Source organism: Nicotiana sylvestris, chromosome 2 (genome assembly GCF_000393655.2).
Source record: "Nicotiana sylvestris chromosome 2, ASM39365v2, whole genome shotgun sequence".
NCBI classification, from domain to species: Eukaryota; Viridiplantae; Streptophyta; class Magnoliopsida; order Solanales; family Solanaceae; genus Nicotiana; species Nicotiana sylvestris.
In genome coordinates this window covers 162,723,789-162,793,093 of record NC_091058.1, presented here as the reverse complement: position 1 = coordinate 162,793,093, position 69,305 = coordinate 162,723,789, and the positions used below count along the sequence as shown (strand labels likewise).

At 39.9% G+C, this 69,305-nt stretch overlaps 2 protein-coding genes and 1 long non-coding RNA gene across 3 annotated transcripts; all 3 read left to right on the top strand.

The window, feature by feature from the left end:
• The first annotated feature begins 24,978 nt into the window (after positions 1-24,978).
• LOC104224613 (uncharacterized) lies at positions 24,979-29,839 on the top strand. The gene is made up of 3 exons (XR_710390.2): positions 24,979-25,176; positions 28,880-28,939; positions 29,407-29,839. It is a non-coding gene; the product is annotated as an uncharacterized lncRNA (long non-coding RNA).
• A 29,854-nt stretch (positions 29,840-59,693) lies between these two features.
• On the top strand, positions 59,694-60,098 carry LOC138885896 (uncharacterized). Its single transcript, XM_070166892.1, has one exon. It carries the CDS (start codon positions 59,694-59,696, stop codon positions 60,096-60,098), a length of 405 nt encoding a protein of 134 aa, XP_070022993.1.
• Positions 60,099-60,797: 699 nt separating this feature from the next.
• On the top strand, positions 60,798-61,489 carry LOC138885895 (uncharacterized). Its single transcript, XM_070166891.1, has 3 exons — positions 60,798-60,839; positions 60,948-61,291; positions 61,357-61,489. Exons 1-3 carry the CDS (start codon positions 60,798-60,800, stop codon positions 61,487-61,489), a joined length of 519 nt encoding a protein of 172 aa, XP_070022992.1.
• Positions 61,490-69,305: the final 7,816 nt, after the last annotated feature.

The window sequence follows — 69,305 nt, the reverse complement described above, 5'->3', positions numbered from 1 at the left end:
CTGAATTCTGTGCAGCATGCTAGGCTAGACTTACTTGTTTGCCTTAATAGGAAATTTGACATTTCTGAGTATTTTTCCTGTTGCTGCTGTGTATTTACATTGGGACTATGGATGTGGGATTCCGGTAGCTCCCCCCTTGTCTGTTTACATTTGGGACTACGGATGTGGGATTCTGGTAGATCCCCCTGCACATCTATATAGAACTACAGGAATGCACCCGGTAGATTCCCCCAGTACTGGGTATTTACATTTCGAACTATGGAACGGGATTTCGGTAGATCCCCGTGCACTATGAGTTGGACTACGGGACGGTATCCTGAGAGACCTATTAGATATGCATATTTGGGACTACAGGAAGGTATCTTGGGAGATCCCCGATTGTTTTAATTTGGTGTTGAGCTGTATTTTTGTCTGTGCTTAATTTGCCTCTGTATAGTTGTTGTTGTCATTTATATCCTGTGTTACTTTTATTGTTGTACTCATTTATACTGCTCTGTTCAACACTGTCAAACTTTATATTTTATTTAACCTCATTAGGTCCTTGCACATGTTGTGGTGTACTCATGCCCTTTCTGCACATGTTTTTCATGTGCAGATCCAGGTACTTCGAGTCAGACTTACCATCCTTGAGGCGAGGAGACCCTTCGGATACTTCGAGGTATATCTGTCGCGTCCGCAGACCGAGGAGTCTCTCTCCATTCTCTCTTGTAGTTACAGTCCTTTTGTATTTACCTTGTTTTAGACTAATCTGGAGTTAGAGCACTATGTAGTATCCTTAGCTTGTGATTCTTGGGTTTTCGGGTTTTGGGAATATGTATTGGGTTTTGAGAGATAAATATTATTTATGTCGTGCGTCACTTTTAAACGTTGTTTTATTACCTTATTTCTGTTTTAAATCGTTTTCTTTCACAAATTGGTTTGTTTTTCCGTATTATTAGGCTAACCTAGTTGTAGGGACTAGGTTCCGTCACGATGGTTCACGGACGGCGAACCTGGGTCGTGACAAGTTGGTACTCTAGGTTCATAGGAGTCATGAATTATAAACTGGTTTATTAGAGTCTTGATGATCGGTACGGAGACGTCTGTACTTATCTACGAGAGGCTATCTAACTATTAGGAAAATTCCACTTCATTTGAATTCCTTGTCATGCGATATTTTGATATCACAATTCTAAACTTCTGTCTTCTATTCTCTCACAGATGGTGAGGACACGCGCTATCCAAGATGATCAGGCACCCGCGCCCCCTACTATAGCCGTCAGAGGCCGAGGACGGGGTAGAGGTCGAGGACGCGCATGTGGTAGAGCTAGAGCACCTACGCGAGCTACCACCGAGGTACCACCAACAATTCCAGCCAGATTCCAGGCACCTAATATGACTACTGCTACTATGACTCCAACTCTTTAAGAGAGTCTGGCATAGTTCATGAGCATGTACACCACGTTAGCTTAGGCAGGGTTGCTTCCTCTTGCTGCAGCTACGTCTCAGGCCAGGGGAGGAGCACAGAATCCCACCGCCCGCACTCCTGAGTAGCGAGTGCATGTTGAGCAGGTCCCTAAGATTATTCCTGTACAGCCTACAGTTCGAGATCAGCCTGAGGACAGGGCAGCGGCTTCCGAGGATGAGCATCTAAGGCTTGAGAGGTTCAAGAAGTACAAGCCTCTTGTATTCAGTGGTCTAGCATCAGATGATGCTCTTGGATTTCTAGATGAGTGTTACCGCATTCTCCGTACCATGGGTATATCAGGATCGAGCGGGGTTTCCTTAACTATTTTCCATCTTCAAGGATTTTCCTATGAATGGTGGTGTACCTTGAGTTAGACAGTCCGGATAAGGCTGTTTCACTAACTTGGACTCAGTTTTCAGATCTGTTCCTGAGAGAGTATGTTCCTCAGAGCCTCAGGGGCGCATGGCACGCAGAGTTTGAGCATTTGTGCCAGGATGCTATGGCTCTCTTAGAGTATGCAGTCTGTTACACTAGTTTGGCTAGGCATGCACCAGCCTTGGTTTCTACAGTGCGCGAGAGAGTTCGCCAGTTTATTGAGGGCCTTATTCACAGCATCAGGTCTAGCATGGCTCGTGAGTTGGAGATGGAAATTTCTTATCAGTAGGTGGTGAGCATTGCTAGGAGGATTGAGGGTATGCATGCTGGGGAGAGAGAGGAGAGGAAGGCCAAGAGGTCTCGAGAGTCGGGCTATTATTTTAGAGCCCGTGCCCCAGCTACAGGTCTTCATCATAGGGGTTATATGAGTTGCCCTATTCATTCAGCTCTTCCAGTAGCCAGTGGTATTCCAGCTTCTCCAAGGCCTTAGGAGCCTTATTATGCACCTCTAGTATCTAGCACGCCTCCTGCGTAGGGTGCTTTCAGAGGTCATTCCTGTATATCTGGCCCGAGCCAGTCATAGCCACCACGTCCTCCCAAAGCTTTTTTTAAGTGTGGGGACACACTCCATATGGTGAGGGATTGCCCAAGACTTGGTAGGGGTGCACCTCCACAGACTTTCTCAGCCACAACGTGCCCCGTAGAGTTTTCAGGCTATGGCTACAGCTCCAGTTGCTACCCCACCTGCTCAGCCAGCTAGAGGTAGAGGTCGGGGAGGTAGAGGTTGCCCTAGAGGGGGAGGCCAGGACCGGTACTATGCCCTTCCTACCTGTACCGAGGTTGTTGCCTCTGATTCTGTCATCACAGGTATTATACTGGTTTGTCACAGAGATGCATCGGTTCTATTCGATCCAGGCTCCACTACTCTTATGTGTCTTCTTATTTTGCTCTGCATTTGGGTGTACCTCGGGATTCTTTGAGTTCCCTTATTTATGTTTCTACTCCTGTAGGAGATCCTCTTGTTGTAGACCGCATTTATCGGTCGTGTTTGGTTGCTCTTAGTGGTTTTGAGACCAGAGCAGATTTATTATTGCTCATCATGGTAGATTTTGATATTATCTTGGGCATGGACTGGTTGTCGCCCCATTATGCTATTCTTGATTGTCACGCCAAAACCGTGACGCTGGCTATACCAGGTGTACTGCGTATGGAGTGGAGGGGTACTTTAGATCACACTCCCAGTAGAGTTATTTCTTTTCTTAAAGCTCAGCGTATGGTTGAGAAAGGGTATGACACGTATTTAGCTTATGAGAGAGATGTCAGTATTGATACCCCTTGAGTTGATTCAGTTCCAGTAGTACGGGATTTTCCCGATATGTTTCCAGCTGATCTTCTGGGCATGCCGCCTGATAGAGATATTGATTTTTGCATTGATCTATTGCCGGGCACTCAACCCATTTCTATTCCTCTGTATCATATGGCTCCTTCTGAGTTGAAGGAATTGAAGGATTAGTTATAGGAATTGCCTAATAAGGGTTTTATTCGGCCCATTGTATCACCTTGGGGTGCTCCTATCTTGTTTGTAAAGAAAAAGGATTGTTCTATGCCTATGTGTATTGATTATCACCAGTTGAACAAGGTTACAGTGAAGAAACGTTATCCTTTGTGTCATATTGATGATCTGTTTGACCAGCTTCAGGGTGCACAGGTGTTTTCTAAGATTGACTTACGCTTAGTTTACCATCAGTCGAAGATTCGGGAACCAGATATCCCGAAGACTGCTTTCAGGACTTGGTATGGTCATTACAAGTTCCTTGTTATGTCATTTTGGCTAACCAATGCCCTAGAAGTCTTTATGCATTTAATGTACAGTATTTTCCGGTTGTATCTTAACTCGTTCATCATTGTCTTTATTGATGATATTCTGGTGTATTCCCAGAGTTGGGAAGATCATGAGCAACACCTGAGGACTGTGCTTCATACACTGAGAGAGAAGAATTTATATGTTAAGTTCTCGAAATGTGAGTTTTTGTTGGATTATGTGGCATTCCTAGGCCACATGGTATAGAGTGAGGGTATTCAGGTGGATTCGAAGAAAATAGAGGTCGTGCAGAGTTGGCCCAGACCATCCTCAGCTACAGTGATCTGCAGTTTCCTTGGATTGGCATGTTACTACTGTCGCTTTGTGGAGGGTTTTCATCGATTGTAGCCCCTATGACCAGGTTGACCCATAAGGGTGCTCCGTTCCAGTGGACGGAGGAGTGTGAGGCGAGCTTTTAGAAGCTCAAGACAGCTTTGACCACAACCCTAATTTTGATACTGCCTATATGTTGGTGTCTTATACGGTCTATTGTGATGCCTAGAGGATTGGCCTCGGAGCGGTGTTAATGCAGGACGGTAGGGAGATTGCATACGCGTCCAAGCAGTTGAAGGTACATGAGAAACATTATCCGGTCCACGACATTGAGTTAGCTGCCATTGTTAACGCCCTAAAGATCTGGCGACATTATTTGTATGGTGTTCCCTGTGAGATTTATACTGACCATCGGAGCATACAGCACATATTCAAGCAAAAGGATCAAAATTTGCACCAGAGGAGGTGGTTAGAGTTGCTGAACGACTATGATATCACTATTTTGTATCAACCTGGCAAGGCCAATATGGCGGCCGATGCTTTGAGTTGCTGGGTGGAGAGTTTGGGGAGTTTGGCTTATTTACTAGGATCGGAGAGGCCTATGGCGATGGATATTCAAGCCTTTTCCATCCAATTTGTGAGATTGGATCTTTTGGAGCCCAGTCGGGTTCTAGATTGCATGGTTTCTTGGTCTTCCTTATTTGATCGTATCAGGGAGTGTCAGTATGATGACCCTCATCTGCTTGTCCTCAAGGACAAGGTTCAACACGGTGATGCCAGAGATGTGACTATTGGTGATGGCGGTGTATTGAGGATGCAGGGTCAGATTTGTGTACCCAATGTTGATGGTCTTCGGGAGTTGATTCTGTTTGAGGCCCATAGCTCGGGGTATTCCATTCATCCGGGTGCTGCGAAGATTTATCAGGATTTAAGGCAGCACTATTGGTGGAGGTGGATGAAGAAAGATATTGTTGAATTTGTAGCTCGGTGCCTCAACTGTCAGTAGGTGAAGTATAAGCAGCAGAGACCGGGTATGTTGCTTCAGCACATAGAGATTCCAGAGTGGAAGTGGGAGCGGCTCACCATGGACTTTGTAGTTGGGCTCCCGCGGACTTTAAGAAAGTTTGATGCTATTTGGGTTATTGTGGATCGGCTGACCAAGTTCGCTCAATTAATTCCTGTGTGTACTACCTATTCTTCGGAGCGTCTAGAAGAGATTTATATCCGGGAGATTTTTTGTCTGCATGGTATTCCAATTTCCATCATTTCAGATAGAGGTACTCAGTTCACATCACGGTTCTGGAGGGCCGTTCAGCATGAGTTGGGTACTGGGGTGCAGTTGAGCACGGCATTTCACCATCAGACAGACTGACAGTCCAAGCGCACTATTCAGATTCTTGAGGATATGCTTCATGCTTATGTGATTGAGTTTGGAGGGCCTTGGGATCAGTTCTTGCCATTGGCGGAGTTTGCTTACAACAACAACTATCATTCCAGCATTCATATGGCACTGTATGAGGCTTTATATGGTAGGCGGTGTAGATCCTCGGTGCGTTGGTTCGAGCCGGGCGAGGTTAGATTGTTGGGCATAGACTTGGTTCATGATGCTTTGGAGAAGGTCAAGGTTATTCAGGATAGACTCCGCACAGCCCAGTCCCAATAGAAGAGTTACACGGGCTGGAAGGTTCGTGATGTTTCCTATGTGGTTGGAGAGTGGGTTCTGCTTTGGGTTTCGCCTATGAAGGGCGTTATGAGATTCGTGAAGAAAGGAAAGTTGAGTCCAAGGTTTATTGGCCCTTTTGAGATATTGAGGAGTGTTGGGGAGGTTGCTTATGAGCTTGCCTTACCTCCCAGATTGGAAGGAATTCATCCGGTATTTCATGTTTCGATGCTCCGGAGGTATCACAGTGATCTGCCGCACGTGTTGGATTTCAGTTCAGTCCTATTGGACAAGGATCTATCTTATGTTGAGGAGATAGAGGCAATATTGGACAGGCAAGTTTGAATGCTGAGGTCAAAGAATATTGCATTAGTGAAGGTTCAGTGGCAGGGTCAGTTGGTCGAGGAGGCGACCTGGGAGACCGAGCAGGATATGCGCAGCCACTACCCTCATCTTTTCACAACTTCAGGTATATCTCTATGCTCGTTCAAGGACGAACGAATATTTAAGTGTAGGAGGATGTGATGACCCAGCCGGTCGTCTTAATAATTAATGCCCCAATCCCCTATTAAATGATTTCCCCATGTTAGTTTCTGCTATTGTGAGTTACCGGGAGGGTTTATTTGGAGTTTCGGAGAGTTTTGGGACACTTAGTCACTAAATAAAATCTTAAGTTTTGGAAATTTGACCGTAGTTGGAACAGTGTGAAGACGGCCTAGGAATGGAATTAGGATGATTCTGTTAGCTCCGTTGGGTGATTTCGGGTTTAGGAGCGTGTTCGGATTGTGTTTTGGAGGTCCGTAGCCAATTTAGGCTTGAAATGCCGAAAGTTGAATTTTTGAAATTTCCGGTTAGATTAGTGAGATATTGATCCGAGGGTCGGAATGGAATTTCAGAAGTTGGAGTAGCTTCGTAGTGTTGAATGTGACGTGTGTGCAAAATTTTAATTCATTCGGACAAGGTTTGATAGACTTTTTGATCGAAAGCGTATTTTGAGAGTTTTGAAGTTCTTAGGTTTGAATCCGATGCTAAATGGTGTTTTGATGTTGTTTTGTGCATTCCGAAGGTTGGGACAAGTTTGAATGATGTTATGGGATATGTTGGTAGTTTTTTTTGAGGTCCCGAGGGCCTTAGGTGTATTTCGGATGCTCAACGGGTCATTTTGGAACTTAGGAAATTGTAGAAAATGTTGTAGCAGTCAGTTCTGATATCCTTCTTCGCGTTCGCGAGTGGGGTCTCGCATTCGCGAAGAGGAGCTGGGGCTGGTGAGGAATTTGTGCTTCACGTTCGCGAAATGTCTCTCACGTTCGCGAAGCTGGGAGTTCTATACCTACGCGTTTGTGTTGGCTTTCCCGCGTTCGCGTAGGAGGAGGAAGTTGTGAATTGCGTTCGCGTCCCAGGCATCATGCTCGCGATGAACAAATCTGGACCCAAGTGAAATTGTGCTTCACGAATGCGAGGGGCCTTCTTCATTCGCGAAGAAGGAATACCTGGGCAGTCTTTAAATAGCCATTCGCGACCCTTCTTCATTTTTCCACCATTTTTGAACGGGATTGAAGCTATTGAGGGTGATTTTTGAGGGAACCAAAGTGGAATCACTTGGAGGTAACATTTTTGACTTCATAACTCGTTTATATGTGATTAAAGACCTAAATAGTGGTGAAATATTTGGGAAAAATGGGTAATTAGGGCTTGAGATTAAGAGACCTTAAAATGGGTATTCGATGGGTCAATTGAGCTCCGATTTAAGTGTTCTTGTTATGTATAGACTCGTGAGAGTATGAGGATTCTGAAAATGTAAATTTCACCGATTCCGAGATGTGGGACCGAGGGCATTTTGGTCATTTTACCTAATTTCGCGTATTAGCTAAGAATTTCTTTGTAGAATCAGTTACTTGAAGTGTTATTTACATTATGAAATTGAATTGACTAGATTCGGGCCATTTGTAATCGAGTACTCATGACAAGGGCATGGTTTCGGATTGATTTGAGCTGGTTCAAGTTCAGTGGCTTGCCTAACCTTGCGTAGGGGACTTTCCCCTTAGGATTTGGTATATTTGGTAATTGAGATGCCTTGTACGTGAGGAGACGAGCGCGTACTTGTGCTAATTGTTGGAAATCCGGTTTTTCATTAAGTAATTACTAGTATGTTTTCTTTCCTGTTTTTTTATTTCCTTGCCCTATTAAGCCTGTTGTTAGCTTGGGAAAGCATGTCTAAGTGATTTAATTGCTTTATTTGCTCAAACTGCCTTACCTGAATTCTGTGCAGCATGCTAGGCTAGACATACTTGTTTGCCTTAATATGAAATTTGACATTTCTGAGTATTTTTCCTGTTGTTGCTGTATATTAACATTGGGACTACGGATGTGGGATTCCGGTAGCTCCCCCCTTGTCTGTTTATATTTGAGACTACGGATGTGGTATTTCGGTAGATCCCCCTGCATAGTTATATGGAACTACGAGAATGCACCCGGTAGATTCCTCCAGTATTGGGTATATACATTTGGAACTATGGAACGAGATTCCGGTAGATCCCCGCGCACTATAAGTTGGACTACGGGACGGTATCCCGGGACACCTATTGGATATGTATATTTGGGACTACAAGACGGTATCTTGGGAGATCCCCGATTTTTATGATTTGGTGTTGAGCTGTATTTCTGTCTGTGCTTACTTTGCCTATGTATAGTTGTTGTTGTCCTTTATATCATGTGTTACTTTTACTGTTGTACTCATTTATACTGCTCTATTCTACATTATCAAAATTTATATTTTATTTAACCTCAGTAGTGCCTGACCTTCCTTGTCACTACTCGACCGAGGTTAGGCTTGGCACTTACTGAGTACTGCTGTAGTGTACTCATGCCCTTTCTGCGCATATTTTTCATGTGCAGATCAAGTTACTTCGACTCAGACTTACCATCCTTGAGGCGAGGCGACCCTTCGGAGACTTCGAGGTATATCTGCCGCATCCGCAGACCGAAGAGTCTCTCTCCATTCTCTCTTGTAGTTACAGCCCTTCTGTATTTACCTTGTTTTAGACTATTCTGGAGTTAGAGCACTATGTAGTATCCTTAGATTGTGATTCATGGGTTTCCAGGTTTTGGGAATATGTATTGGTGTTTGAGAGATACATATTGTGTATGCCGAGCGGCACTTTTAAACGCTGTTTTATTACTCTATTTCTGCTTTAAATTGTTTTCTTCCGCAAATTGGTTTGTTTTTCTGCATTATTAGGCTTACCTTGTTGTAGGAACTAGGTGTTGTCACGATGGTTCACGGAGGGCGAACCGGGGTCGTGACCGTATTCTTGGTGGTGGAATTTCCTTATGATTAGATTGTTGGATTGTTGTTGATTCCCTTGCCGGGATGTTATTGTTCATATTGTTGATTCCCTTGCCAGGATGTTATTGTTCATATTGTTGATTCCCTTATCGGGATGTACATTCTCTATTGTTTGGATGGGGATACCAAGAGATCCCCAGCACATATATTGAGGATACCAAGAGATCCTCGGGATACCAAGAGATCCCCAGCACATATATTGAGGATACCAAGAGATCATTGGGATGCCAAGAGATCCCTAGCTCATATACTGAGGATACTGATTGATCCCTGAGTATTTATGTTTGGGACTACGGGACGGGATCCCGGGAGATCCCATGTCGACATTCTGTGAGTGTAAACGCACGAAGGGTGATGTCGTATACTTTTTGTTTGTTGCGTTTATTTATTGCTATCAATTCAAGTGTTCTAACGATTTAGATCCCCTTACTACTGTGATTCTTTGTGTTGGAACCCATAGTGTTGTCAATACCTCGCCGTATTTATATATATATATATTTCAATACCTCAAATTTCAATAATTTCTACATTTTTGATTCAATTAATTTTTCAATTAAAATTCCTTAAATCGTCTGAGGTTGTATTCTACTTATAAAGGAATTTCTACTAAGTTGTAATTTATTAAATCCCATGTTAAAGGTAATAATTCATTCGATGTTGTATTTTAGTTGAAAATGATACTTTCTTTATTCAAATAATTTCTAAAAATAACTTCATCTTTTCTTGGTGAGTTCCTAATTGGCTTAGAAGTTGTACTCTACTTTATGTTATGTAAATGAGACTCCTTGAACATCTTAATTGCATTGATTATGTATCCTATGTACTGAGTAATATGAGAACGTTGTTGTGCAAAGAGAAATAGAAATATATCCGTACAAGGTGCCGGGTGTGCTAAAGGTTTGGTAATTGAGGTTATGATATGAGACATCGAGTTTGAGATGGCTGGAATTGTGCATCAAAAATGATATGTTGGTATTAATTTATTTGGTTATCTTTTGTTTCCATCTGTGATTCCCTTTATCATTTCTACTGTTTGTATTTTGATTTCTCTCCACTGTTGATATTATCTCGTTATCTTTATTTCGATATTTCAGTATCATATCTTGTTTATTTCATTTGACCAGTAGGTGTCTGGACTGTTTCTCGTCACTACTCCACCAAGGTTAGTCTTGATACTTACTAGGCACCGCCGTGTTGTGCTCATACTACACTTCTGTATATTTTTGTGTACAAATCCAGGTATTGATCGATAGTAGCTGTGCGGATGGTCGCGGTGGAGACTCACGGTAACCTGTTGCTGCGTTCGCAGGCCTCGGAGTCACCTTCGTTTGTATTTATATTCCATTGATTCCTTCTTGTTCTGGAACATTATTGTATTTATTTTATGTAACTACTCGTAGAAAGGCTTATGACTTTTACCACCGGTTTTAGGGAAATTGTGATTTATTGAGAGATATTTAATTTGAAATCTGTAAATGCTAATGTTATTTCAGTATATGTTAGGCTTACCTAGTTTAGAGATTAGGTTCCATCACGACTCTTTTGGGGGGATTTTAGGTCATGACAGTAACTGAAAAAATAACTATAGAAATTGAAACTGAATGATAACTGCTAACTGATAACTGAAATGATAAATAATAATTGAACTGAACAAAGGAAGTAAGGATATGAATACTCCCTTTTCTGAATGATGAACAACATGTTTATCTAAATAAGCTATGGCCTTGGGCCCAATATATATGTGCACAAGCTACGGCCTCAGGCCCAAGTATACGTATACATAACTACGGCCTCATGCCCCAAAATGCATAAAGCATCAACTACGGCCTCATGCCCAAACATGCATAAAGCATAAACAACGGCCTCAAGCCCAAATACAGGTATTCAACATTCAGAGATTTAAAATAAGAAACTGTGAATCATACTACAATACATGATACTGAAATACTGAATAACAATGAGTTACATGATACTGGAATACTGAATCACATTGTTACATAATACTCGAATACTGAATAGGACTATACTAAGACATGTATTCTTGAACTGATTATGAACACTAAAACTTCAATTGTTTACGACATACTGAGTAATCTATGTTGAGACTCAGAGGCATCAAATTCAAGTCTATATTGAATACGCACTAAGCTTATAATGTTCAAAATGAAAGTTATGAACTTTTTATGAAGCTAGAGAATAAAAGTTCTGCAACTATTCAAGGAACTAAGCTTAGCTATATTGCAGAGGCAATTAATAACGTTGTAAAAGAAATGTAGTGTAGAGATAATCATTAACATCCCCAAACACAGAGAGTTAGTCTCACATACCATAACTTCCTGCTCTTATGCATAATACAATGTTTGTAAACCATTTAGCTTTAATCTATAGCAATACAAGTCAAAGGGATTCCATATTAGCTATGATACTCTTGTTTTGGTCACTTAAACATTTTATCAAACACTTGGTGAGTATAAAGCTTCATAGCCCTCATTAATGGTGTTTCTTCACCAAAAAACCCATTCTCTTGCTCCTAGATTGTTACGACCCTAAACCAAACCCGGTCATGATGGCGCCTCTCCTGAAATAAGGTCAGCCGACACAAACCCCCAAACTAATTAAGATAGTTATAATAATTCATTTTAAGTCATAAATAAACTATAAATCCCAAAATAAAGAGTAGAATAGAACAATACGGAAACAACACAATCTGACATCGGGGTGTCACTAGTCATGAGCATCTAAAAATCCGTCTAAGAGTAAGAAAAGACTACACGGTCTAGTATAAAGCTAGTACAAGGAAAGTAAAGGCAGGAAGGAGAAACAGTGGGCTGCGAACGCCGAGCAGCTACTTAGTCAACTCCGAACAGCCTGCTGGAAAGAAATCAGCCCTTGCTAGAGTGACTTGAGACTCCTGAATCTGTACACAGGGTGCAGGGAGTAATGTGAGTATGCCAACTCAGTAAGTAATACAAGTAATGGCAGTTGAGCGATAAAAAAACACGTAAAACACAGCAAAATGATACAACAAGGTAGTATAAAACCAAAACAATGCAATAAAATAGTAAGAGCTCGTATAAACACCTTAGTTCAGTAAAAACCTCTTTAAAACAACTTTTATCAGTTCAAACGAGTGAATGAAAAAGGGAGAAAATATAGAAACATAAATCAGCTCCTCGAGCAACATAACAATAGAACCAGCCCCTCGGCTATCTCATAATCACTCGTATCAGCCGCTTGGGTAATAACATGGAACAACATCAGCCCCTCGAGCTATATCACATCTCACACTAGGTACCTATGCTCACTGGGGATGTACAGACTCCGGGAGGGGCTCCTTACAGCCCAAGCACAATATCAAGACAACTCGTGGCTTAATCAAACAAGCACTCGGCCTTATAACAAGCCACCTCGTTGAGTAACAAATTAGGCCCTCGACCTCATAATCATGAATAAGCACAATACCGCTGTAGCGCGGAGCCCAATCCCATAATAACCTCACAACACAGGTCATCGGCCTCACTCAGTCAGAAATCTCTAAAATCCACTCAGGCATAGTAAAACATGATACTCAGCCCACAATATCATTTAAAAATGTCGAAACAGAGTAAACATGGCTGAGTTATGAAAACAGTAGAATACAGTAAGACTCAGTACAAATATGAAGTCAAAATAGTGAGGAATAGTAGTGAAAATCCCCTAAGGGTCCATAACGGTTGGCACAAGTCCCAAATGTTACATTCAACTCAAAACATGATGATAGCAAACAATTTTCAATCAAATACGCAGTTCAACAGTCATATGGGGCGGACTAAGTCACAATCCCCAACGGTGCACGATCCCACACTCGTCATCTAGCATGTGTGTCACCTCAAAGTAGCACAACGATGTGAAATCCGGGGTTTCATACTCTCAGGACAGCATTTACAATCATTACTTACCTCTATTCGGTCCAAACTCTAGCCCGTGATTCCTTTGCCTCTCAAATCGGCCTCCAAATGCTCCAAATCTATCCAAAACAGATTTATACCATCAAAATATGCTACGGGAACAAAGCCCACTCAAAAATAACCAATTTACATCAAAAATCCAAAAATTGGCCAAACCCGACTCCCGGGTCCACGTCTCGGATTCCGATAAAAATAACAAAAATAAAATCCTTACACTCTCACGAGTTTATATATATCAAATACATCAAAATCCGACCACAAATGACCCCTCAAATCCCTAGATTTAGGTCTCCAATTTCCAAGTCCTAACTTCCAATTTTAGGCTTTAGATTCCACAAATTCCATGTTTAATTAGGTAGAAATCACATTAGGATCATCTATTAAGTCCATAAATCTTATCTCCAAGTGTTTCCCCTTAATTCCCTCTTCAATCCTCCTCAAAAAGCTCTACAATTGCTCAACAATGGTGAAACTTAGACACAAAATCGCGGATATGGTCTTTTAAACATTCTGCCCCGCTATTCATGATCCTTCTTCGCGAACGCGGTCAACGCCTCGCGTTCACGAAGTACAAACTTATGTTGACCACTTTTTCCGGCATCGCGACTGCAACCCCATGCACGTGAACATGAAGCCTTAGCTTCTCAACTCATCGTGAACGTGACTACCAGCTCGCGAACGCGAAGAACAATCCTCTAGGACCCCATCTGCTCACCTTCCTCTACGCTAGCGCGGCAAGACCCTCGCGAACGCGTTGACCACCGACCTCAACCCTTTGCGAATGCGGTACCACCTTTGCGAACGTCAAAAACCTGCAATACCAACAATAGTTTTTCTGCAATTTCCTCCAACATAAAATGATCTTTTCAACCACCCGAAACAGACCCGAGGCCTTCGGGACCTAAACCAAACATGCCAACATATCCCATAACCCCATTAAAACTTGTTCCAACCTTCAGAACGCTCAAAACAACATCAAATTTACATCGGATTCAAGCCTAAGAATCCCAAAAACTTCCAAATTCCGCTTTCAATCAAAAAGTCTATCAAACCTCGTCCGAATGACCTAAAATTTTGTAAACGCATCACAAATGACACAACGGAACTACTCCAACTTCCCAAATTTCATTCCGAACCCTATATCAAAATCTCACCTATCAACCGGAAAACGCCAAAATTCCAATTTCGCACATTCAAGCCTAAATCTACTCTGGACCTCCAAAACACATTCTGATTACCTTCCTAAGTCCCAAATCACCTCCCGAAGCTATCTAAATCATCGGAATTCACATCCGAGCCCTTTTTCACATAAGTTAACATTCAGTTGACTTTTCCAACTTAAGCTTACTCAAAAAAGACTAAGTGTCTCAAACCTTACCAAAACCTTTCCGAACCTGAGCTAACCAACCCGATAACACATAATACAGCTGAACAAGAAAACAAGAAGCCGAAAAGGGGGAAACAGAGTGGTAACTCATGAAATGACCGGTCGGGTCGTTACATCCTCCCCCTTTTAAACAAAAGTTCATCCTCAAACGAGTCAAGAAAATTACATGAAGCCTCAAATAGGTGAGGATATCTGCTCTGCATCTCCCGCTCGGTCTCCCAGGTAGCCTCCTCTAGGGGCCGACCTCTCTACTGCACTTTCATTGAAGTTATATCCTTTGACCTTAACTTTCGAACCTGACGCTCTAAAATAGCTACTGGCTCCACATCATAAGTAAAATCATCATCTAACTAAACCGTGCTGAAGTCCAAAACATGAGACGGATCGCTAATATATTTTTTGAGCATAGAAACATGAAATACCGGATGCACACTCGATAAGCTGGGTGGCAAAGCAAGTTCATAAGTCACCTCCCCAATCCTCCGAAGCTCCTTAAAAGGCCCAATGAACCGATGACTCAATTTACCCTTCTTCCCAAATCTCATAACACCTTTCATAAGTGAAACCTTCAATAGAACCTTCTCACCAACCATGTAAGACACATCCCGAACCTTCCTGTCAGCATAACTCTTTTGTCTTGATTGCGTGGTACGAAGCCTCTACTGAATCACCTTCACCTTGTCTAAAGAATCCTACACCAAGTCTGTACCCAATAGCCTAGCCTCACCCGGCTCAAACCAAATAACTGGAGATCTATACCACCTCACGTATGAAGCCTCGTATGGAGCCATCCGAATACTCGACTGATAACTATTGTTATAAGTAAACTCTGCGAGCGGTAGAAACTGATTCCATGACCCTCCAAAGTCAATGACACAAGCGCACAACATGTGCCCCTATCTGTGAAAAGTTTTGCTCAACTCAACCTGAGTACCCAACTCTCGTTGCATAGACCTCCAAAACTGTAAAGTACTGAGTGCCCCTATTTGAAATGATGGAAACGGGAACACCATACAAACAAACAATCTCTCAGATATAGATCTCTGCCAACCGTTCTGAAGAATAGGTAGTACACATAGGAATGAAGTGCACGGACTTGGTCAGCCGATCCACAATCACCCAAATAGCATTGAACTTCTTCAAAGTCCATGGGAGCCCAACTACAAAGTCCATGGTGATCCGCTCCCACTTTCACTCTGGAATATCTATCTGCTGAAGTAAGCCACTCATTCTCTGATGCTCATATTTCACCTACTGACAATTGAGACACCGAGCTACAAATCCCACAATGTCCTTCTTCATTCTCCTCTACTAATAATGTTGTCTGAAATCCCGATACATCTTTGCAGCACCCGGATGAATGGAATACCGCGAGCTATTGGCCTCCTCTAGAATCAACTCCCGAAGCCCATCCACATTGGGAACGCATACCCTACCCTGGATCCTCAATACCCCATCGTCATCAATAGTCACGTCTCTGGCATCATCGTGCTGAACTCTGTCCTTGAGGACAAGCAAATGAGGATCATCATACTGGCGCTCTCTGATGCGATCAAATAAGGAAGACCAAGAAATCACACAAGCCAATACCCGACTGGGCTCCAAAATATCCAACCTCACAAACCAATTGGCCAAGGCCTAAACATCAACTGCAAGAGGTCTCTCCCCAACTGGAATATATACCAGACTCCCCATACTCCTCGCCTTCCTACTCAAGGCATCGGCCACCATATTGGCCTTCCCCGGATGGTACAAAATAGTGATATCGTAGTCCTTTAGCAGCTCCAACCATCTTCTCAAATTGAGATCCTTCTGCTTGAACAAGTGTTAGAGGCTACGATGATCAGTAAACACCTCACAAGACACACCATACAAATAATTCCTCCAAATCATTAACGCGTGAACAATGGTAACCAACCCCAAATCATGAACAGGGTAGTTCTTCTCATGGGGCTTCAACTAACGAGAAGCTGCGGCAATAACTCTAGTCTTCTGCATCAACATACACCCAATATCAACTCTCAAAGCATTACAATACACGGTATATGAACCTAAAGCTAATGGCAAAACTAACACTAGGGTTGTGGTCAAGGTTGTCTTGAGCTTCTAAAAGCTCTCTTCACACTCATTTGACCACCTGAATGGAGAACCCTTTTGAGTCAACTTGGTCAAGGGCGATGCGATAGATGAAAATTCCTGAACACACCGACGGTAATAACCTGCCAAACTAAGAAAGCTATGAATCTCTGTGGCTGAGGATGGTCTGGGCCAACTCTGAATCGCCTCTATCTCCTTCGGATCAACCTGAATACCCTCACTGGACACCACATGCCCTAAGAATGCCACTAAACTAAGCCAAAACTCACATTTGGAGAACTTTGCATAAAGATTCTCCTCCCTCAATCTCTGCAACACAACTCTCAAATGCTTTGCGTGCTCCTCTTGGCTACGTGAATACACCAGAATATTATCAATGAAAACTATGACAAACGAGTCGATATAAGGCCGAAACACGCTGTTTATCAAATGAATCAACGTTTTTAAGGCATTGGTCAGCCCAAAAGACATCATCAGGAACTCATAATGACCATATCGGGTCCTCAAAACTGTTTTAATAATATTCGAGTCCCTGATATTTAGCTGGTGATACCTTGAAAGAAGTACAATCTTGGGGAACACTCTCGCTCCCTGAAGCTGGTCAAACAAATCATCGATACGAGGCAAGGGATACTTGTTCTTGATTGTTACTTGGTTAAAATGCTTGTAATCAATGCACATCCTCATCATGACATCCTTCTTCTTCACAAATAGAATAGGCGTACCCCAAGATGATACACTAGGCCGAATGAACCCCTTATCAAGGAGTTCCTAAAGTTTCTCCTTCAACTCCGCTGGTGTCATACGATATGGTGGAATAGAAATGGGCTGAGTGCTCGGCACCAGATCAATACCAAAATTAATATCCCTGTCCGGTGGAATGATCGGCAGGTCTGCAGGAAACACATCGGGGAAATTCCTCACCACAGGAATAGAATCCATACTAGGAGTCTCTGTACTGACATCCCTCATAATGGCTAAGTATGAAAGACAACATTTCTCAACCATCCGCTGGGCCTTCAAGAACGAAATCACCCTGCTGGGGACAAAATCAGTTAAACCTCGCCACTTAATCTGTGGCACACCCGAAATAGCCAATGTCACTGTCTTAGCATGACAGTCCAAAATAGCATGACACGACGATAGCCAATCCATGGCCAATATCACATCAAAGTCCACCATACAAAGTAATAACAGATCCACTCGGGTTTTCAGACCCCCAATAGTCACCACATACAACCGGTTCACACGGTCCACAACAATAGTATTGCCCACCGGAGTAGATACACAAACAGATAAAATAAGAGACTCACTGGGCATACCAAATAACAAGCAAAATATGAAGACACATATGAAAAAATGGAACCGAGATCAAATAACACAGAGGCATCTCTGTGGCAGACTGAGACAATACCTGTAATCACAGCATCTGAAGAAATATCATCGGGTCTAGTTGGGAGTGCATAGATATAGGCCTAACCACCACTTGATCGACCTCCCACTCTAGGGAGACCCCTAGTTGACTGACCTCCACCCCTATCTAGATAGGTAGGTAGGTAGGTAGTGAAGTAACTGGAGCTGAAGCCGATAGCTGACCCCTCTGTTGAGATGAACCTCCAAGATGACGGGACACTACCTCCATATATGACCAAACTCTCCACACTCATAAACAATCCCTGGTGCTGGAGGTGGGGACTGAAGGGAACCCCTAGCACTGGAATGACTAGCATATGCACCTGGTATAGAAGAGCCCTGAACTGATGGAGCACGGGATGAAATCTGGGCTAGAAGGGCACTGAGTGATGAATGGCCCTGATAAGAGTTATGAGAACCATGACCCGATGACGCCCCATGAAAACCTAAGCGAGTTGACTGAGCATGTATGAATGGACGGCCTCTGCCGTGCTAAAACAGACCTCTCGAAGGAGCACCACCCTAACTACCAGATCCCCAATGCCTCTTGGCCTCCCTCTCATCTCACTCCTGGCAACGAACTGACTCAATCTCGTGAGAAATGTCAACAACCTCCTCAAAAGTAGCACTAGATACCTTTTCCCTAGTCATGAGAATACGAAGATGATAGTGAGGCCATCAACGAAACTCCTAATCCTATCCCTCTCCGTAGGAACCAACCAAACGGCATGATGAGCTAACTCCGAGAACCTCATCTCATATTGTGTCACAGTCATATCTCCATGTTGCAACTGCTCGAACTGCGCAGCTCCTCTCTGGGAGACTGTGGCACATACTTCTCCAAAATGAGAACAGAGAACTACTACCAGGTAAGGGGTGCTGCACCAAATGGCATACACCTCTCATAAGCCTCTCACCAAGTGAAGTAAGCTCCAGAAAACTAAAAAGTAGTGAAAGTGACCCCGCTGGTCTCTAGAATACCCGTTGTGCAAATAATCCTCTAACACTTGTCCAAGAAACCTTGAGCATCCTCGCCCTCTGTACCACTGAAAGTTGGAGGCTGAAGTCTACCAACCTCTCCAACTTGCGTTGCTCATCCTCTGGCATAATAGGAGCTACATAGTCCTGAATAGCTGCAACCGGCTAAGCTGGAGGTGCCCCTGGTGTTTGAAGTCCCTGCACGACCTGCTTAGGTGTGCAAGCTGCAGGAGTCTGAGTGCCTCCTCCGTCCTGAGAAGTAGTTGTGGTTATGATGACTGAGACCGCCTGAGCTAGGCCAGTGCATACTAATAGAATCTGGGCCAGGGCCTCCTGAAGAACTGGAATCACAATGGGCACAGCTGGTGCCTAAGCTGGTGTTGTTGGAGCGTCCACAACTAGGACATGATCATGAAATGGTGCAGCTGGTGGATCTGCAGGTGCTGCCCTAACTGCTCTGTGGGGCTACTCCCCTGCCCCTACCATGGCCTCGACCTCGTCCTCGACCTCTATTGGCCCCAACTGGTGGTATTGGTGGTCACCCATCCTGACCGGTAGCACTTGTCCTCACCATCTCTGAGAGAATAGAATAACATAAGTTTATTACTCGGATCAACAGATTCGAACGATAAGAATTTCAGGAATATGAAGTTTTCCTAATGTTCTGCAATCTCCCGAGAATAAATACAGACGTCTCCATACTGATCTGCGAGACTCTACTAAACCTGCTCATGACTCGTGAGACTTATGTAACCTAGGCTCTGATACCAACTTGTCACGACCCCAAACCGGACCCAGTCGTAATGGCGCCTCTCGTGACACAAGGCCAGCAAACACAAACCCACAAACCAATTAAGACAGTTATAATAATTCTTTTGAAGTCATACATAAACAATAAATCCCAAAATAAAGAGTAGAATAGAACAATGCAAAAATAACACAGCCCGACATCGAGGTGTCACCAGTCATGTGCATCTAAAAATCCATCTAAGAGTAAGAAAAGATACACAGTCTAGTATAAAGCTAGTACAAGGAAAGTAAACGTAGAAAGGAGAAACATTGGGATGCGAATGTCGAGCAGCTACCTAGTTAACTCCGAACAGCCTGTAGGAAAGCAATCAGCCCTCGCTAGCGTAATCCGAGACTCCTAAATCTGCACACAGGGTGCAGGGAGTAATGTGAGTACGAACTCAGTAAGTAATAAAAGTAAAGGGAGCTGAACGATAAGAAAACACGTAAAACACAGCAAAATGCTACAACGAGGCAGTATAAAACCAGAACAATGCAATAAAACAGTAAGAGCTCGTAGAAACACCTTAGTTCAGTAAAAACCACTTTAAAACATCTTTTAGTAGTGCAACCGAGTTAATGAAAACAGGGAGAAAAGATAGAACCATAAATCAGCCCCTTGGTCAACATACCAATAGAACCAGCCCCTCGGGCTATCTCACAATCACTTGTATCTGCCCCTCGAACAATAACATGGAACAACATTAGCCCCTCGAGCTATATCACATCTCACACTGGGTACTCGCGCTCACTGGGGTGTACAAACTCCAGGAGGGGCTCCTTACAGCCCAAGAGCAATATCAAGACATCTCGTGGCATAATCAAACATGCACTCGGCCTTATAATAAGACACCTCGTAGCGTAACAAATCAGGCCCACGGCCCCATAATCATGAATCAGCACAATACTGCTACGGCATACAGCCCAATCCCATAATAACCTCACAACAAAGGCCCTCGGCCTCACTCAGTTAGAGATCTCTAAATGCCACTCGGGCACAGTAAAACATGATACTCAGCCCACAATATCATTTAAAAATGTCAAAACAGAGTAAACATGGCTGAGTTATGAAAACAGTACAATACTGCAAGACTGAGTACAAATATGAAGTCAAAATAGTGAGGAATAGTAGTTAAAATCCCCTAAGGGTCCAAAACGATTGGCACGAGGCCCAAATATGGCATTCAGCCCGAAACATGACGATAGCAAATAGTTTTCAATCAAATACACGATTAAACAGTCATACGGGGCAGACTAAGTCAAAATCCCCAACTGTGCACGACCCCACACTCGTCATCTAGCATATGTGTCACCTCAAAGTAGCACAACGATGTGAAATCTAGGATTTCATACCCTCAGGACAGAATTTACAATCATTACTTACCTTTATCCGGTCCAAACTCTAGCCCACGATGCCTTTGCCTCTCGAATCGGCCTACGGATTCTCCAAATCTATCAAAAACAGATTTATACCATCAAAATATGCTAAGGGAACAAAGCACACTCGAAAATAACCAATTTACATCAAAAATACCAAAATTAGCCAAACCCTACCACCGGGCCCACTTCTCGGATTTCGATAAAAATCACAAAACTAAAACCCTAACACTCTCACGATTTCATACATATTAAATACATCAAAATCTGACCAAAAATGGCCCCTCAAATCCCTAGATTTAGGTCTCCAATTTCCAAGCCCTAACTTCCAATTTTAGACTTTAGATTCCATAAATTCCATGTTTAATTAGGTAGAAATCACATTAGGATCGAGTATTAAGTCCATAAATCTTACCTCCAAGTGTTTCCCTTTGATTCCCTCTTCAATCCTCCTCATAAAGCTCTAAAGTCGCTCAACAATGATGAAACTTTAGACCTAAAATCGCGGATATGGCCTTTTAAACATTCTGCCTAGCTATTCACGATCCTTCTTCATGAATGCGGTCAATGCCTCGCGTTCGCAAAGCAAAAACTTATGTTGATCACTTTTTCCTTCATCACGAACGCAACCCCATGAATGCGAATGCGAAGCCTTAGTTTCTCAACTCATCGCGAACGTGACTACCAGCTCGCGAACGCGAAGAACAATCCTCCATGACCCCATCTGCTCACCTTCCTCTACGCGAACACGGCAAGACCCTTATGAACGCGTTGACCATTGATCTCAACCCTTCGCGAACGTGGTACCACTTTTGCGAATACGAAGGCCAACTCCACTGCCTCACGTCCTAACCCTTTGCGAACGCAGGACATCCAACGCGAACGCGAAGGTCAAAAACATGTAACACCAACAGTAGTTTTTCTGCAATTTCCTCCAACATGAAATGATCCGTTCAACCACCTAAAACTCACCCGAGGCCCTCGGGACCTCAACCAAACATGCCAACATATCTCATAACCTCATTAAAACTTGTTCCATTCTTCGAAACACTCAAAACAACATCAAAACACCAAATTTACATCGCATTCAAGCCTAAGAATCCTAAAAAACTTCCAAATTCTGCTTTCGATCAAAAAGTCTATCAAACCTGGTCTGAATGACCTGAAATTTTGCACACACGTCCCAAATGATACAACAGAACTACTCCAACTTCCGAAATCTCATTCCGACCCCTATATTTAAATCTTACCTATCAACCAGAAAACGCCAAAATTCCAATTTCGCCAATTCAAGCCTAAATCTACTCTGGACCTCCAAAACACATTCCAAGTATGCTCCTAAGTCCCAAATCACCTCCCGAAGCTATTCGATCCATCGGAATTCACATCCGAGTCTCTTTTCACATAAGTCAATATCCGGTTGACTTTTTCAACTTAAGCTTACTCAAAAGAGACTAAGTGTATCGAACCTTACCAAAACCTTTCCGAACCTGATCCAACCAACCCGATAACATATAATACAACTGAACAAGACAATGAAAAGCACAAATAGGGGAAACAGAACGCTAACACATGAAATGACCGACCGGGTCCTTACATAGATAAATTCTAAAACCTCAAATTACTATAATCAATACCATTCTTTATCACCCATAAGGTAAACAACAACCTTAACCAATAATCAACAATCAACAACCCAAACTTATAACTGTCCATGCTTTTCTATCAAACCCATCAACTCATATCTCATGAACTATAGTCTATAATCATTAATCCAATGTTAAAATCAATTAGAAGGTGAAGGCATTACCTTTATAGAAGAAATCTTGCAAAACCTTCCTTTGAGTTGTTAAAGAAATCTCTTGAAGATCTAAGTATTATATGTGTATATTTCATCAATATTAGTATAAAAATAATGGAATTCACACAAAGATAATGGGGATTGCTTACCGTGAAGATGGGAGGAGTTGGAGTTCTTGAGAGAGTGGAAGAAAATCCTAAAATTCGTCCAAAAGAAATGGGGGAAGTGAACCCCCGAATTTGCTTAAAAAGACCCAAGCTGGTTCACGCCCTGTCTGGCAAAGTGAGCCCCACTTCGCTGTCCAACACCCTTAAGGGAAGGCAGGATCCACGCCCGGTCTGGTGAAGCGAGCCTCGCTTCGTTGTCCGCCAAAATAACTAGGTGATCTGATTTTGGTAATTTGATCATAACTTCTTCTAGGAATGTCCGAATGATGAATAGTTTAAATCGTTAGAAACTAGACTCAAAGACCTTTCATTTGATAGGTTCTGCATTACCTAACACCTTAAATATATTTAGATATGCTCGTCCAAAATGTGGTCTTGTGCGTACTCATTTGAAATTTTAGTCTATCATGTAATTTTCCAACTTGGCTTAAAATTAGGTCTCTCATTGGACCCTGAATCACTTATGATATGTCTCTTACACTTATTATCATATTCAATTGATAACCATCACATTAATTCTCATTTAATGCATCCACATCTAATTCAAATTTACGGGGTGTTACAGGTAAGATGACGTCCATACCTATCTTCGAGAGGCTACGGGGCATTTGGGAAACTTCCATTCTTTCATTCCTTATCGTGCGATCTAGTTTTAGCTTGAAGCCTAGAACTTCGATTTCTTTCTATTCGTCCATATGTGATGCTGAGCACCAAGTACCAGCGTGCACCGATAGTGTCACGACCCAAAACCTGCTATAGGTCGTGATGATGCCCAACGTCGCTGTTAGGCAAGCCAACGATAAACTACCAACTTAATTATTCATTTTTATTATTTTGAAATCAAGAATCTTATTAATTAGATAATTAATGCATTAAAAACATAGATACATACAATTTAAATAAAATATAAATTAAAAGTGTTTCAAAGTTAAGCAAAACCATATAAAATTCTAGAACATCCTCAAAACCCGGTGTCCCAAGTGCATGAGCATCTGCTAAAGAGTGCAGTAATAGTAAAACAACTATCTGGAAAATAAAATAGACAAGATAAAGTAAATAAAAAAGATGGAGACTTTGAGGGCTGCGATGTGTAGCATAAGAAGCAGCTCACTATAAAATCCCCTAAGCAATTGCCCCTACGTGTCAGGATGACCATCAAATGAACCTGTCAGATCTTGCACGTTCAGTGCAAAAGTGTAGCGTGAGTACGTAAATCAACGGGTACCTAGTAAGTATCTAGCCTAACACCGGATAAGTAGTGACGAGGGGTTGACATCAACACTTACTAGTGGTTCAATAAATAAAATACAGGAATTATAAGCAGGCATGAAACACAACATTATCAATAGAATAAGGAACAATAGATAATGAAATCCGTTAACAAATATTATCAGTTAAATATCCCCAACTGCCACATGATATCTCAACAAATAAGAACCATCAATTGAATATCCAATTTCAGGTCATAATGAGAATCTTACGTAATTTCAAAGTTTAATTAGGAGGGTAATCTCGCGGTTGTCGGACTCCTAGCAATTTTACGCACGAATTATACCGAGGTCGTTCGTCCCGATCTATATAGTCGTGTACACGCACTGCTGAGGTCGTACGGCCCGATCTATGGATGCATCTCATATATAAAAATATTGTTGAGGCATTCGACTCGATCCTTATATATCACTAGAAAATAGACCTATTGCAACGGTTTTTTAACAACGTTTATATAAGCATTGCAATAGATAACCTATGGCAACGGTTATAATCGTCGCATAATTCTATCAGGGCTATTGAGATAGATAGTAGAATAAACCGTCATGTTAGAGCATAATCCTTGCCATAAACAGGTCTATTGCGATGATTTATTTAAACATGACAACATATATATCTATGGCGACAGTTATTTAATTAAAAAGACTATTGCGACAGTGTTGCTTTCCCTCCACATATTGCCGCTTCTGAATTTATTAACCCGCCAATTTTTTCAAGGAAAAGAACTAAGTGACGGAGAGGAAAAAAAAAAGAAAAAACTAAAATTAAAGTCCAAACATGGATTCAAAGTACCAAAAGCCCTAATCAAGATAGTTGAGCCACCAACAAAGATCCGAGAAATTCCAACGAGTTCTTCTCTCTTTCTCTCCCCCTTCCCCTAGCCCCTTTGTACTTTTCTCTACAGCAATTTTTTCATTATTTTGTTGCTCTCTCAGTCTTTGCCACTAAGAATCTTGAGGTAATAATCATACTCACTTCAAATAAAAAAGGTTAGTACTTTATTATATGAAAATCCTTGATAATTTGTTTTTTATTTTATTGATCGGAAAATGTATGCGATGAGTTTGCCTTTCTATTTATTGCAAAATTGTAATATTTGGGTTTGCTTTGAATAAAGTTTCAGTTCAAGGGTTATTAGATTTTTAGGTGGTTTTTTTTTTTTTGATTTTGGGTTTAGGTAACGAGATATATTAGGATGAAACTGAATGTTCATTGGTGAATGGATTTTATTTTGCTAGTTATCTAACAGGCCATACGCACTTTATTGAATTCATTCTTGTAAGTCTTCTCTTGCTTTACACTATGTAAATTTTATTTTTTATTCTTATTTATTTATTTATTTATTTATTTTGCAAGTGAGAGGAAAATTGAAATAAACCATAGAATAACTGTTTTATTTGTCATTGCAATTATATATTTAATTCAACACTTCCCTAGTTTCTTAGATCAGTTGGAGTATAACGCGCAGTGTCATATTAGCTTTTCTTCTGTGCTTATAAAGTACTTGTTGGGTCTTTATCTAAGGGAGGAAAAATGAAGATATTAGATATTAGAGAATTTCTGTTTGCTTTCAAACAATATGAGAAAAGTAAGTTATCAAAAGAAGAGGAGAAAATGAAGTCCTACAAATACCAGTGATTAGGGAGTTGCTTGAGAAAAGTGTAATATGTGACATAAAGGGTGGGTAATTAGTATTAATTTGAATGGTATGATTGAATAGATGCTTTAAAGTGAAATATTCTTTATTGTGTAATAGGAATTGAAGAGAATTCTCTTGGCCTCAATTTATGGTAACTCTTCAATAATACAAGAAAATTAACAAGTTTTATTGCTGACAGTTACATAAAATCCCAGCCAGCATTGAAAATATGGATAACTAACTCATAAATCTATATCTACCAAAATCTCATAAAATAATGATTTAGCTAGATGTATTAAGTAATCTATTTCTTTCGAATTAAATTAACGGGAAGATCTCCTCTTTACTTATTTGCTAGATTTGTTTGTTTCTTCTGTATTTTTTTATTCAATATGTGGGTTATTTTATTCTTTCACTGCTTTTTTGAAAGATTAAATAGTTTGGTGTTCTGTTGATTGAAAGTTTTATTTACAAAGTATATGATAGAACCTTTGTCATGACTCTTCATTTCAGAATATTCAGCAGATTATGCAAATAGAATAACATATGTTATTTTCACCAATAAAGTGGTTTCAAAAGTTTAAACAGTAGTTCATGAGTAAGTAAACTATATTAAATTGCTGAGCCTTAGCTCAGCTGATAACTGATGGACAAACATTCGTGTCCTCTCTTATAAGGCAGTCTCTTTATTTGCATTTTTGTTGCTTTCTGTCAAATGTGTATGTTTTTTTCTAAGTCATAAAAGAGGATAACAACTGAAGACAGATAGATTTTGGTAATTAAACCTTATTCGTTGTAAGGGCATCACTCTTTTTCTTTTTTTGATAAGGAAAAGTTTATCATTTTAATGTTAGTTCATTGAACTAGTCATTGGATTGAAGATAAAGAATATTCCTTATGCGGGTTTTAGGGCTCTTAAGTTTCAGGAGAAACGGCTTGTATAGTTGCTTGGCTATTGCTATATTCTGCACTGCTTACATTTGTCCATGCAAAATTGCTAGATATTTTTGATAATTAAGGTAAAGTTATTATGAAACCAGCATAGTAGTTTGCTGGTGGTGTGAAAATTACAATAAAATTTAGTATGTACTGACTGTATAAAGAGCGAATGAAGTCGAGCATGACCTTTACATCTTGCTTGTCATGTATAATTGCCATATTGCTCCGAAAAGACAACCGTGAAATGCATACAAACATAAACTAATTACATTTTCCATTGAAAGTGCAACTTTGTAACGACTCGGCCGGTCGTTTTGAGAATTAACGCCCCGATCCTCTATTAACTACTTTTCCCGTGTTTATTTTTGCTATTTTGATTTGCAGGGAAGATTCATTTTGAGTTTCGGAGTGTTTTGGGACATTTAGTCCCTAAATGAGAGCTTAAGTTTTATAATTTGGACTGTAGTTGGAACGATATGAAGATGATGTCGGAATGGAATTTCATCGATTCCGCTAGCTCCGTTGGGTGATTTCGGGCTTAGGGGCATGTTCGGATTGTGTTTTGGAGGTCCGTAACTTATTTAGACTTGAAATGCCGAAAGTTGAATTTTTGAAGTTTCCGGATCGATAGTGAGATTTTGATATCGGGGTCAGAATCCGATTCCGAAAGTTGAAATAGTTCCGTAGTGTTGAATGTGACCTGCGTGCAAAGTTTGAGGTCAATCGGGCATGGTTTGGTTGGTTTCGGCATCGGTTGTAAAATTCTTGGGATTTCAAGTTCATTAGACTTGGATTGGAGGGTAATTCATGGTTTTAGCGTTGTTTGATGTGATTTGAGGGTTCAGCTAAGTCCGTATGATGTTTTAGGATTGGTTGACATATTTGGTTGAGGTCCCAAGGGCCTCGGGTGAGTTTCGGGTGCTTAACGGAATTGGATTTTGACTTAGGCAATTTTCTGAACTTGCTGAACCTGTTGGTTTCGCACCTGCGGAGCTTGGACTGCAGGTGTGGCACCGCAGAAGCGATTTGGCAACCGTAGATGCAGACTATAGCATAAGGGTAGTTGGTCGCAAATGCGGCTCAAGGACCGCAGAAGCGAAACCGTCTCTGCGAGGTAAGGAGTAGGTGCGGAATCTGGTCATTTAATGAAATTCCGCAGGTGCGGACTATGAACCGCAGGAGTGTGACCGTAGGTGCAGTGGACCCCCTCGCAGAAGCGGAAATCACTGGGCAAAAAAGCGTAAAATGGGGGGTTTGAATTCATAGCTTCTAAAAATGATTTTTGAGCTCGAGAGAAGGCAATTTCTTAAGAGAATTTGAAGGAGAACTATTGGGTAATGAATTCTAACTCTAATTTGGTTCTAATACATTAATCTATTGTTAATTTTCTCATCTAATTAACTGAGTAACACTAGTACATGAAGCCTCCTGTTTAGCTTAGGAAAGCATGCTTATGTGACTTAGTTGTCTTACATGCTTTAACTACTGACTTGGATTTTGTGTTGCATGTTTAGAGTAGAAATTTTCTATTTTCCTTATACGAACTTGAATAAAACTGTAGGATTCTTTCTTGAGACTGTTGTGTATTTACTTTAGGACTACGGAATGGTATTCCGGGGGATCCACTTCATGTTTACTTTGGGACTACAGATCGGTATTCCGGGAGATCCCTCTGCACATTTATAATTGGGACTACGGGACGATATCCCGAGAGATTCCCCCTGTACTGGATATATATTTTGAGACTACAGATCGGTATTCCGGGAGATTCCCCTACATATTTACAATTTGGGCTACGAAACAATATCCGGGAGATCCTCTGCACATTTACGTTTGGGACTACGGGATGTTATCCTGGGAGATCCCCTATTACTATCTCTATGTATTGAGTTATTTTTTTGTTATTTCATCTTTATTGATTATTAGAATTTAATTATATTGTCTCATTTCACATTATTTTACCTTGTTATATATATATATATATATATATATATATATAACTAGTAGGGCCCTGACCTGATCTCGTCACTACTCGACCGAGGTTAGGGTTGGCACTTGCTCGGTATCGATGTGGTGTACTCATGCCCTTTCCTGCACTTGTTTTTTGTGTGCAGATCCACGATCTTCCGCTCAGCCATACTATCTGTGAGGCGAAGCGATTCAGAGACTTCAAGGTATATTTGCTGCATCCGCAGACCTAGAAACCCCTCTCTATTCTCCCTTTAGTTATAGGCTTTTCCCTGTATTTCCTTTATTATTAGACTTCTGGAGTTAGAAACCTTATGTATTTTTCTTAGCTTGTGATTCATGAGATTCCGGATCTTGCGAGTGTTATTATTGGTCGAGAGTGTTATTATTGTATATACTGAGCGGCATCTTAAACATTTTATCTATATATATACCTGTAAGATGGTTACTTTGTACTTTTAAATTTCTTTTTTTTTCTGCAAATTGTTTATCCAAGCATAGATGCACCTTCACTTAAATAAATACCACATTTTTATGAGGTTGGAAATGCATCTTTTGCATTAACCTTACATGTATTCCTATATTAAACTTGTTGATAGTTCTATTGAACATAGTTCTTTATTAAAATTTACAATTTGAATCTTGATTTAAGTGTTTTGCTCGTACCATGTAGGATACCCAATGGATAATGGAGATGAAAGTTGGATGGGTCTCCGAAGATCCAGCGATGACTATATTCGTGGAGTGAATGATTTTCTTGATAAAGCGTTTGAAGGAGCTTCCCAAAGAAATAAAATACTATGCCCATGTAAAAAATGCTTTAATTGTTATTGAAATTATAGAAATGTGGTGGAGGATCACTTAGTTGTTTATGGGTTTACTCATGGTTACACCAAATGGATTTTTCATGGGGAAGAATTTTCCTCGAGAAATATTCCACATCCAACCAATGATGATGATGGTTCCAATATGCATGCCGATATTGATGGTCCGCTTCATGATAGTTTTAGAAATGTTGAAGGTGACTTGAGCCATGAAGGAGTGAGAGAGGGACCATCTGAAGATGGAAATAGATTTTTTAAATTACTGTAGGAAAGAAAACAAGAATTATATCAAGGGTGTGAAAATTTGTCTAAACTGGATTTCACCATTCAGTTGTTCTTGTTTAAATACATTCATGGGTTGAGTAATGTGGCATTTTTTGACTTGTTAGACTTGTTAAAAGAGGCCTTTCCATTTGCTAAGTAACCTGAGTCTTTTCACAAAGCAAAAAATATGATAAAAGATTTGGGTCTTCATTATGAGAAAATGCATGCATGCCCTAACGATTGCATGTTATTTTGGAATGAGAATAAGAAGGCAGATAATTGCTCTGTGTGTGGATCTTCTAGATAAAAGAATGTTCATGATGGCTTGACTAATAGAAACACCAAAGTTGCTGTAAAGGTTTTAAGGTACTTTCCTTTAAAGCCTAGGCTTCAGAGAATATTCATGTGTTCTGAAACAACTGTAGCTATAAGATGGCATGATACTAAACGGCCCAAATATGGAAACATAAGACATCCTGCTGATGGGGAAATTTAAAAGGATTTTGACTTGTTGTACCCAAACTTCTCTAGAGATCCTCATAATTTTAGATTGGGTCTTCCAAGAAATGGTTTTAACTCATTTCGAACCATGAGCATTTTCCATAGTACATGGCTGTCATATAGATGAACTATACTTTTTCACCATCGATTTGCATGAAGCTGGAGTACATAATGTTGTCAATGATCATTCCAGGTCTGTCATCTTTAGGAAAGGATATAGATGTGTACCTACAACCACTAATTGATAAATTGAAGAAACTGTGGAAAATGTGAGTAGAAACATATGATGCTGAAACTAACCAAATATTTCTAATGTGTGCAGCCTTATTGTAGACAGTTAGTGATTTTCCAGCATTATCAAGTGATTTATGATACTTGCTCTCAGTATCTCAAACATAGTCGTAAGATATGTTACTTGTGGCATCGGGCATTTTTACCACCTGATCATTTATATCGAAAAGATAAGAAATCATTTAATAGTAAAGAGGAGCATAGAGCCATGCCTATTCCTTTGTCGGGGGTAGAAGTGTTCGAAAAACTACGTGAATTCAATAATGTCTATGGAAAGGGCAAAAAGAAAAGGCCTCGGCATAATGACGGTCAGTGGAAGAAAAGATTCATCTTTTTTTGAATTGCCATATTGGGCACATAATAAACTGAGGCACAATCTTGACATGATACATATAGAGAAGAACATATGTGATAGTTTACTTGGATATACTTGGAAAGTCCAAGAATCATGTAAATTCTCGCTATGACTTGCAAGAAATGGGGATACGCAAGGAGCTTAACCATTAGAAGATGATAAAAATGGAAAAGTTCATCTGGCTAAAACTTGTTACTCCATGAAATCGAAAGAAAAAAAATTATTTTACACCGTCTTAAAAAAGCCAAATTACCAAAATGGTATACCTCGAATATATCACATAGTGTGCAAGTGGATGAGATGAAAATATCACGATACAAGAGCCATGATGCTCATTTTATAATGCATTACTTGCTCCAAGTTGTGGTTATAAAGGTGTTACCCAAGTCTCTTTGGCCTTGATTAGGTGGGGAATTATTTTAGAGCCATATATAATAAGGTTATAAAACTAAGGGATCTTGATAAAATGCAATCTGAAATTATAGATATAGCATATGACCTAGAAAAGATTTTTCCGCCAATCTTTTTTGATATAATGAAATATTTGCCTATCTATTTAGTAAATAAAATTAAGCTTGGTGGTCCGACTCATTTGCATTGAATGTATCCCTTAGAGAGAAACCTGTGTAAGCACAAGTCATTTGTTCGTAATCAAACTCATCTAGAAGCATCAATAGCAGAGGGATTTTTGGTCGAAGAGTTCTTGACATTTTGTTCAAGGTACTTACATGGTGGGGTGAAAACAAGATTCAGTCGGTATCAAACTGAGGATGATGAAGGCATTCAAATCGAGGGAGATGATTCTTTACCTATATTTCCTAAGATATGCCATCCAATCGGAAGTAAGAAGAAAAGGAAAAGCAAGACTTTTGACATGGATTTACAGTTATGGTCTGAAGCACATCGATATGTTTTGTTCAATACTGGGGATGAACAAGTTGAGACATTTATCAAGTAAGATAAAACATGTAACTGTCATTTATAGTTTAAACTTTATTTTTTTCATGATAAGATATTTTGAACTTTATCTACAATGGTCTAATGATTAAATTTTATATTTATGCTTACATGGAACATAATAATTTAATTGACAATCATACTAGAGAAAATGCATGGTTAAAATCACGAATTCATAGTCGAGAATTCAAAAAATGGTTTACAGAGAAAGTTAAAATGTTGAAGTGCTCAATCATTTAAGATGGCTAGCTAAAGGGCCTAATGCGGTGGCTAAAAGATATACTTCCTATTTCTTTAATAGATATTAATTTCATACAACGGAACGAGATGCTCGATGCAAGACTCAAAATAATGGAGTGACTTTGTCAGCAACAACAGATAATTTTGCTAGTGCTAGGGACCAAAATCCCATCGATGGAACGGTTATCTACTATGGAGCTACTCAGGATATAATTCAAATTGATTATTGGGACTATTTTAGTGTCGTACTATTTAGATATGATTGGTTTCATAATGAATGAGATACATATGGATTAACGCGGGTGTACTTCAACAAAAAAATGTGGTACGGATGACCCTTTTGTACTAGCATCTTAAGTACATCAAGTTTAGTATATGTAGGATCCAATTAAGAAAGATGTTTATTATGCAAGAAATAAATTTCATGTCTATCTGTATGATTTGGAAGCAGAGAATTGTCATAATATTGGAGAAACATTTTGGATAGAGCCTAATGATGATATTGGTTCGTCAAATAGATTACTTGATGTGGATGTCAGATGGTCGAGAGAAGATATACCTGTTGATATCATTGATATGCCTTTCCAATCACAAGATACAACTGTGGAAATATCGGAAGAGGAGGATAAATATGATGATACTGATTGGGATTGGATGGAGGCTGATGATAGATAAAGAACCTTTTGAACTTCTTTAAATATATACTCGTCATTCCTTTTTAGTGAGTAGTAATTCCATTTTCTTAGAAATATCATATGATTGTTTTTCTTATTTATATGTTTTTAGTCCTTTTGCATTTGTTTTTTCCTTAGAGTTTTATTCTGAATTGCTTCAATTTTACAGGTTATATACCAATAATTGTTACTGATTGTAGATTATCAAGTTCAAATATGGCTTGAAGTAAATGTTATAATGTATGCCCTACAGGTTCTCTTGATGAAGTTTTAAAAAATATATACCTTTTTAATGAACATATTTTTTATTCCTCTATTTTTTTCAAAATGCTACTAATTGTGTTATTTAGATATATTATATTGACTCATTTTATTTGCAGAAATCATCCAAAATCAACAAGGAGAATCGGAAAAAGATGACGGATCCACACAATGCTGGCAAAACAAGTTTTGTTGTAATCTGCAATGAATTGTTGTGTACTCTTATTTATTATTATATCTAAACTTATATTTCTTAAAAATCTCTTATATCCATTTTCATGCGACTAGGAAAAAATGAAGGAATCTGTATCACTTAAGGAGATTTTTGTGTCCACAAGAGCAAGAAAACCTGGGTGTTTGTACAAGGACTTAGACGAAAATACAATTAGTAAAATTGTACGAATATTATCTATTTGCAAGTTTTAGATGAGATCATTTTATTTATTCTTCTTCTTATTTTTTGATTAACTTTAATTCTTTTGTTGAATTTGCTTTGTTAGGATGAAATGGAAAAAAATTAAAACACAACAAAGTGTAGATGGCAGTCAGTCTGTTAATGCATTTTCATCTGTCATGGGTCCTAAACATCTAGGACGTTTAAGATTATATGGACGAGGAGTTACAAAGACTACTTTGAAAGGAAAAGTTGTCCATTTCGAGCCTACTTCAAATGCCACAAATGATACAGTGCAAGAAATGCAAGAAAGGATTCGAAAAATGGAGGAACGAATGGAGGAACAAAAAAGAACTATTCGACAAGAAATTACTGCAAATGTAATTGCTCAACTTCAGCATGCAAGATTAATTAATCCAAACATATTAGCAACATTGTCTGTTTCGTCACTAGGAGAAGCTACCTCTGCACCACAAGCTGCTAATCAACTGATCCGTCGACCTCTACAGGTAGCAACAATGAAGGTTAGTATCAATTTATTCCCAGGTTAAAATTCATATTTTAGCAACTGTAGAGCTGCTATTTTTTGTTTAAAAATCTACAGTATAGCTGTTGTTTTTTAAAGTTAAAAACTGTTGATGTTTGTGATAAAATCAATTCTTTTTCTGCCTTTCTTCCTTTCATGAAACCTGCTAAAATGAGGCATTATAGAACCATTAATATTTCTGATAGTGGTTAGTATAAACTTTATTAGGATATTGTAATGCTATCATCTTGTGTGGCTAAGTTCACATTGTTGGAGGTTCTAGTTCATATTGAAACATGGGGATCTCTTGGAATTCCAAATAAGGGAATTCTAAAACAAGTCAAAGGTTATTAAGTAGTGATAAACTACCTAGAGCAATCACACTGCATTGCAATGAGCTATTTGATCCTTGCAAAGTTCTAGTTAACCATCATAAAAATAAAAATAAAAATCTACAAAGAAGTCGAGGAATGGAAGTTGCTATTAATAATAAATCCCTTTATCAAAAACAAAGTACAAGAATGGAAATGTTAACCACTGTTAGTGTGACTAATACAAGAACCTCTGTTAGTGTGACTAATACAAGAACCTCTATAAGATGTCATTTCAGTTTTATCTTGATCCAAGTTGTACTTGTAATTTACCGCAACAGAGGGAATCACAAGAATGAATTATAATTTTACCAATCAGCAATCTAGTATGAAGAGAGTTGCACAAAAATGTTTCTGATTAGAGTGATAAAGAGGTTACTCCATTATTTACCTTTGCAGCATAATAAAGAATTTTGTTTTCTTTTATTTCATAGAAAATGATTGCCTGCAAAGCTATTATTATCTCTGCTGTAGTAACCTCTAGTTTCTATTTCTATATTTGGAGGTGGATTATCTTTTGTATTTATGAAGGTCTTGACTTTAATTATTAAATTGAATGTTTGGTTGGCTACCGAAATCGTACCGAACCAAACATGAAATACCAAAACATACTGAACTACTTTGATACGACATTTGGTATGTATACTTGATATACTAAATTCCGAAGTACTGAACCATAATTCTTAAATACCGTACTGAAGTACCGAACACCCACCCCTAAAGCAAACTGAGCAATTTTCATTCTCTTGTGTATCAAAAATAGGATCTATTGTTTCTCTTTGTGTTTCCATTGCTTTACATTTGACAAAGACAATTGAACTTTTTTTTTAAAAAAAATCTTATTGTCTTGTAGATTCTCTGAGATCTTATTGAATGAGAAATCTTTTGGATTATCCCTTTACTATAACTATTGGATGGTTGTGTCTATATATATATATATATATATATATATATATATATATATATATATATATATATATATATATATATATATATATTTATATGAAATCCTTTTATAAAACTTTTGCTAAATTGTTTGTTTTTTGATTATTTGTAGGTGGAGAACTTGAACAAGGCAAAAGTGATGAAGATCTTACTTAGGAGTATTAGGTTGATTCATGATGAAACTTTACATATGTTGTAGAAACATTTTATTTTTGAACACTTTCGAAACTTTTGTGTTCCAATTCACTGGCAGATATTGTTATATATTTTGCTTTTATGGATATTACAACTTCTGAATTCTGATTTTGTTTAAAAATAGATTTCTCATAAATTATATATACTTCAAGGTATGTTACATTGTTGATTTGTTTAACTGTGGGCAATAGAGATATGATAGCCGTTGCAGTAGCCCAGAAAATAACCGTCGTAATATATCAACATAACCGTTGCAATAGCATGAGTCCCAAATCGCATAAGCCAAAAGTGACTGTTGCCATTGTATAACGTAACTGTCGCAATAGCATTAAGTAATTGTAGCATTAGCACAAAGTAATTGCTGCAATAGTATATAATAACTGTAGTAATAGCCTCAACAACAATTGCTGATAAACTCTATTGCAACGGTTTTTAACCATTCCTATAGAATCAAAAAAATCGTCGCAATATCATTCATGAATAACCGTTGCAATAGACTATCTATTTCATCGGTTATTTAGCCGTTACACAGAACCGTCACAATAGATCTATTGCAACGAAATTTGTTGTAACGGCCGCAAAACCATCGCAATATCTCCCGCAACGGTTTTGGAACTGTTGCCATAAACCTAATTTCTAGTAGTGATATAAGAGAAGAAACTTATCGACTTACGACTTGCGTATTTACTATACAGGGGTCAGAGACGAAACGTAAACATGATATTTACCATCAATCTATTATCCTACCAAATAACTTACGAAATTGAGATTCGATCTAATATGATCTCTATCAGCTTTCGCTCATATTCTTCAAGTAATTAAACTAACAATTAACTTCAAGTAATACAATTTATTGCATGGTATCATCCTAGGTCTACCCAAACATAAACATGAATCTAGTTACGTATGGACTCTCGTCACCTCGTATGTACGTAGCCCCCACAACAAGTAGCATATATCAAATACATCACCCAGGGGTAGTTTCTCCCTCACAATATTAGACATGAGACTTACCTCGTTCCGAAATTTCATAACCAGCCCCATCGCCTCTCTAACACCACAAATCGATGCATATCGATCAGAAACTAGTCAAACAACGTGCAAACCAATCAAAATATGCTCAAATTCTTAATATTTTACAATTTATAACAATTTCTAACTCCGTTCGAAAAGTCAACAAAGTCAACCCTTTAGCCCACGTGCCTGGATTCTGAATATTTTCAAAAATAATCATTACCCATAACACCACAAACTCAAATATATAATTTATTCTCAATTCCATGCCCAATTTCATGGTCAAAATTCAAAAATATCAAATTCTAGGTTTTCTTCCGAATCCCGCAATTTCTACAAAGTTTCATATTTAAATCCATATATAACTCATTTATTTATCTTACAACAAGAGGGAATAACTTACCTCATAATAGATGACGAAAATATCCCCTCCAAGAACTCCAAAAATTGCCCAACCAATTGAAAATCAGAGAGAAATGAACCAAATCCCATATAAAAATCAAGTCTGCCCAGGTCCTTCTTTGCGATCGTGAAGGCCAACCAGCCCTGCTCTAAAATCTCTTCTTCGTGGACGCGACATCCAAACCGGGATCGTGATGCCTAGCCACTTCTTCTCACACGATCGTGAGCTCCACTACGCGATCGCGTAGAAGAACTCTCCCCCAACATGCCAGACCATTAACCCAGTGTGTTCGCGATAGCTCCTCCGCGAACGCGAAGAACCTCCAACTCGACCTCCGCGAACACGACACCAATTACGCAATCGCGTAGAACAAAATTCTACCCGTCTACTTAACCCTTCGTGATCGTGTTCTTATCGTCGCGATCGCATTCTTACCTTCACGATCGCGAAGCATATCGAACACACCAGAAAATTGTAGCTGCACAACATAGAGAAATAGTCCGAACTCATCCCGAAACACAGCCGAGGCACCCGGGAGCCCGTCCAATCATGCCAAATAGTTCTAATACATTATCCAAATGCTCGAAACCCCACAAATAATATCAAAATCATGAATCGAAGATCAAAATCCTTCTTTTAACTTTCAAACATTTAAACTTCGATGAACGCGTCCGAATCATACTTTAACATTCCGGAATAACGCTAGACTTTACGTACAAGTCACATATCATATTACGAACCTATTCTAAGGCTCGGAATCCCAAACGGACATCAATAACCTCAAAGTCCACTTCAAGTCAAACTTAGGAATTTCTAAAACCTTCAAAATGCCAACTTTCCACAATAAGCGCTGAAATTCTCCCGGACCACCCGATACTCAACCCGAATATACGCCTAAAGATGAAATTGTCATACGAGCCTATTGGAACCTTCGAATCTCAATTCGGAGTTTGTTTACTCAAAAGTCAAACCTTGGTCAACTATTCCAACTTAAATCTTCTGAATTGAAAATATTCCTTCAAAATCTACTCCGAACTTCCAAAAATCAATTCTGACCACACGTACGAGTCATAAAACATGAAGTGCTGCTACTCAAGGCCTCAAACTATTGAATAACGCGCTAGAGCTCGAAACAACCGGTTGCGTCATTATATTCTCACCCAATTAAACATACATTTGTCCTAGAACGTGCCAAGAACTTTCGGAGTTACCCAAAATCGCTATTTAACACCTCGTGAACCTACTCGGGCCACCACAACCCACGTGAGCACACTAGCTCAACTCAGACTGAAGATCCTTCCTGCTACCTTAGCCAAGAAGCCTTAGAACCAAATTCCAACATCCGAAATTCTTTATGAGACCTGATTCTAACATACAAACATCGTATCAATATCAAACTGTTGTACCAAATATGATCATGCACCCATGCTGAAATCACATAATGCACCACATAATATGTATGCCCATAATAGCATCCTCTAATTGTAGAAGCTGCAGATTCACTAACATGTAGCCCGTAGTAAACCTCATATGTTCATAAGCCCAGATCCAACCCTTGCGATACTGCAATGATAAAAATGACATGTAGAAGCTTATAACCACCTACCAAATCAATAAGTCATGGAGTCTCTTTGCTTGACAAGGACCATTACCTCATTCGGAACTGAATAGTGATATTTTCTCTTTAATATAGCTTACATAAATCCGACCACACTGATTTCAAGTCCAACAACCTCGCCTCACTCAGTACAAGCTGATCGGGCAATAAGCCACCTCAAACACCGTCTAAAATCTAATATGATGACATCAATGGGCCAACGAGCTACAACTCGAATATGACCCATAAGGAAGAACAAACTCTGACAAATTAACTATTTGTGTAGCTTGGAAAGTCGTTCCTTATGGGTTGTTGAAGCCAGCCCCTTTGTAGGGAAACTTTCATATCTATGATTTAGTTTGCTTTCTTGGAGTTTCTTGCTCTCTTTCTTATACTGTGGTATCAGAGCCAGCCCATCCTTTCGGATGGAGGAACAGTTTACTAAATATGTCTGAGTCATTTCCATCATCCTCTTTCCTTGCAAAAATGAATACTTCTCCTACTCTATATAAAACCTTGTCCAAAAAATATGATTACCTCTATGAAGTAGATATCCTACCCGACAAACATAAAGTATCCTCCACTGAACTACCCCTCATAAACCCTTACTCAGCTTTTGCCAAAAAATCATTTGTACCCTGGACCCAAATTCGTTTCATAGTCCAACACAGACCAATAGAAGTCAAAAAATATGTTGCTGCCTCAAAAGTTGACCAGCATCCTATCCTTCCCACTCGAGAAGAACAATTTATCACCCTTCAAATCTTAGATGATTTTTCCAAACAATGGAGAGATTATGGTTTTACCCATATCCATTTTGGTGCTATCCGAATCGCTTTAACATATCACGGAAGAAAAGGTCAACCTGTTGTAGCTCGACTTTCTCTTCTAGATACAAGATACTTGGAGTACCAACATGCTAATTTAGGTACTGCAAAAATTACCTTGAATGATGGGACTGTCTTCATAACTATTTTTCCAAATTTCAACATGTCCCTCTATGACCTATACTTAACCCTAGCACTAAAATTCCATGGAGCCCCTCAAGCCAAAGATTCCGCCTAAGCCACTTTTCATCACCAAATGGCGTGGCGAGTCCAAAATCTTACCATGGATCTCTGCCTTTTCCGGAGGAGAAAATGTTTTACTCTTGAATATTGATGCTACCAAAGGAAACACCATGTGCACCCAAATACCCAAACAAATTCCAAAGATGAGTTGTCAAGATCCTTCCTGATTCCTAGATCACAAATTATGAAATGTTAAGGGAACCGGAAGAATCTCTTTAATCTGGTGAGTTAATGTTTACCAAAAGAAATGACAAAACTGTTTGCATAAGCTTAGACCATTCACATCTCAAAAAATCCAATAAAACCATCTTCTCTCACCAAATGATTCAACCCAAAGATACAATAGCTACATACCCTAAACCTGACGGAGAGTTCTTACTGGAATATACAAAGCATCATGGAAGAACATGACTGGTGCCAACACTTTGACAAACAGGGTAAACAAGTTTGGTGGTTCAAGTGCCCTTTCACGGGATACTGTCCATGCGATCTTGGCTGCGACTGCCAAGACTGTTTGGAAGATCTAATTGGAGAATTTGATGAACACTACATGCATCATTGGGAAAGATTTGGCCTCAATGAGACCAAACCAAAATCCAAGAAAAAAGGGAACATCAAAGAAAAGAAATTTCGAGCAAAATATAAAAATATGAATTTCTTGTCAGTTACAAACCCCATAAATGAACAAAATTACAAGGAAAATTCACTCCAAGCTAGGAAGATAGTGAAACCACACCCAAATCTAAACCACCATCAGCTCATATCCCAAAGTCCAAAAATCTACCTGAACCTAAAACGTCATCAACCCAAAAGTCCACACAACCACAAATATTCATGCTAAGACCTTCGAGCTCCAGTTATACCCAAGATTTTCCTTCACTTCAACTTTTTGATACAGAGGGTATAAGCCATCTCCAAAAATTTCCAAGAAAAACATAGTGCTATCTACTGGGGGAAAACCCCAAAAAGTGACATCGAAGCAACAATGAACTGACAATCAGAAAATTCCATCTGCCAAAACAAAAGTGCTTAAAAACATCGGCAACACCATAAAGTACGTGGCCCATACACAAAATAAAATGATGAGAAAAGTGGAAACAATTGAGAAAAAGGTGGAGCAGACATCGTCTCACTATGCAGGACTAATTAAAGACTTGGAACTAAGGTTGGTAAAATTACAATATTAGATTTGTCCGTAGGAACTTCACTTTTCCAATTCTTCCAACAACAACAACAAAAGGAGACAATTTCCATCTAGGAAAAAATTCAACTTTTGAGAAATGACCACTTTGAGTCACAAAAGACCCCAGCTTTCCCCTCAAAACCTATCTTCTTCCCTATGTTGCCACAAGCATATTCCCAACCTAAATTGGGCTACACCTTTTCTACTTTTCTAACTACCTCAAAAAATCCTTTTTCTTTGACTCAACCCTTAAAAGAAGAACACGATTTTGATATTAAAAAATGGTTTGGGAAAGGAAGGATGCTCTTGCGGCGCAAAAACAAACCAAGAAAAGCCGAGATCATGGTGAAAGTTCAAAAGGGTCCAACCCCAAAAATCTGATGATTTATAATCAGAAGGCTCCAGACCTCTATGTCTCCCAGTGAAGAAACATATTGGAAGAAGATACCCCATGGTCGGAATCTCTAAATTCATCAGACAATGAAATAATGGAAGATAACTCTCAGTCAAGCAATCCAAAGATGAAGATCTCGCAATATTTGTGAACCAGCCAAGAGACACAGAGATATCTGAAGTAGATGATGAACAAGAAAGCATGATAGATGAACCAATCCCAGAAAGAAGATATGAGCCCATGGCGTCAAAACTAGTTGGAACTAGTTTCCACACTTTCACCTTAGATTACATCAAGGTTTCTCCCTTCACTCATGAACCCTGATGTTCTCCCTGAAGATCAATGGGTGCCGCACTTTAAGGATTTCAACACTACATGAAATGGAATCTTGACTACCACCGTCATCACAAAGCACTAGGTCACAATTGAGTTCTTTCAAGGATTGAAGTACAGAACCAAGTTGATAGGGTCCAATGTACTAGGGAAAGATCTTATCATTGGATTCGACATTTTCAAACAACTAAAAGATCAACTCCAGATCAAGGCTAACAGGATAACCTTTAAGAAACAGTTCAAACCTTATTCTGAAATTCCAAGGTTATTCCAAATCAAAAACGATGAACAAATCAAGGAGATTGAACAAAGTCTCATTGAGCATTCATGTGTTGAATCCCACAAGGAATTTATGAAGAAAGGGAAAAGCTTGTTATGGATGACTGAAGAGTTTTTTTGTCAAGCTCCCTTTTAAGAAGAATGAAAGCATCAATCCAACAAAAGCCAGTCATTCAGACATGAATCCAGATCACCTTCAGCTTGCGAAGAAAGAATGCAAAGAACTTTTGGAATTTGATCTGATAAAGCCATCGGACTCGCAATGGGCCTGCAAAGCATTTTATGTCAACAAAAGAGCTGAGCAAACAAGAGGAATACTCAGGTTAGTCATTAACTACCAGCCACATAACCATTTCCTCCAAGATGATAAATTCCCTATCCCAAAATCTCACTCTATTCTCCCACTTAGCCAAGGCTAAATATTTTTCCAAGTTTGATCATAAATCTGGATTTTGGCAATTGGGAACCCACCCCGAAGAAAGAGCTAAAACGGGATTTTGCATCCCCGATCATCACTTCCAATGGAAAGTCATGCCCTTCGGATTAAAAACTGCACCCTCCTTGTTCCAAAAAGCCATGATAAAAATATTCCAGCCAATCCTCCATACCTCTTTAGTTTACATTGATGACATCTTGTTATTTAGTGATACATTGGAGGAACATGTCAACTTGATCAGTCAATTTGATGCATTGGTAACACAATACGGAATCATGCTTTCAGCAAAAAAGATGGTTCTTGTTCAAAAAGAGATTGATTTTCTCAGAATAAATTTTGTCCAAGGTGTATAGAGTCCAGAACCCCATATATATCAAGAACTACTCAAATTTACAGATACCAGCCTCACAACAAAGTAGATCCAACAATTCTTGGGTGTAGTAAATTATGTAAGAGATTGCATCCCAAATATCTCTAGATACATTTCTCCACTCATAGAGATGCTCAAGAAAAATGCTCCATCATGGGGAAAGAAACAAGATGAAGCAGTCAGGGAAATAAAGGAGATATCTAAAAATGTCAAGTCCCTCTATATCCCTTCAGAAGGTAAGAAGATATTGCAAACTGATGCCAGCAATGAATATTGGAGTGATGTTCTATTTGAAGAAAAAGATGGCCAGAGTAAAATATGCAGATACGCCAGTGGAAAGTTCAAAGATACCAAGCAACATTATCACTCCACTTCCAAGGAAACTCTTGCAGTAAAGAATGGAATCAAGAAATTCAATTTCTTCCTTATTCATATAGAATTTTGAATAAAGATGGATATGAATGCCTTCCAAAAAATGATCCAGATAAATGCAAAAATTATTCCCAATCCTCAAATTCTCAGATGAGCTCAATGGTTCTCTCCATACAAGTTTCAAGTCAAGCACCTAAAAGGAAAGGATAATATTCTTGCAGACTTTCTGTTTCTACCGGAAGAATTCTCAAAGAGATTTTCCCCAGCAAAGATGATGTTAAAGCAAAAGTTAACCAGCCATATCTTCATGTTTTCAAATGTATCAGGAACAAGTTAATTGAATGTAACGACCCGGCCAGTTTTTTTAAGAATTTATGCCTCGATCCCCTATTAACTGCTTTCCCCCTGTTTGTTTTTGCTATGGTGAGTTGTCGGGAGGATTTATTTGGAGTTTCGAAGAGTTTTGGGACACTTAGTCCATAAATGAGAGTTTAAGTTTTAGAAATTGGACCGTAGTCGGAGCAGTGTGAAGATGGCCTCGGAATGGAATTTTCGTTGGTTTCGTTGGCTCCGTTGAGTGATTTGGGACTTAGGGCGTGTTCAGATTGTGTTTTGGAGGTTCGTAGCTTATTTAGGCTTGGAATGCCGAAAGTTGAATTTTTGAAGTTTCTGATTTGATAGTGAGATTTTGATCTAAGGGTCAGAATGAAATTCTTGAAGTTGGAGTAGCTCCGTAGTGTTGAATGTGACGTGTGTGCAAAATTTCAGGTCATTCGGACGAGGTTTGATAGACTTTTTGATCGAAAGTGTAATTGAGGGTTTTGGAGTTCTTACGCTTGAATCAATGGTTGATTCGATGTTTCGATGTTGTTTTAGATATTTTAAGGATTGGTATAAGTTTGGACAGTGGTATTAGACTTGTTTGTACTTTTGGTTGAGGTTCTGGGGGCCTCGGGATGATTTCGGATGGTTGGCGGAAGGATTTGGAATTTGGAGTTGCAGCTGAAGTTGCTGATTTTATGTCATAACCGCACCTGCGGTTGGGTCCTGCAGGTGCGGAGCCACATAAGCGGCGCTAGAATCACATAAGCGGAAAGGGGGAAAGCCAGTAGAGCCGCAGAAGTGGAACCGCAGGTGCGGAATCTGAGTTTAGTGAATTGTCGCAGATGCGACCTTTGTTCCGCAAAAGCGGGACCGCAGGTGCGGTCCCATGACCGCAGAAGCGGATTCGCTAGGCAGAACATATAAATAGTTGCCTTCGGGAATTTGAGTTATTTTTCACCTCTTTTCAAACGGGAAGAAGCTTTAGGAACCATTTTCAAGGGAGATTTTCAGAGGAATTCATTGGGGTAAGGTGTTTGGTCCTAAAACTAGTTATTGAGGTGATTTTTATTATTGTAAGCATGAAAATTTAAGGAAAATTAGTGGTAAATTAGGGGTTAGGGCTTAGTTAATTAGAGAGTTTGAGTGATGATTTGAGGGACCATTTGAGGTCCGATTTTGGTACTTTTGATATGACTGAACTCGTGAGAGTATGAGGATTCTAAAAATGTAAATTCTACCCGATTCTGAGACAAGGGTCTGAGGGGAATTTTGGTCATTTTACCTAATTTTGCGTATTATCTTAGAACGTCTTTGAAGAATCAGTTACTTGAAGTGTTATTTACATTATGCAATTGAATTGAATATATTTGGGCCATTTGGAGTCGATTACTCGTGGCAGAACGCGGTTTCGGTTTGAGTTTGAGCTTGTTCGAAGTAAATGGCTTGCCTAACCTTGTGTGGGGGAAACTCTCCTTAGGATTTGGTATTATTAATAGTTGAAATTCCTTGTACGTGAGGTGACGAGTGCGTACTTGTGCTAATTGTTGAAAATTCGATTTTCATTAAGTAATTACAATTATGTCTCTTTTCCTGTTTATACTACTTGCAGTTTAAGCCTGTTGTTAGCTTAGGAAAGCATGTCTAATTGACTTAACTGCCTTACTTATTGAAACTGCCTTATTTGAATTACGTGTAGCATGCTAGGTTAGAAATACCTATTTTACCTAGGTATGGAACTTGAATTGCACCGTGTATTCTTCTTCTTGTTGTTGTTGTATGTTTACTTTGGGACTACGGGACGGTATCCTTGGAGATCCCCCTATATGTTTACTCTGGGACTACGGAATGGTATTTCGGAAGATCTCCCCGCACATTTACATTGGAACTACGGGACTGCACCGGTAGATTACCCATGTACTGAGTATTTACATTTGGGACAACGGATCGATATTCCAGGAGATCTCCTCGCATTATGAGTTGGACTACGGGTTGGTATCCCGGGAGATCCACTGGATATTTATATTTTGGACTACAGGACGGTATCCTAGTAGATCCCCGATTGTTATCTTTGAGTTGAGCTGTATTTTTTTCTGTGTTTACTTTGCCTCTGTAGTAGTTGTTGATATTCTTTCTATCATGTGTTACTTTTACCGTTGTACTTATTTATATTGTTTTGTTCTATACTGTTAAGCCTTATATTTTATTTAACCTCAGTTGGGCCGTAACCTTCCTCGTCACTACCCGATCAAGGTTAGGCTTCGCACTTACTGAGTATCGTTGTGGTGTACTCATGCCCTTTCTGCGTATGTTTTTCATGTGTAGATCCAGTTACTTCGACTCAGTCCTATCACCCATGAGGCGAGGCGACTTTCTCAGAGGCTTCAGAGTATATCTGTCACGTACGCAGACCGAGGAGTCCCTTTCTATTCTCTCTTTAAGCATTAGCCCTTCTGTACTTACTTTTGTTAGGCATTCTGGAGTTAGAAATTTGTAGACATTCAAAGGCTTGTGGTTTCATGTGATTCCGTGTTTTGGGAAATGTTGTTAGTTTCAAGAGTTGTATTGTATATGCCGAGAGGCATCTTAAATACTGTTCCATTCGGTTATTTTGGTTTTTAATTATTTCTTCCGCAAATTATTTATTTTCCGCATTTGTTAGGCTTACCTATTCGTAGAGACTACGTGCTATCAGGACAGTTCACGGAGGGCAAACTGGGGTCGTGACAAGTTGGTATCAGAGCTCTAGGTTCATAGGAGTCATGAATCACAAGCTGATTTATTAGAGTCTCACGGATCGGTACGGAGACGTCTGTACTTATCTGCGAGAGGCTATGTACCTGTTAGAAAAATTTACTTCATTAGATGTCTTTGTCGTGCGAGATTCTGATGTCACAACTTTAAACTTATGTCTTCTATTCTCTAACAGATGGTGAGGACACGTACTACCCGAGATAATCAGGCACCCGCGCCCCTACTAGAGCCGTCAGAGGTAGGGGCTGGGATAGAGTCCGAGGATGCACACATGGTGCAGCCAGACCACCCGTGCGAGCTGCCGTTGAGGTACCACCAGTAGTTCCAACTGGAGTCTAGGCACCTGATATGCCTACTGCTACTACTACTCGAGCACTTCAGGAGACTCTTGTGGAGTTCATGAGAATGTACACCACTTTGGCTCAGGCAGGGTTGTTTTCCCTTGCTGCAGCCACATCTCAGGCCGCGGGAGGAGCACAGACTCCCACAGCCCATACTCCTGAGCAGCGAGTGCATGTTGATCAGGTCCCAGAGATTTTTCCTGTTCAGCCTGTAGTCCCAAGTAAACTTGAGGATAGGGCAGCAGCTCCAGAGTATAAGCAGCGGAGAATTGAGAGGTTCAAGAAGTATAATCTTCCTGTATTCAGTGGGTTAGCATCAGATGATGCCTTGGGATTTTTGGAGGAGTGTTACCGTATCCTCCGCAATATGGGTATATCAGGATCGAGTGGGGTTTCTTTCACTGCCTTCCAATTTCGAGGAATCGTCTATGAGTGATGGCACACCTATGATTTAGACAGTCCGGATGAGGCAGCTTCACTGACTTGGACTCAGTTTTTAGATATGTTCTTGAGAGAGTTTATTCCTCAGAGCCTTAGGGATACATGGCGTGCAGAGTTTGAGTATTTGCGCTGGGGTACTATTACTGTTTCAGAGTATGCTATCTGTAACACCAGCTTGGCTAGACATGCCCCAGCCTTGGTTTCTACTATTCATAAGAGGTTTTGCCAGTTTATTAAGGGGCTTATTCCCAGTATCAGGTCTAGCATGGCTCATGAGTTGGAGATGGATATTTCTTATTAGCAGGTGGTGATCATTGCTAGAAGGATAGAGGGTATGCATGCTAGGGAGAGAGAGGAGAGGGAGGCCAAGAGGTCTCGAGAGTCGGGCCATTATTCTGGTGCCCGTGCCTCAACTGCAGGTCGTTATGGTAGGGGTTATATGAGTCTCCCTGTTCATTCAACTCTTCCAGTAGCCAGTGGTATTCCAGCTCCTCCTAGGCCCCACGAGCCTTATTATGTACCTCCAGTATCTAGTGCGCCTCCTACGCAGGGTATTTTCAGTGGTCAATCCAGCAGACCTAGCCCGAGCCAGTCACAACCACCACATCCTCCTAGAGCTTATTTTGAGAGTGGTGACACACTCCATATAGTGAGGGATTTCCCCAGACTTAGGAAGGGTGCACCTCCACATACTTCTCAGCCACAATGTGCCCCGCAAAATTCTCAAACTATGGTTACAGCTCCAGTTGTTACCCCACCTACTCATCCAGCTAGAGGTGGAGGTTGGGGAGGTAGAGGGGGAGGCCAGGACTAATACTATGTCATTCCTGCCCATACCGAGGCTGTTGCCTTCGAGTTTGTCATCATAGGTATTATACTAGTTTGTCGTAGAGATGCATTAGTTCTATTTGATCCAGGCTCCACCTATTCTTATGTGTCTTCTTATTTTGCTCCACATTTGGGTGTACCTCAGGATTCTTTGAGTTCCCCTATTTACGTTGTAGGAGATTCTCTTGTTGTGGACCGTATTTATTGGTCGTGTTTGGTTGCTCTTAGTGGTTTTGAGATAGAGTCTTTTTAGTGTTGCTCAGCATGGTAGATTTTGATATTATCTTGGGCATGGAATAGTTGTCTCCCCATTATGTTATTCTTGATTGTCACGCCAAAATCGTGATGATGGTCATGCCAGGTGTACTGCATGTTAAGTGGAGAGGTGCTTTAGATCACACTCCCAGTAGAGTTATTTCTTTCCTTAAGGCTCATCGAATGGTTGGGAAGGGGTGTGACGCGTATCTAGCTTATGTTAGAGATGTCAGTATTAATACCCCTACAATCGATTCAGTACTAGTAGTACAGGAATTTCCTGATGTGTTTCCAGTTGATCTTTCGGGCATGCCGCCCAATGGAGATATTGTTTGGCATTGATTTGTTGTTGGGCACTCAACCCATTTTTATTCCTCTATATCGTATGGACCCTCCCGAGTTGAAGGAGTTGAAGGATCAGTTACAGTAGTTGCTTGATAAGAATTTTATTCGGCCTAGTGTATCACCTTGGGGTGCTCTTATCTTGTTTGTAAAGAAAAAGGATGGTTCTATGCGTATGTGCATTCATTATCGCTAGTTGAACAAAGTTACAGTGAAGAACCGGTATCCTTTGGCTCGTATTGATGATTTGTTTGACCAGCTTCAGTGCGCACGAGTGTTTTCTAAGATTGACTTGCGTTCAGGGTACCATCAGTTGAAGATTCGGGAGCCAGATATCCCGAAGACTGCTTTTAGGACTTGGAATGGTCATTACAAGTTCCTTGTTATGTCATTTGGGCTGACCAATGCCCCAGCAGCCTTTATGCATTTGATGCATAGTGTGTTCCAACCGTATCTTGACTCATTCATCATTGTCTTTATTGATGGTATTCTGGTGTATTCCCGGAGTCGGGAATATCATGAGCAGCACCTGAGGATAGTGCTTCAGACCTTGAGAGAAAAAACGTTATATGCTAAGTTCTCAAAATGTGAGTTTTGGTTGGATTTTGTGGCATTCTTAGGCCATGTGGAATCGACTGAGGGTATTTAGGTGGATCCGAAGAAAGTAGAGGCAGTGTAGAGTTGGCCCAGACTATCTTCAGCTATAGAGATCCGTAGTTTTCTTAGCTTGGTGGGTTACTACCATTGTTTTGTAGAGGGGTTTTCGTCGATTGCAGCCCCTATGACCAAGCTGACCCAGAAGGTTGCTCCTTTCTAGTGGACGAAAGAGTGTAAGGCAAGCTTTCGGATGCTCAAGAAGCTTTGACTACAGCCCCAATTTTGATATTGCCAACATGTTTGGGTCTTATACTGTCTATTGTGATGCCTCGAGGATTGGACTTAGAGTGGTTTTGATGTAGGACGATAGGGTGATTACCTAAGCGTCCATATAGTTGAAGGTACATGAGAAGAATTATCCTGTCCATGATCTCAAGTTAGTTTCCATTGTTCACGCCTTGAAGATCTGGCGTCATTATTTGTACGGTGTCCCTGGTGAGATTTATACTGATCCTGGTGAGATTTGTACGCCTTGAAGATCTGGTTAGAGTTGATGAAGGACTATGATATCAATATTTTGTATCACCCAGGCAAGATCAATGTGGTGGATGATGCTTTGAGTTGCCGGGCAGAGATTTTAGGGAGTTTGGCTTATTTACCAGCAGTAGAGAGGCTCATGGCGATGGATGTTCTGGCCTTAGCCAGCCAGTTTTTGAGATTGGATCTTTCGGAGCCCAGTCGGGTTCTAGCTTGCATGGTTTCTCGATCTTCCTTATTTGATCGTATCAAGGAGCGTCAATATGATGACCCTCATTTGCTTGTCCTCAAGGACAAGGTTCATCATGGTGATGCCAGAGATGTAACTATTGGTGATGACGGAGTATTAAGGATGCAGGGTCGGATTTGTGTAACCAATGTTGATAGGCTTCGGGAGTTGATTCTAGAGGAGGCCCATAGTTCGCGGTATTCCATTCATCCGGGTGCTGCGAAGATGTACCAGGATTTGAGGCAGCACTATTGGTGGAGACAGATGAAGAAAGATATAGTTGTATTTGTAGCTCGATGCCTCAATTGTCAGCAGGTGAAGTATGAGCACTAGAGATCGGGTGGGTTGCTTTAGCAGATAGATATTTTGGAGTGGAAGTGGGAGAGGATCACCATGGACTTTGTAGTTGGGTTCCCACGGACTTTGAGGAAGTTCGATGCCATTTGGGTGATTGTGGATCGGCTGACCAAGTCCGCGCATTTCATTCATATGTGTAATACCTATTCTTCGGAGCGTCTAGCAGAGATTTATATCCGAGAGATTGTTCGTCTACACGGTACTTGAGTTTCAATCATTTCAGACAGAGGTACTCAGTTCACATCACATTTCTGGAGGGTCGTACAACATGTGTTGGGTACTCGGGTGGAGTTAAGTACAACATTTCACCCTCATATGGACAGACAATTCGAGTGCACTATTTAGATTCTTGAGGATATGCTCCATGTGTGTGTAATTGAGTTTGGAGGGTCTTGGGATCAATTCTTGCCACTGGGGGAGTTTGCTTACAACAACAACTATCAGTCTAGCATTCAGATGGAACCGTATGAGGCTTTATATACCCGGTGGGTTGGTTTGAGAGGGGTGAGGCTAGGTTATTGGGAACACACTTGGTTCAGGATGCTTTGGAGAAGGTTAAGGTGATTCAGGATAGACTCCATAAAGCCCAGTCCAAACAGAAGAATTACGCGGATCGGAAGGTTCGTGATGTTTCCTATATGGTTAGAGAGCGGGTTCTGCTTCAGATTTTGCCTATGAAGGGCGTTATGAGATTTGGGAAGAAAGGGAAGTTGAGTCTGAGGTTTATTGGCCCTTTTGAGATATTGAGACGTGTTGGGGAGGTTGCTTATGAGCTTGCCTTACCTTCCAGGTTGGCAGGATTTCATTCGGTATTTCATGTTTCGATGCTCCGGAGGTATCACGGTGATCCGTCGCACGTGTTGGATTTCAGCTCAATCCAGTTGGACAAGGATCTATCTTATGTTGAGGAGCCAGTGGCGATATTGGACAGGTAGGTTCGAAAGCTGAGGTCAAAGAACATTGCATTAGTAAAGGTTTAGTGGCATGGTTAGCCAGTCGAGGAGGCGACCTGGGAGACCGAGTAGGATATGCGCAGTCGTTACCCTCATCTTTTCACTATTTCAGGTATGTCTCTGTGCTTGTTCGAGGACGAATGAATGTTTAAGTGTGAGAGGATGTAATGGCCCGGCTGGTCGTTTAAAGAATTTACGCCCGATTCCCTATTAACTACTTTCCCTGTGTTTGTTTTTGCTATGGTGAGTTGCCTGGAGGATTTATTTGGAGTTTCAGAGAGTTTTAGGATACTTAGTCCCTAAATGACAGTTTATGTTTTAGAAATTGGACTGTAGTCGAAGCAGTGTGAAGACGGGCTTGCAATGATATTTATGTTGGTTTCGTTAGCTCTGTTGAGTGATTTCGGGCTTAGGGGCATGTTCGGATTGTTTTTTGGAGGTTCGTAGCTTATTTAGGCTTGGAATGCCGAAAGTTGAATTTTTGAAGTTTCCGATTCGATAGTGAGATTTTGATCTAAGTGTCGGAATGGAATTCCGGAAGTTGGAGTAGCTCAGTAGTGTTGAATGTGATGTGTGTGCAAAATTGTAGGTCATTCGGATGAGGTTTGATAGACTTTTTGATCAAAAGCATAAATTGAGGGTTTTGGAGTTCTTAGGCTTGAATATGTGGTTGATTTGATGTTTCAATGTTGTTTTAGGTGTTTTAAGGATTGGTATAAGTTTGGACAGTGGTATTAGACTTGTTTGTGCTTTTGGTTGAGGACCCGGGGGCCTCAGGATGATTTCGGATGGTTGGCGAAAGGATTTGGAATTTGGAGTTGCAGCTGAAGCTGCTGATTTTCTGTCATAACCGCACCTGCGGTTGGGTCCCCCAGGTGCTGAGCCACAGAAGCGGCGCTAGAACCGCAGAAGCGGAAAGGGGGAGAGCCAGTAGGAGCCGCAGAAGCAGGAGCTTCACCGCAAAAGTGGTACCGCATCTGCGTATGAGAAACTGCAGGTGCGGAATCTTAGTTTAGTGAATTGTCGCAGATGCGACCTTTGTACCGCAAAAGCGGGACCGCAACCGCAATAGCGGATTCGCTGGGCAGAACATATAAATAGTTGCCTTCACGAATTTGAGTTATTTTTCACTTCTTTTCAAACGGGAAGAAGCTTTGGGGAGCATTTTCAAGGGAGATTTTCAAAGGAATTCATTAGTGTAAGGTATTTGGTCCTTAGACCTGTTATTGAGGTGATTTTTATCATTGTAAGCACGAAAATTTAAGAAAAATCTTGGTAAATTAGGGGTTAGGGATTGGTTAAATAGAGAGTTTTGAATGATGATTTGAGGGACCATTTTAGGTCCGATTTTGGTACTTTTGGTATGACTGAACTCGTGAGAGTATGAGGACTCTAAAAATGTAAATTTTACTGGATTCCGAGACGTGGGTCTGAGGGGCGTTTTGATCATTTTACCTAATTTCGCGTATTAGCTCAGAACTTCTTTGTAGAATCAGTTACTTGAAGTATTATTTACATTATGCAATTGAATTGAACAGATTTGGTCCATTTGGAGTCAAGTACTCATGGCAAGAATGCGGTTTCGGGTTGACTTTGAGTCGGTTCGAGGTAAGTGGCTAGCCTAACCTTGTGTGGGAGAAACTCCTCTTAAGATTTGGTATTATTGATAGTTGAAATGCCTTGTACGTTAGGTGACAAGTGCGTACTTGTGCTAATTGTTGAAAATCCGGTTTTCATTAAGTAATTACGATTATGTCTCTTTGCAATTTAAGCATGTTGTTAGCTTAGGAAAGCATGTCTAATTGACTTAATTACCTTACTTGTTCAAACTGCCTTATTTAGACTACGTGCAGCATGCTAGGTTAGAAATACCTGTTTTACCTGGGTATGGAACTTGAATTGCACCCTGTACTCTTCTTGTTGTTGTTGTGTGTTTACTTTGGGACTACGGGACGGTATCCTGAGAGATCCCCCTGTATGTTTACTTTAGGACTACGGAATGGTATTCCGGGAGATACCCCTACATATTTACATTGGAACTACAGGACTACACCCGGTAGATTCCCTATGTACTTAGTATTTATATTTTGGATACGGATTGGTATTCTGGATATCCCCTCACATTTTGAGTTGGACTACGGGATGGTATCCCGGGAGATCCACTGGATATTTATATTTGGGAATACAGGACGGTATCATGGGAGATCCTCGGTTGTTATCGTTGAGTTGAGTTGTATTTCTTTCTATGTTTACTTTGCCTCTGTAGTAGTTGTTGTTGTTCTTTCTATCCTATGTTACATTTACCGCTGTACTTAGTTATATTGTTTTGTTCTATATTGTTAAACATTATATTTTATTTAACCTCAGTAGGGCACTGACCTTCCTTGTCACTACTCGACCGAGGTTAGGCTTGGCACTTACTGAGTATCGATATGGTGTACTCATGCCCTTCCTGCGCAAGTTTTTCATGTGCACATCTAGGTACTTTGACTCAGTCGTATCACCCTTAAGGCAAGGCGACTTTCTCAGAGACTTCGAGGTATATCTGCCGCGTCCGCAGACCGAGGTGTCCCTTTCTATTCTCTCTTTAAGCATTAGCCCTTCTGTACTTACTTTTGTTAGACATGCTGGAGTTAGAAACTTATAGACAATCAAAGGTTTATGGTTTCATGAGATTCTGGGTTTTGGGAAACGTTGTTAGTTTCGAGAGTTGTATTGTATATGCTGAGCGGCATCTTAAATACTGTTCCATTTGGTTATTTTGGTTTCTAGTTATTTCTTCCACAAATTGTTTATTTTTTGCATTTGTTAAGCTTACTTAGTCGTAGGTACTATGTGCCATCATGGCAGTTCACGGAGGGCGAACTGGGGTGGTGACATTGAAACCAACAGATCATGCACCGGAGTTGTTCAATCTTATGGATCCTATTGATCCATCAATTTTAATGGAAAGAAGAATTTATTATGAGCTCCAAGTTTTCCGACAACATGGAGGATCCATTCTTAAGCCTTATGGAGTCAATCTAGAATATCCATTCTTAATCCTTATGGAGTCAATCCAGAATATCCATTCTACCATATATTCATGGCACAAGCCAAGGATTTTCCACAAGAACTATTATGGTTTTTTCTGTACCTATGCCATCAATATTATATTTTCATGGAATTCAAATGCAACGTCTTCAAGGATTTTGATAATATTGAACCAGCTCTTAAAGAATTTTTACTATGGTCCAAGCCTAGAAGATATTGGATAAATGTTTTAACGATTCCTACACAACAAAGGTATTCATGTTCCATAGGCCAGTGAAGATTATTAATGGAAAAGTCCATGCGCAAGCAAAGGCATCTTTCTGGTGGAAATTTTATGTGTCCATTTTATCCATGGAAGAAGAATATAGTAAGGCATAATGAATTATCTTCCAGTAAAATAGGTGCATCCCGAGAGAGATATGGACAAAATATTGGGTGAGCTGGAATTATACCAGCACTCATCCTCACTGGGAAAGAGTACGGGAAGCAGCAAAGGAATATCAAACCCCATACGAAGTCATCCGAGAAAAATTCACTCACGACATCTCCAGATTAAGGTTGTGGATTACATCTCTCAATACAAAGGAGAAAGAACAAGGCAAAGAAAGACTGTCATGTTCCAGACATTACTACACAAGGACCTTGAAAATATGCCTAGAAGACAAACCCAGAGAATCAATGAAAGATCATTATCCAAATCCTTGCTAATCCCACCATCATCCTACATTATAAACCCTAAAAATTTATCTACCCATGCCAAGACAAATTTCCACATCTTTTCATACTATTCGGGCCCTACTTCCACTTGCTTTCACATGCTTCCACATGCTTCATCACATGCAACAACCTACTTTCACATGTCGTCACATGCTACCGCATATTCTCACATGCTATACCATGTATATTTCACATCTTTCACATGTTTTCAGGAGCTTTTTAGTTGGTTCGCCTAAGGTCCTTCACATGACAAAAAGACCCACTTGTAGATAGGTTTTCCATGTAAGATAGGTTTATTTTATAATGTAAGTTTGTCTTGTAATAACCTCCTAGTCCTAAATAAAGGAGGCTATGTAGTGGTTGTAAGATCATCTGGTAACCTTTGTAAATCTTTTGTGATATATTACATATGAGTTCTTTCTAAATTTTCCTCTTGTTCTTTCTTTCGAATGGATGGAAAGGCCGGTCCATGTATGAAAATAGAGTAAGAATACTCTAAGAAAGTTAGCTTATTGTAGTATGAAAGCTTTTTGAGTTATAACAACTAAAGTTGGTAATAGTACAAAAGGTTTTTGAGTTGTGTAGCTTTGCAAGTCGTCCCTTATGGGTTGTTGAAGTCAACCCCCTTTGTAGGAAACCCTTTGTGACTATAAGTAAATTAACTGTTTGTGTGGCTTGGCAAGCCGTCCCTTATGGGTGTTGAAGCCAGCCCCTTTGTAGGGAAACTTTTGTATCTATGATTTAGTTTACTTTCTTGGAGTCTGTTTCTCCATTCCTTATACTGTGGTATCCTGTGTACACGATCGCCACCTCGAGTGCACATTGCTTATTGCACGATACAAATAAACAATTAAGGCTAAATCCTAAAAGGTATTCCCCCACATAAGGTTATGCAAGATACTTACTTCAATATAAGTTAAATTAATACCCAAAAAATCCCTTTCCGCGTGAATCAACCTCGGATTGCTCGAATCTAGCCAAAATAATTTAATAATATCAATAAAAGCCATATGAAATAATCTCAAACGATAAAATTACGATCTTGTTCAATTATGAAAAATCAACCCAAAAGGTCAACCACAATCCTGCATCCCGAAACTCGTCCAAAATCACAAATTCCAAATACTCATTCAAATACGAGTCCAGTCATACCAATTTCATCTAATCCCGACCTCAAATAAACTTTCAAATTATTAAATTTTATCTAAAAAAGTTTTTACTAAAATTTCTAATTTTTCTCATTTAGATTTGTCGATTAAATGCTAAAACAAAGATGAAATCATTATAATAACCAAATCCGAGTAAAAAATACATACCCCAATTCAAATCATGAAAATCTCCTCCAAAATCGCCCAAATATGAGCTCTCTACACAAAATATGATAAATGAAATTAAACCCTCATTCAAAACATATTTTGCCTCGTTTTGCGACTCCGCATATGTGAAACATTTATTGCATATGCGAACTTCACTTAAGTTCCAAAAATTCCGCTTCTGCAAACCTACATGAGCTCCTGCGAATCCGATTTTGTAGACCTAAATGCACACTTTTGCACACACACAGCCGCACCTGTGACCCCCTGAGCTCAACCAACACCGCATATGCGGTCCCCTGTCTGCTTATGCGGACTCGCACCCACGGACCAAATGTTGCGGGTGCGAAAGTATCGGAATTGAGCTGCCAAAACCATCCCAAATTATCTGAAGCCCGTGTGAAACTCATCTGAGGCCCTCAGGACCCTGTCAAATCACACCAACCAATTCCGAAACATAATACGAACCTACTCGAGGCCAGGGGCGGATCTACATCTAATGTTCCAGGTGCTCGAGCACCTATTAACCCCCACACAAACCACATATGCTTATATAGAAACTTCTTATAAATGCAATATATTAAGTCAATAGTACCCATTAGTCAAAAAAATCGATGGGTGCTTTGGTTGGAACCCCGAATTTGGGGCGTGTGGTTGAGAAATCATGCAGGTTCGATTCCTATGTAGCTCAAGTATGCTGACTTTTACTTGGGTTTAGCTTAGAGATTTTTATTTTTCTTACTCATTCTCGCTGATTTTTTCTTTTTTTTCTCCAGTGCATATTCTTCTTCTTTTGTTCCTTTTTAATCTTTATTTGTTCACTTTTTCCACTTAGTTTTAATCTTTTTTTATTTTGTTCTATGTTATCTTGTTAACTTTTTTATTGTTGTGCTCAAATAGTTTTGCACTTGTACTTTATGATTGGTAGAAACTTTACGTTTTAAAGGTAGGTCAGCACCTAGGACCTTAGCTCGTGTTTGGCCATAGATTCCTAAATTTATTTTGAAAAATCTGACTTGGATGAAGTTTGGTTTGAAGATGAAAATATGTTTGGACATACGTTTTCAAAACAAACCTCCCAACTTTATTTTGGAAAAATATGTATATAATTCCCAAGTTTTGGGATTTTCGCCCAAAATCAGCAATTGCGGTGATTTTGGGATTTGGGATTCTGCCAAAATGTGAGCAAAATTTATGGCCAAACATGAGTTTGCAAAATAAATCCTAAATCACACCAAATAACATCAAAACCACGAATCGCACTTCAATTCAAGCCTGATGAACTAATGAACTTTTAACTTCAAAAACTCATGCTGAACCATATCAAATCAACTCGGAATGACCTTAAATTTTGCATGCAAAGTTTCAAATGACACAACGGACTTATACCAACTCCCGAAACCGAAATCCGAACCCGATATCCGCAAAGTCAACTCTCGGTCAAACCTATCAACCTTCCATACTTTCAACTATCCAACCTTCGGCAATTCAATCCGTAACAGCCTAGGAACCTTCAAATCAAAATCCACACATACACCTAAGTTCAAATTCATTATCTGGACCTAACAGAACCATCAAAACTCTAATCTGAGATCAAATACAAAAAAATAAACTTGGTCAACTCTTCCAACGTAAAGGCTCCAAATTGAGAGTCATCCTTTAAAATAAATCTTTAACCACTTGAGAACCAAAACCGACCATACAGGCAAGTCATAATATATCATGCGAAGCTACTCAAGACCTCAAACTATTGAACAGAATGCAAATGCTCAAAACGACTGGTTAGGTTGTTACAATACAACTCATCACACCAAATACTGTCACAACCCCAGTTTGTCTCCTTAAACTATTGTGACGGCACCTAGTCTCTATGACTAGGTAAGTCTAACAATTTGAAAAAAAATGAAACAACGGATAAAAACTAGTAGAAACTATGGATAAACATAATGAAAGCATTTAAGATGCCGCTCGGCATATACAAATACACACTCTCAACTGAAATATCTCCCAAAACTTGGAATCTTATGAAATCACAAGCTATGGATAATACATAGTGCGCTAACTCCAGAATGTCTAAATCAAAAGAAATACAGAAGGGCTATAACTACAATACAACTAGGTTGTTACAATACAACTCATCACACCAAATACTGTCACAACCCCAGTTTGCCTCCTTAAACTATCGTGACGGCACCTAGTCTCTATGACTAGGTAAGCCTAACAATTTGCGGAAAAAGGAAACAACGGATAAAAACTAGTAGAATCTACGGATAAACATAATGAAAGCATTTAAGATGCCGCTCGGCATATACAAATACACACTCTCAACTAAAATATCTCCCAAAACTTGGAATCTTATGAAATCACAAGCTATGGATAATACATAGTGCTCTAACTCCAGAATGTCTAAATCAAAAGAAATACAGAAGGGCTATAACTACAAGAGAGACTGGAGAGGGACTCCTCGGTCTACGAATACGGCAGATATACCTCGAAGTCTCTGAAAAATCGTCTTGCCTCAAGGATAGTAGGTGATGGCTTTTCAATGTCTTTGTCTTATGCTTATTATGTTTTGATGATCTAAAAAACTTGTTGTGAAGAACCAAATAGCGAACCTGGCCCACATGGTATATATTTCAACTAACCTGGTCCAAGTCTGAACATCAGCAAATGAATGAATGACCACAGGGAGGAACATAACAGGAACCTAGTGACTTGGTCCCTTAGGGTTCTCTGACACAAGTACAAGTCAGTGACTGTCCGCAATCATTATAAAGAGGAACACAATAGGGACCCAATCCCTTAGGGTTCTCTGACAGAAGTACAGGTCAACTGTACAGCTGGAACGTAGCAGCAGAAGTTGACCAACTCACAACTGCTACAAAAGAGGAACACAACTAGGACTTGGTTCGTTAGTGTTCTCTAACAAAAGTACAAGTCGACTATCCAGTTGGAATGCAACTGCACAGAAGTGGTTGTGCAGACAGTACAACGGTCACTTCTCATTGGGAAGAAATGTGTACCAAGAATTGACATCACTATCTATTGTGATATCTTTTGTGATATAACAACCTGGTGCAAGTCACAACATCTTTGTGCATTCAGTGATATTCTCTCAAGCATAACAGTGTTTATCCGGCATTGAAGTCACTGGTGTGTCAAGAACAAGAAGACAACTCCACTAAGGATTAGTTTCTTATTGAGTTTATGTACATCCGTAGTTGAGTTGTAATCGTGTCATTTGTTCTTCATTGTATTTCCTAGTTTACTTTCTTAGAAGCTTTGTCTTAGGAAAAAACTAAAAATTTGTAAACTTCCGAGTTTATGTTGTGACTAGGAATAGTCATAAGTTTAAAGCCTTTGTAACTAGGCGAGTAATAAAGTGGCTTGTGGTGAGAGCATCACAAGTTAGTTGAAGTCTTTGTAATAGGGTTATTGCAAAGTAGCTTGTAATAGGAAGATTGTATGTTAGTGAAGTTAAAAGTATACAAGAGTAAGTCGTGGTTTTTTATCCACTTGTGTGGGATTTTTCCACATAAAAATCCCTTGTCTTCTTTACTTTCAATTTTTACAGTGTTCTCAGCATTATCTCATATAGGATCAGGTACTCTACAATTTGGTGGACTCATATAAACTAACAATCAGTACCAGAGTAGGTTCTTTCTAAAAGGTTAACACCTAGAAAGGATCTCAATGGTTTCTCCACCCAACATTGAGAAAGGACAATCAACCTACAGACCTCCCAGATTCAATGGTCAGTACTATGGCTGGTGGAAGACCCGCATGCATGATTTCATGATGGTAGAAGATTCAGAACTGTGGGACATCATTTGTGATGGTCCATATGTCCCCATGAAGAAGCTTGAAGAAACAGGACCAATGGTGCCGAAAGGCAGAAAGGATTATAGCGACATTGACAGAAAAGTTGTAGAAAAGAACTATCGTGCCAAGAAAATCTTGATGTGTGGCATAGGACCTGATGAGTACAACAGAGTCTCAGCTTGTGACACTGCCAAAGAAATATGGGAAGCATTGCAAACCGCACACGAAGGAACCACTCAGGTCAAACAGTCTCGACATGCTCACCATGGAATATGAGCTCTTTAGGATGAAGGATAATGAGTTTATACAAGATATTTTTACCAGATTCACCTCCATCATAAATGATCTTCATTCACTTAGAGATGTTATTCCTAGAAACAAGCTTATAAGGAAAATCCTCAGTGTTCTACCTTGTTCTTGGGAAAGTAAGGTATATGCCATTACTGAAGCTAAAGATCTACAAACTCTAACTATGGATGAGTTGATTGGTAATATGAAGACATATGAGATGAAAAGAAAGAAAGATAGTGAAAGAAGAGAGCCTAAGAAGGAAAAGAACCTGGTACTCAAAGCTGAAAGCAATGACTTAAGTGATGAAGATAGTGACATGGCCTATCTTACTAAGACATTTCAAAAGATGGTCCGAAGAAATAGTGGTATACCAAAGTGGGGTAGTTCAAGTAAAGCAAGGAACAATGATCTCTGTCACAGATGTTGAAAGCCAGGGCATTTCATCAAAGACTGACCACTCGCAAAACAGGAGCAATACAAACAAAATCCTGACAAAGCAGCAAAAACGAACCTAGTTCCAGACAAACGATTCAATCGAAAAAGTGCTGCTGACAATATTGTTAAGCAGGCTATTGCTACTTGGGGAGACTCCTCTAGTGTATCTGAAAGGGAACCAGATATAGAAAACAGTTCCATGTTGGTAGTGGAAACTGAAGAAATGAAATATGATTCACTGTCGCGCTGATGGCTCAGTCTGATGATGAAGAAGAAGATGAAGACGATGAGGTAAACTTCAGGGATGTTTAGACAAATCTTAAATCCTACTCTTCTAAGAAGCTAAGGTCATTAGCAAATGTCCTAATTGATGCTTATTATAGCCTTGTTAATGATAAGGAGATCCTGACCATGGAACTAGGGGAGGCAGAACAATCTAGAGATGATCTGGTGGTCCGTGTAGTGGACCTAAATAAGACCATAGCTAATCTTGAAAAAGAAAAGGAAGCCTTGAATGAAAGAATAACTAGTGTGGAAAATGAGAGAGAAGACCTGATGGTAGTAGTTGTTGATATAAAGGAAACAATAGAAGGTCTTAGCAATGAGAAACATACCTTAGAAGGAAAAATTGCAACTACTGAGAAAAAGAGGGATGATCTTTTAGTGATATGCACCGATCTAGAGGAAACCTTTGAGGGACTCAATAGAGAACATAGGAATGTGATCTTGGAAAAGGAAAGGAAGTAGCTAGTGAGACACACATCATACTTGAAAATGAATTAACTGTTGTGAAAACCAGTCTATGTAGTGAACTCAAGAAGAATCAGCAACTTCAAGCTGAATTGGAGAAAGTAATAATTGATCTTAATAAATCTCTAAAGTGGACCTGGTCCTCAGATGCTGTCACTGCCATGTATCTTAACAATAGTGGAAATAGGTAGGGGATTGGGTTCCAAAGGGAGAAAACTCCCTACAACCCTCACAGCAAGTATGTCACGGTCCCTGATAACTGGCTATGTACCCACTATGGGAACAACGGGCATTTTAAAGAAAATTTCCAGGCCAAGGTTCAGTCTGTTCAGAAAAACAAAGTGTTTACTAATAAAGTGACTACTAACAAAGGACTGGGCACCACTCGCAAGAAGCGTATGTTACCTGCATGGACTAGGAAAGCCCTTATTCATCCTTTCTATCATAACAAGGGACCCAAACTAGTTTGGGTTCCTAAATCTAACCTTTGATTTGCATGTGCAAGGAACAGTGAGAGAAAGCGTACTGCGATAGACTATGGACTATGGATGTTCAAAGCTCGTGACTGAAAACATCATGAATTTCTCTCACTGAAAGCCTTGCAGGAAGGGAATGTATCCTTAAAAAGAAATGAGAGGGTACATTCTCAGTAGATGTAAAGTTAGAAAGGTTTTTGGCACTCAGGTGGGAACGTGTACTATGTGAATGGCCTAAAGTACAGGTATCAATCTGATAACTGGCTGTGTGGTCTCAGTGGACAAAGGAAACAAGAACATCCATTCGGTCGACTATGAATCTCCAAAAGCTGGTGGTATGAGATGGGTGAAGTCAAAAATTGACATGAAAGATTGGTGCATGCAAGCTTCTCACCTCCGAATAAATTAACTCAGAAGGACCTGGTGCATGGTTTGCCAAACTCAAGAGTCACCTGGACACAGTTCATAAAACAAAGGAGGAGACTCTTGAGGTGTTAATGGTTCTTATCAAGAAGATTCAAGTGAAAGCGAAAAAAAGGGATCACGCACAATTTCTCTACACCAAGGACCCCAAAGCAAAATGGTATTGCTGAAGAAAGAACGGAACTTGAAGATGTGGCATGGAATATGCTCATCGACTATGGAATCACCAAGAAATTCTGGACAAAAGTAGTAAATACTGCTTTCTACTTGGTGAACATGTGTCTGGTCAGGTCCTTCCTAAATCAAAATCCACTATGAGCTACCAAATGGAAGAAAATGCCTTCTTGACTAAAAGACAACTCATCCGAGAACCTTCTTGACTGAAAATGTCATGTTCTCGACAACGAGAAAGATCAACTTAGGAAGTTCAATACAAAAGATGAACGAAGGAATCTTTCTAGGGTACTCTCCCCAAAGCAAGGCCACAAGGTCTACAATAAAAGGCACAGTAAATGGAAAGAAATGCTCATGGAATATTCAACAAGACACCTTCCTTTAACCAAGGAAGTAATGGTGATGATCAATATGATGAACCAACTCTGGTCAATGGGAAATATCTGAGGCTTCAAATAGGGAGACTGATAAAATGAGCAAGATGAAGGAGACTGATGAAAGACAATGCAACATCATCTTTCACTTCTCACAAGGAACTTGGTACTTCACTTACTACCACTAAAGCTGAAGAAAGATTGGAGATGCAGCTCATAGAACCTCTCAAGCAACAAAACATGGAGTGTGGGAAATCAAATTCTTCCAAATCTCCCCTACCAATCAAACTTCAATCCCACACTAGAAACACAAAAGCTCTCATCTGTGTGACAAGCTAATCACTTTTTTTTATTCTAGAGTTAGATAAGTTTTTGTTTCTCTTTTCAAAAAAAAATATTCTTCAGTTCCTTCTATATCACCACTCCATAATAGAATCCAAAGTGAAAGTCCGTAGGAATCCTACTTGAAGGATGCCCACAAAAGTTTGAGATACCTTAGGGGAACTTAGGACTTGTTCCCATGTTACATCTCAAGTGACAGAGTTCCTAATCTTGTTAGGTATGATGATGTTAACTGTGTTGTTTTTTTTTTTTGGAAAGGAAAAGCACTTCTAGAATGGTTCATTTGCCATGATCATGCCTTATCCCTTGGGGGACAAGGAAGCAAAACTTAATGGCCTTGTCAACAACTGAAGAAGAATCTCAAAATAAGAGGGCCAAGCACATTGAGTGGTGGGATTATCTTTTGATGGTCAATATGAAGAAAGGGTTGATCTATGGAAAGTCTTGCAGAATAGAAGACCAAATTCCATATATCTTTGTCAAAGCCTTGAATAGAGAATATTCTGGATCAAACAAGGTGAAGATGGGGTCATAAGAGTCTAATAAGAAACCTGATCCTCCATCAGCTGGCTATGCAAGATACCATCGGGTAAAGTTAGCTAAAGTGTTTTCTGGCCAAGCCTAACTCACATCAATACTATTACAGGTAAACACGCATGACAATCATAGAAGCTAAAAGTACAATAGGCACTGCGAGAGAGGAGCTGCGAAAACCTTTTAAAAAAATGGTCTGTCATCAGGTTCCTGTACCCCAGGTTAGTAGTAGTATGCTTATTCTGCATGCCATCACAAAACAAAAAAAAATTCTTTTTAAACAAAATTAACTCAACTTCCACATCATCCGACTTTTCAAAGCCTATATGTCTTGTCTTGTCTTTCAAATCCCTTCATCCCCTCTGCACCCACAAACCAACCGTCGTTTTCAGAACTATTCAAAACCTGTTTCTCTCTCCTCTTATCATTAGTCCTTCTTCCAATAAAACTTTCTTTCTTTCTCACAGCAAGTCATGAACCTTCATCTCGTTTGTGTAGCTGTGATCCTCTCTTCATCTCTCTGTCACTCTCACTCTACTCGTCTTCCAAGTACTCCTATAATGTCAATCAAACAATCGACTCCTTCTCTCACCATTAACACCACTCTCTCTTCCCTATCATCCCTGAAATCATCCCCAGAGCTTCACTATTGCACTCCTTCTACTACTTTACCCACTCCTAGATCCTCCTCCTTTCCTACAGTTTTCCCTTTTTTGATAAACCCTGTTCTCTCTTATTTTGAAAACCCTATGTCTAGCCATTCGTCTAATCTCATCAATGTACACTCAGGAGGTTTTACCTCTCAAGTGTCAAAAGTTCCTGAGGATGATCCTGACCAATATCTGAACTCCTCCATCCTGGACTTGGTGACTCTCTCAAAGTCACCAGAAAGGGAAGCAGCGTATAACATCATGGCTATCGTTGCTTAGAGTCTGATGAATGAAGGAGTGTATTTCTCATCTGGGTATCAAGGGGAAGACACTCCATTCATAGGAGATGTAAGAACCACAATACTCCTTGAGTCTTTGGCTCATGAGACATTCTTAGAAAAACCTTCTGAAGAACCTGATTCTCTTCCATGCAAACCCACTCCTGCACCTCCTGATTATTCTAAGCTCGTAGAATCCTTCTCCTAGTCACCCACTATCAGGTCACAGCAGCAAGGGAGTTTTGAGCCCACATTTCAGAAAAGTAAGAGGAGTGTCAAGAAAAGGAAAAAGAGGATAATGAACCAAATAGAATTTGTCACTGACAAGAGTGCTCCAATAAGTGGGGTTGACAAAAATGCTCCAAGGGAACCTGGTTCCTCATTACAACAATCTATGAAAGCTCAAAAGTCTGAGGATAAAGCTTCAAATGAAACTATTGAGCAACAAAAAGGGTCAGCTATAAAGGGCAACAACAATTCTAAAAAGACTCAAACTGAGTAAGCCATGTATGAAGATGATACTGTGGGGATAGCAAGCTGGAAAGGAAAGTTTGTCCAAGGGTCTAGCAAATGAAAATAGGAAACTGCTAAAGAATCTGGTTCACTAAGGACCATGCCCTGTGATAGTGGTCTTTGGCAGCAGAGATTAAGACTTAGAAAGTCTTGTGGGGTCGCACATTCGATCCAGCAATTTCAGAAATCGTTGGTATGAGACAAATTCTGGAGATTGTGGAATTTCAACAATGGGAACACTTATTTGAAGGGAGCATGCCTCTGGTGTACGAAGATGTGGTACAAATGTTTTACGCATCTCTCTTTACTATTGAGGGGGATCACATTTGTGCACTAGTAAATAGAGTAGACATTATACTCGACGCTTCAACATTGGGAAAGGTTCTCAGAATTCCATGTGAAGGAATATCCTCTATCAAGGGTTTCTGTGGTGTAAACTTTAGGAGAGCCATCATGATGGAGCAAGCTATTCAGCAAGGGGAACAGGTGCATAAGAAGGTATTGCTTCCTGAGTATTAGCTTCTCTTTGAAATGGTTAATAAGGTGCTCTAACCTCATTCTGAGAGGCGATCTATTGCTACAAAATTTGATATGGTCTTAATGGAAGCACTTGATGAGTTTGTCCCAATCAATATGCTAGCAATCATGATAGATCATATGCAAATGGTGGCAAACTTTAAAGGTGGGAATCATGGGCTACCATATGGCTTTCTCCTCACTCAGGTGTTCAGATTCTACAAGGTCTCCTTGGGGAATCCCAAAGTAGGCACACGCAAGCAAACCTTCTCTAAGACCACTTTAGAAGAATGTGAATGTGTATAAAGAGTTGGTAGAAGCATATCAACCATTTCTCAGCTGATCAACGCTTAAAATGTAGCTTCTGAAGAGATCAGAAGTTTGAGGGCTCGAAATACCATACTGGAAACTCAGCTCAGTCAAGCAGTTAAAGGACCTAATTCTGTTAATGAAGAAGTTTCACGACTGACAAGGGAAAATGATAAACTTCGGGCACAATTTCCTGAAGAACAATTGTCTGCAAATGCTCGACTGGACCTGGTTCTCAAAACCATTGTTGTCTCCTCTTCCAAGCCTCCTTCTTCTATTGTCCCCTAGGATCCTCTTAGTGTCCAGCTATGTTTGTTCTAACATTTTGTGGCTACTGTTTTATTTTTGTTTGCCTTTGCTTTTGTGATGGCATGCTGGAATTCACCATTACTGCTCATGTCTTGCTCAGTCCATTGTAAACATTAATAAAACAGCTTCCCTTTTTGCCTATACATTGCTACGTTTCTCTGGCTTCTCTTTTCTATCATGTTGTGTGCACATATATGGCATGAGTTAGTTGTGTTAGACTTCTTTATGCTAAATACCTGCTTGTGCTCTTTTTAATGATGCCAAAAGGGGGAAGAACTGAGATTAAGGGGGAAGAACTGAGATTAAGGGGGAACTTTGTAACGTCATATTTCAGGAGAGCTCTGAGATTAAGGGGGAGTAAAAAAAATTAAAAAAGAAACTGCAATTAAGGGGGAACCTTGTGTAGTTTTTAGTATCTTATCTGGTTATTTCTGCTCCAAGCAAATACTATCCATGCCTAAGTTTGTCATCATCAAAAATGGGGAAAATTGATGGATTTTCAATATCTTTGCCTTATGCTTCTTATGTTTTGATGATCTAAAAAACTTGTTGTGAAGAACCAGATAGAGAATCTGGCCCACATGGTATACATTTCAACTGACCTGGTCCAAGTCTGAACATCAGCAAATGAATGAATGACCATAGGGAGGAACACAACAGGGACCTGGTGACCTGGTCCCTTAGGGTTCTCCGACACAAGTACAAGTCAGTGACTGTCCGCAATCATTATAAAGAGGAACACAATAGGGACCCAATCCCTTAGGGTTCTTTGACAAAAGTAAAGGCCAACTGTATAGCTGGAACGTAGCAGTAAAAGGTGACCATATCACAACTATTACAGAATAGGAACACAACTAGGACCTGGTTCGTTAGTGTTCTCTAATAGAAGTACAAGTCGACTATTTAGCTGGAACGCAACTGCATAGAAGTGGTTGTGCAGACAGTATAGCAGTCACTTCTCATTGGTAAGAAACGTGTACCAAGAATTGACATCACTATCTATTGTGATGTCTTTTGTGATATAACAACCTGGTGCAAGGCACAACATCTTTGTGCATCCAATTATATTCTCTCAAGCATAACAGTGTTTATCCGGCATTGAAGTCACTAGTGTGTCAAGAACAAGAAGACAACTCCACTAAGGATCAGTTTCTTATTGAGTTTATGTACATCCATAGTTGATTTGTAATCTTGTCATTTGTTCTTCATTGTATTTCCTAGTTTGCTTTCTTAGAAGCTTTGTCTTAGGAAAAAACCAAAAATCTGTAAACTTCCGAGTTTATATTGTGACTAGGAATAGTCATAAGTTTAAAGCCTTCGTAACTAGGAGAGTTATAAAATGGCTTGTGGTGAGAGCATCACAAGTTAGTTGAAGTCTTTGTAATAGGGTTATTGCAAAGTGGTTTGTAATAGGGAGATTGCAAGTTAGTGAAGTTAAAAGCCTACAAGAGTAGGTCGTGGATTTTTGATCCCCTTGTGTGGGATTTTTCCACATAAAAATCCTTTGTCTTCTTTACTTTTAGTTTTTACAGTGTTCTCAGCATTATCTCATATAGGACCAGGTACTCTACAGTATGGTGGACTCATACAAACTAACACTAGGGCTGAGTCGAAGAACCTAGATCTGCACACGAAAAACATGTGCAGGAAAGGGCATGAGTACACCACAGCGGTACCTAGTAAGTTCCAAATTTAACCTCGGTCGGGTAGTGATGAGGAAGGTCAAGGCCCTACCGGTCATATACATTCATATATAAAAGGAGATGAAACAGTATAAAGTAACACAGGATAATACGAATAACAACAACTACAATAGAGAGAAAAAACACAGAGAGAATATAGCTCCACACAGAAAAGCAACCGGGGATCTCCCAGGATATCGTCCTGTAGTCCCCAAATGTAATTATCCAGTGGCTCTCCCGCGTGTCATCCGATAGTCCAACTCATAGTGTGTAGGGGATCTACCGGAATACCAATCCATAGTCCCAAATGTAAATATCTAGTACAGGGGAAATCTACCAGATGCAGTCCCGTAGTTCCAATGTAAATGTGCAGGGTGATCTACCGAAATACCAATCCATAGTCCCAAATAAACATGCAAGGGAGATCTACCAGGATATCGCTCATAGTCCCAAAGTAAACACACAACAACATCACGAAGAATATTCAATTCTATCAAATTCCATACCAAGGAAAAACAGGTATTTCTAACCTAGCATGTTGTACAGAATTCAAGTAAGGCAGTTTGAGCAAGTAAAACAGTTAAGTCACTTAGACATGCTTTTCTAAGCTAACAGTAGGCTTAAAATTGCAAGTAATGTACAACAAAGAAGAAAAACACAATTATAGTTACTTAAAGAAAAAAGAGGATTTTCAACAATTAACACATGTACGCACTCGTCACCTCACGTACAAGGCATTTCATATATCAACAATATCCAATCCTAAGGGGGAGTTTCCCCACACAAGGTTAGGCAAGTCACTTACCTCGAACCAGCTCAAAGTCAACCTGAAACCATGCTCTTGCCATGACTATCCAACTCCGGGTGGCCCAAATCTAATCAAATTAATACCAATACGTAAATACAGCTACAAACAACTAATTTAGATAAAGGAAATGAAGCTAAGACAAGAAAATAGGAAAACGTTCAAAAATCCTCTCGGGGTTCACATCTCGGAATCAGGTAAAAAGTTACGAATTATGAACCCCCCATTCACTCACGAGTTCACTCGTACCAAAATTATCCAAATCCGATGTCAAATTCCCAATCAAAACTCGAAATCTTAGTTGAAGAACTCTATTCCATTTTTCCCAATTTTTCACCCCAAATCAGAAATAAAATGGTAAAATTAATGATAGATTAGTGGGATATAACCAAAAACAAGTGTAGAATCATTACCCAATTGATATCTCTAAAAATCCCCCAAAATCTCGTTCAAATCCGAACTCCCAAACTCTAGTTTTGATAAAAATGGCTAAACCCTCGATTTTAAAACTTTATAATCTGCCCAGATGATTCCTTCTTCGCAAACGTGGAAGCCCATCACGTTCGCGAAGTATAACTTGGCTTGGCCAGAATTCCTTCATCGCAAACGCAATGACCCTATC

Coding starts and splice junctions, on each gene's coding strand:
- LOC138885896 (XM_070166892.1), top strand. CDS start 59,694: ATGGTTTCTCCACCCAACATTGAGAAAGGACAATCAACCTACAGACCT.
- LOC138885895 (XM_070166891.1), top strand. CDS start 60,798: ATGGCTCAGTCTGATGATGAAGAAGAAGATGAAGACGATGAG. Junction 60,840..60,947: donor AAGAAGATGAAGACGATGAG/GTAAACTTCAGG, acceptor GTTAATGATAAG/GAGATCCTGACCATGGAACT. Junction 61,292..61,356: donor ATCTTGGAAAAGGAAAGGAA/GTAGCTAGTGAG, acceptor CAGTCTATGTAG/TGAACTCAAGAAGAATCAGC.